Source organism: Phycodurus eques, chromosome 1 (assembly GCF_024500275.1).
Source record: "Phycodurus eques isolate BA_2022a chromosome 1, UOR_Pequ_1.1, whole genome shotgun sequence".
NCBI lineage: Eukaryota > Metazoa > Chordata > Actinopteri > Syngnathiformes > Syngnathidae > Phycodurus > Phycodurus eques.
This window is the reverse complement of record NC_084525.1, coordinates 47,350,413-47,421,592: the sequence shown is the minus strand read 5'-3', so window position 1 is coordinate 47,421,592 and position 71,180 is coordinate 47,350,413. Positions and strand designations below refer to the sequence as shown.

At 45.4% G+C, this 71,180-nt stretch overlaps 3 protein-coding genes across 4 annotated transcripts in view; 2 read left to right on the top strand and 1 right to left on the bottom strand.

Annotated features, from left to right (window-relative positions):
- LOC133412506 (neural cell adhesion molecule L1.1-like) overlaps window positions 1-19,109 on the bottom strand; it is a 42,023-nt gene extending 22,914 nt beyond the window's left edge. The window contains exons 1-13 of the mRNA XM_061695796.1: window positions 18,981-19,109; window positions 8,414-8,667; window positions 7,692-7,706; window positions 7,438-7,549; window positions 6,735-6,904; window positions 6,087-6,209; window positions 5,548-5,718; window positions 5,172-5,286; window positions 4,911-5,095; window positions 3,864-3,995; window positions 1,923-2,066; window positions 1,704-1,815; window positions 141-301 (exon numbers count right to left, since the gene is read on the bottom strand). Coding sequence (XP_061551780.1) covers window positions 141-301; window positions 1,704-1,815; window positions 1,923-2,066; window positions 3,864-3,995; window positions 4,911-5,095; window positions 5,172-5,286; window positions 5,548-5,718; window positions 6,087-6,209; window positions 6,735-6,904; window positions 7,438-7,549; window positions 7,692-7,706; window positions 8,414-8,540 — 1,567 coding nt within the window. The 5' untranslated portion in view covers window positions 8,541-8,667; window positions 18,981-19,109. The remainder of the gene's footprint in view (window positions 1-140; window positions 302-1,703; window positions 1,816-1,922; window positions 2,067-3,863; window positions 3,996-4,910; window positions 5,096-5,171; window positions 5,287-5,547; window positions 5,719-6,086; window positions 6,210-6,734; window positions 6,905-7,437; window positions 7,550-7,691; window positions 7,707-8,413; window positions 8,668-18,980) is intronic.
- Window positions 19,110-34,884: 15,775 nt separating this feature from the next.
- Window positions 34,885-36,376, top strand: LOC133412455 (lithostathine-1-alpha-like). 2 transcript variants are annotated; one of them, XM_061695679.1, is made up of 7 exons: window positions 34,885-34,951; window positions 35,095-35,157; window positions 35,269-35,296; window positions 35,403-35,491; window positions 35,663-35,794; window positions 35,925-36,033; window positions 36,105-36,376. In XM_061695679.1, the coding sequence occupies exons 2-7, from the start codon at window positions 35,095-35,097 to the stop codon at window positions 36,182-36,184; spliced, it is 501 nt and encodes a 166-aa protein (XP_061551663.1). In that variant the 5' UTR covers window positions 34,885-34,951; the 3' UTR covers window positions 36,185-36,376. The 2 variants fall into 2 exon arrangements, with proteins under 2 accessions (XP_061551663.1, XP_061551673.1); XM_061695689.1 differs by lacking the exon at window positions 34,885-34,951 and adding an exon at window positions 34,991-35,009.
- Window positions 36,377-45,353: 8,977 nt separating this feature from the next.
- LOC133412451 (uncharacterized) lies at window positions 45,354-61,259 on the top strand. The gene is made up of 3 exons (XM_061695665.1): window positions 45,354-46,040; window positions 56,720-56,917; window positions 60,755-61,259. The coding sequence occupies exons 1-3, from the start codon at window positions 45,412-45,414 to the stop codon at window positions 60,828-60,830; spliced, it is 903 nt and encodes a 300-aa protein (XP_061551649.1). The 5' UTR covers window positions 45,354-45,411; the 3' UTR covers window positions 60,831-61,259.
- Window positions 61,260-71,180: the final 9,921 nt, after the last annotated feature.

The following is a 71,180-nucleotide window of genomic DNA, read 5'->3' as shown; positions in this document are numbered from 1 at the left end:
TCCGATGTGAAAACATGCGCTCATTTGTGATTTCATTTCGTTTACATTTCTCTTTGCAAGATATCGTGAAAATACCAGTCGTCGTTGTTCTTATTCTGCTCGTGATATCTGTGTCGTCTCGAGGCGTGCGTGACACTCACTGAACACTTCCAAGTGAGCGTTGATGGAGATGTTGGTGTTTTGGATCAAGCAAGTGTACATGCCCCTGTCGCCGGGGCCCACGTCGGACAACTCCAGCGTCCCGTTGGTCAGCAGGAATACACGAGGGTCCGACAACAGGGGGGCCCAATCCTCCCACTCCCTAAAAAAAAAAAAAAAAAAAAAAGAACCATGTGTGTCAATTTGGGAATCCTAGATTGGAACGGTGGAGGTCCACAGCGTGGAAAAGTCCAGAAGCTTCAATCCACAGCATCAAGTGGTAATAATGATGAGACACAGCTGGTAGAACACAAGTCCAAGTAATACTACGTTTTCAACAATAATACATTTTATTCGTAAGCACCTTTGCAGGCCCCCAAGGTAAAGCGATAATTGCCTGTCACGTCGCGAGGAACCACAAAGCTGTATATTTTGAACCCCAAAAAAAATGGTATATACTGTCAACAGTAATTCCCCACACACTTGCAGTTTAGTGTTCGCTAATTTACAGAGTTGTGTTTTTTGCACGGAACATACCCTCTTTTATTTATCTGCTGCAATTTTTTTGGGTGTGCTTTTGTGTAACACGCTAAGAGGCCATTAGGAGGCGCCGCAGCCGTGACTCAATAGGAAGAGTCGGTCCGAGGTGGGAGACTGGTCTGCCTCACAGTTCTAAAGTTGTGGGTTCAAATCTGGCCTGGCCTGTGTGGAGTTTGCATGTTCTCCCCGCGCCTGCGTGACTTTTCTCCAGGCACTGCGGTTTCCTCCCACATCCCAAAAAACATGCAGGCTAGGTTAATTGAAGTCTCTAAATTGCCCGTAGGTGCGAATGGTTGTTTGTTTATGTGTGCCCTGCGATTGGCTGGCGACCAGTTCAGGGTGTGCACCGCCTGCTGCCCGAGGTTGGCTGGGATAGGCTCCAGCACTCCCGCGACCCGAGTGAGGAGAAGCGGCTCGGAAAATGGATGGATAGATGGAGTTAGAAAACGAGTTTCATGGTGGTTAGCACGTGTGCCTCACAATTCTGAGGTTGAGGGTTCCAATCTTGGCTCTGGCCCTTGTTGGCATGTTGCCCCCACGCTCGCATCTGGTTTCTGCGGGTTAGCCAGCTTCGAGCCACATTTCCAAAACACGTTAGCTATATTGTACATGTGAAAAATGTTCCTGGTTGATTGTTTATACGTCTCTATATGGACAAGCATTCCAGGGTGTGACCCCTGTGATGGGCTCCAGCTCACCTGAAACCCTCATAAAGGATAAGCGGTACAGAAAATGGACGGATGGGTCGTCCTTATCTGAGCTTGATAGACGGTATGTATTTTTTTTCGGCCATTCTCCGTCGTTGTGTCTTTTCCTTCAAATGCTTGGGCTGGCTTTAAGTGAGGAGGTGGTTTGGGTATGGCGTTTGAAAGCCTGCTAATGCCTTTCCATGTGGACATTTTGTACATGCATTTGGGTGTGGCCACCACCCGTCAGCTGCTGGGTGCTCTGCGGCTACTATTGACTTTTGCTCATTGTTGCTTTACCCCGACCTCCGGCTTTACGGGTAATGGGAAGGCACTCGCCATTTGACGTGAGGGAGCGGTGAGCCGAATGTCTCGCAGGACATCTTGACGGTCCCGCCCGCCGTGACCCGGTACACGACGCCGTCTGAGGACAGGATCTGAGGGGGGAGCTCTGAGAGGCACACGGAAGTCCACGTTCAGCTCAGCCATTCAACGAGACACCGGAAGGGTCATTTATTAAACGCGTCTGGTCAAATCCGATGTTCCTGAAGGACGTACTGACGACGTGGAGGTAGGCGTTGAGCAGGATGGAGCCGTGTTCGTTGGCGGCTTCGCACTGGTACACCGCCGTGTCGCTCAGCAGGACGTCCCTCAGCCTCAGCACGCTGCCCGACACGCTGCGGCGAGGGTCCTCGTCCACCGCTGAGGAAACAAAGCGAGATCACCGGCAGACGCTTTGACAACTGAATTCGTCCAACTTCGTGGGAATGACTTAGTCCGGTCCGCGGGCCGGTACCGGGCCGTGAGGCATTGTTACCTGGCCGCAGTGACCAATTTATATAATTTCTGTCGTATTGCAATTCGCGTGTCAATGTGTTTTATGTTGAAAATTGCCGCAGCAGCCGCGCGTCTCCATTGGCACGTCGAGACTCGAACGCTTCCGTTTCCGGTCCGAGCGGGCCGGCTAGCGGCGGGAGAGCTCAAAGAACGTAATCATTTGATAAACTAATTCAGTTCATTACGTTAACTGAAAAGATTCGCTCTTTTGGACGAAACGTTTGCGAACGAAACAACACTACGTCAGGAGCCCTACTTAAAATACGGGTTTATCGCAGTCAGTTAAAAGTCTACTCATTGAGGAGCTACGGAAGTGCAGTGTCGTCTGGCTGCCTACGATAACTCCGACCCCCACTCGTGCATGGCGCCCACATCTGTCTCTTTGCTAAATCGACAACCTGATAAATCACAAGGGCCCAGTTCAATTGTTTCATGGAGAGAGTTCATCACCCTCACCTAATCCATCCATCCGCCGTCCACCGTGCCGCCTCACCTCATCCAATATTATTATTTGTATTGGTTTTATGGTTTTACTGTTTTACTTGGTGCCTGTTCATATTCTCTTGGATGTATTTCTGGTCTCATTGTGCCACTGTCTTTTCAAGGACATTTGAACCTTATTCTCATTATTACACTATTATGTCTGCTAGTAGTGCCTGCGAATTATGTTTTCTGTTGCCTGAAGTGTTTTAATGCTGGATCAACTTGATGGTCTTCATGACCATCAAGTTGATCCAGCCGCTGATCCTAATATCAATATGTTATCCCACCCCGAACTATTGCTGTACGGAAATTAAACAATGATAACAATACCTTAGGTTAATGGAAGACTCTAAAATGTCCATATGTGTGAAGGTGCTTGTGAACGCTTGTTTTTCTACACAGTACGTGCCATGACATTGACTGGTCCCAGTCCATTGTTTATTTATAGGAGCCCTGCGATTGGCAGGTCTCCAGTCAGGTCTGCCCTGGAAAAATGACTATTTCTCTCAATTGGTCTGAAAATTCCTTATTTGCTACAAACGTATCTTAGTTCATCTCTGCCAGCGGCATGTTTGCGGAAGCTTTTCCACTGGATGACAGAAGGTACAATAAACGTGTTTCTCCGCCCGTTAGCATTCATACAGCGGACTGTCGATATCTCCGGCATCGGGACAAAACCTGTTTTGTCCAATTTGGGTCTATGTCAAATTTTGTCACAAATTGATACTAATGGTCTGTCCCCACGTGGGTCTGTCATTCTTTGAAATGACGGACCACTCTGAAGTGTTGAAAATGCCTTGCTCTCTTTGACGATAAAACGTTAACTTGTCAGCAAACGTCGGGTTTATTTTGTTTCCTGAAAAGTGCTGGTTTTGGCGATACATGGATTCCGCCCAATGCCAGCGATACTGTACGTACTTGTACAACAGAATATTACTGTTGTGTTCAACTAAAGAGGCTCAGCTTTCGCATGAGGTCAGTGCATTTGGGACGAGAAGGGGGTGAACTCGAAATCCATGAATAACTATAAATATAAATCAATATATGCACTTTGTGACACATTCGTTTGGTGGCGTACAGTGAGCTTTTTCTCACGCAATATACTGTATGTGCCTTGGCTTGCTAAATGTTGAAAGAGCAAGAAGAAGATTGGGACCAAACAGCGGTGAGGGAGGTTACCTGAGAGCGGCTGCCCGTTGATGCTCCAGGTCACGTTGGGCGTCGGGATGCCTTCCGCCAGACAGTCCAATCGCACGGTTTCGCCTGGAGCGTAACGCAGGTTCTGGGGTTCCTTCACCCAGTAGGGAGCAGCTTTATATGGCGAAAGGAACAAGGCATTGCAAAACTAAAGGGAAATACAGTCTAAAAATTAAGCACCGCCTATTTGCTTTTTGCTATTTTTGTCTTCTGGGATTCACTGAATTATTTCACGACTTGCGGAATATTTGTGAGTGTTCCGTGATGCCCTATGTGGAGGTGGGTGTGATTTATCATTGGCTTGGGGGTCTTTGGATCTACAGCAGATTCATCTGGTGACAGCTTTGACAAAAAGCTGTGTTGAGGGAGATATCTGTGATGCACCGGGAACAAACGACAGTCAAAACACCGCACTTGGAGTTGCTCCAGGCCCAGAGGGAGAGGCAGACCCGGCTGCCGGAGGGCCTGCTTTCCCGGTCGGGGTGGTAAATCACACCCACCTCCACACCCTAAAATGTCACAAGATGGCACAGGAGCCCAGCCTAATAGCAATAAATAATGTCTAGGTAATACAGTATGTTGAGGTCACTGATGGCGTAGTTGTACATTTGCCAGACTTCAGGTTCAGTTCCCACTCAGTGACGGTGTGAATGTGAGTGCGAACGGTTGTCCGCGTCTGTATGTGCCCCGCGACTGACTGGTGACCGGTTCGGGGTGTCGTCCGCCGTTTGCCCGAAGTCAGCTCCGATAGGCTCCGGACCGCGCGGCCCTGAACACGATAAGCTGGTATTGAAAATGGATGGTCGGCTGGTAATGCATTTTGACAAGTTAAGATCTTTGTATGTCAAAGAGAAGGTAAGTGTAGCCTGGGTTGTTAGCGGAAGTCACGGAGAGTCTTCGTGGCATTTCATTTTTAGGGTTATGTAAGATGCGTTTGAAACGATAGCAATGTGTTTTGGGATCATAATTGAAGGTATATTTGCGGTTTAGCAATTCAAACTTTTTTCTTTTGGGGGTGTGAGCACCGACCTTCAACAGTGACGGTGAAGGAGTGCGCGCTGGAGCCATGGGCATTGAACGCTCGACACTCGTACTCGCCGTCGTCGCTCTGACTGACGCTGTCGAAGTAGAGCAAGCGGTTGTAGTTTTGCGGGTGCCCGCCGGTTTCATCCAGGTTGCCGTCCTTCTTCTTCCACTCCACTTTTGGAGTCGGACTAAAAAAAAGGAAGAAAACGCTCAGGCGGGACGCGTGAGAGGAAAACAGGAAGCGGGTGGAAAACAGATCCTTACAGGCCTTTGGGAATACATTCCAAGGTAAGACTTTGGCCGCGGAGCGCTAGGACCGACGAGCGGGAGCCGCTCGGGTGGAAGATGTGAGGCGGCTTGCCGCGAACAACGTCGTTACCTGTACCGAAGATCAATGCGTCAATCAATCGCGTCACTGACAGCCAATCAATCGATTCATACATCCATCAACTGCCAGTCAGTTCGTCACAAGCACAACTGTGCCTTTGATCGTGCTATCCGTGCTTTTGTCCCACCAGCAACTAACCATGTATGGGACGAGATAATGATACGGTCCATAGCGGTATCGCTATTTTCTAACGCTGTATAGTAAAAGAGAATGATACTGTGTGTGCTGATATCAATATTTTGTCCCACTCACTGGGCAGCACAGTTAAGGCGATGGCGGTGTCGGGCAAGATGGTTCTGGCTGCCGTGTACTGGGCGTTGCAGATGTAATCCACTCGGCTGTCGCTCTTGAGCAGATTAGCGAAGTACAAGTTGCCGTTGAGGCCGACCGTCACTCTGTCACTCTGCCTTATGTGCACCATCTCTGCAAGTAAATACATACAGGACACTCACGTCGAGTCCACACAACTCATGGCCCTTCTTCCAGTCTTAGATTATTTTTTTTTTTTTGTCCACTCAGATTTCAGTTTCTGTGTGTTGCCATGTCAATGTAATCTGTCCCGGGCCTTCAGAATCCCCATCACTGGCTCAGGACAAATAGGCACTATGAAGAATGTTTTTTTTGTTTTTTTTGTTATACAACACAGAATAAGGTATATTGCTCTCTTATTAGGGGCAAAAAATATATAATAAATGTTTTTTTTTAAAGATGTAAAAAAAAAAAAAAAAGTTTTTTTTCCCAATTTTCTTCTTTTTATGATTTTGAAAAAATGATAACGATTTCAAACTCACTCTTGTCCATCCAGTGGATGAGCGGCGGCGTGGAGCTCGGCGGAGGCTTGCAGGACAGGACCATGCTCTCGCCCACGTACGCTTGCCGGCGGAACTTCTTCTGCTTCTGCAGGACTGGCTGGGCTACAACACACGCACACACGCGCACGCGCACACAACGGCCATATAATGAGAGCGACAAGTGGACAGTCACAGGACAAAAGAAAAACAACATGAAAGAACGAAAAAAACAGAATGAAAGCAGAAGTAGATGTGGCAACTGCGCAATAATAACGACGATATATGTACATATGAATGTATGTAAACAGACAGTAAGTAGATGCACACACACACACACACATGTACACACACACTGACATCACTGCTCTGGTTCCTGGAAATGGTTACCGCGGCAACAAGAGATGAGAGCGCAGAAAAGGCGGCCCCAGTCAACCTCACTGAGTCATTCAAATGTGTGTGCGTGTGTTTATTACTGTACAGGTGGGTGGTTTCATATTTAGCTGGCTAGGATGGTGGTTCGGATGGGAGGTCGTATAAGCGGGTAGGTGGGTAGGTAGCTAGCTATCCAGTTGGCTCGCTGGGTAGTTAGGTACTGGAGGTGGCTCGGCCAGGTAGGTAGGTTTGGTGCGAAGCTTGGTAGAATCTCACCCTCCACATTGATGCGCACCGTCTGCGTCATGGCGGTGCCTAGCATGTTGGAGGCGTAACATCGGAACATTCCCTGGTACAATTCCAATTCCTCGTCCTCGTCGAGCACCAGCGTTCCGCTTCCCGTCCGCTCCGACCCGAACGTCCGCCCGTCCTTCACCCAGCGGAACCTAGCGAGGGGGCAAACGGGCGAAATGAGCTCATCGTTCGGGGAACGTTTGTTGCCACGGTGACAGAAAGGCCTGCTGGGACAACGGATGCCACTGTCAACACATTCTATTCTGCGCTTTCTTCATGACGATAGGAATTATTGTTTGTCTATTGGGAGACATCAATTAAGGCAATAAATTGGTGGTGTGATGGCCCTCGTCATGATGTTTGATGGTACACTAAATTTGAAAAAAAAAAAAAAAACCCAAAAGAACCCAGACACCAATTTGACGAAGCAATGTGATATTGTGGAATGTCTAACATAACAGGACACATGGCACAAGTTAAATGAACACGGAAAATGCATTAATACGTGTAAAGTCATATCTGCATACGAGAAAAAATAAGGCAAATAAACCACGTGAACGTAGATTATTTCAGTACCTATTCAAACATCTGCGATCCTACTGATGCCAAACGGTACAGAAGAAAATGATAAATAGAGAGTCGGATGCACATTTCCTATGTAATATGCGGTCAACGAGAGACGTACGTGGGCGGCGGGTCGCCGGAGGCCTCGCACGGCAGATTGATGTCGTCACGGGAAAAAGCCGTGTACGACGTCTTCAGCTCTGAGGGCGCCGTGAGCACAGGCGGCTGTGAAACTGACAAAATACGACGCATGATTTCACACCTCGGCGTTTGCAAGCCTCGCCCCGAGTGTCGACTTGCTGAGGAAAATACACGGTAGAAAAGAAATACAAATCAAACGTCACACGTCACCACGGCAATGGCAGAGTCACTTACTGTTGGTCGCTTTGTCTGTTTGTCCGCACGGAAGCCAGAAGAGAAGGCAAGAGGGCAAACGTTTAGCCAAACCGTAAAAGAATAAAAGTGAATGATACGGTGCGCAACGATATCGATATTTTGCCCCACCTGTAATTAAGCGATAATACTACGCTGCACGCGTCGCGATAGCAACATTTGGTCGGACGCTGCACCGCCAGACATATTCGATACGACAATGTCTATATTTTCTCACACGCCCGATTGACGATTGCGTCATAATAGATACACCGGCATGCCGATGTTTTGTGGCGAGCTTAAGCGATGCTGAGACGATATGATACATTCGCTGGGAAAAAAATGATATTTCTCTCTTTGACTAATTGAAGCCATATGGTAAAGATAAATGCTGTACAGTACATTGCGAGAGCAATATTTTGTTCCGGCACTCATCGAGACCGCGACATAACAGGTAACGAACGATACGACACGTTCATTGCCATAACAATATTTTACCCCGCTCCTAATTGACAGTGTGTCACAGTAAACAATGATATCATACATTCAGTACATTCATTGAGATGATGATATTTTGGCCTACGCCTAATCGATACGGTCTCGTCATAGTATTTCTTTGCGGTGGCCTGAATTGACACATCGCATTCATGAGAGTTCCTTCGACGTTTCGTAACAGCTCGCCGTACGATATTGACGCGGCACGGACGCGACGGTACGATACTCACAGCCTTGCGGGATGACGAGGGCTCCCTGAGCCAGCCGAGGTGCGGGCGGCGAGAGGAAGGTCAAAGGGAGGAGGAGGATGGGGAGGAAGGGGAGGCCCATCGACACGCACATGTCTCGATGTCCCATTCGCACGCACGCATTCACGAAGGCGCACACGCACACGCGCGAGCACGTCGTCTCTGCCTGGGACCCTCCTGGCGATGTAACGACGTCACGGCGAGAGTCAAGGTGGCGCTTTGGCGGTCCACTGATACTGTGAGGAGGAGGGAAAGGAAGAAGAAGGGGCGGGGGCGGGGGCGGGGGGGGGGGCAAAGGGGGTTGACCCATAGAACAAAGGGAAGATGGTTGGGGGGGAGGCCATTAAAGTCAATCCAATGATCACACACACAGAGAATTTGGTTTCAAAACTGTAAATATAAAACCACCGAAACATTGTTAAATGGCAGCAATTTCATAAATTGCACCAATTTTACAGTCCGAATACGGGAAAATTCTTTTCCCGTATTTTTCACAGTTGCCTTTGCAGACAACTGTCAAACAAACAAGTATCAAATTGATCGAAATCCTGTGAAGCCACGCAGTTCCCACAATGCATTGCGCTATGCAACGCCGAATGATTGCTGTCATAAGGATGTTAATTATTGTCGTTCGTGTGTGTTCATATAACAATAGTTTGTTCAATTCGAGCTGAGTGTTATTCATCAGTAACATGGATGCTATTGTTGTTTCACTTCGAATTTCCTGCATTGCGGTGAGTTAGAATGCCGTCATCGTTGATGTGATGTTGTTTGCGTCATTAAAGAAGAGAAATTGGCCAAGTGCCCGGTAATTGCCAATTGGAAATAATTCGCTGAATCGGCAGGATGTTCTGCTTCCTTGCGCTTCACGACAAACGAGTGTTCCCCCTTGCGTGTTGGCGACGAAGTGACCTTTTCGGGGTCGTGCCGGGGACCCGTAAAAACGCAACAAACACCTTACGCAACTTTCTTGTCCCCCAATGAAGTTGGGATGTTGTGTTAAAAATATTCGTCTTCGTCCCCAGCTCTAAAACGCTTCATTTATGTGCACCTTTACTGGAGTGCACACGCACACACGCAAGCCTTATCGTCCTCCGCTCTGTGACATTTTCTTTCTAAACTGCGGGACAACATTTCCGTTCAAACGGTTTGCATAAATGCTGAGCTAAAATGCTGTGCGATCAACTTCATGGATTTTTGGGAGACTAAAAAAAAGCTTGTTTTAATTGATAGCGGTAGTCATCTGTCTTGTAAAGTAGATTTTTGATGCCAACGAGGTTATTTGGAAAAGGAATTGTTTTTAATTTCAATTGAAATGAGTGCGCTCTTTTTTTCCAAATGGAATTGAAAATTCGAAGGTTAGGGTGCTTTCGAAGCAATGAAAGAAAAACATTTGAAGCGTGAATCATGAATAAATCCAAGGAAAGAAAAGTTTCCCATGAAAACACAACATGTAATGCGACATGATGTATTCATTCAAAACAGGTGCCAGCTTCCAATCGGTGACCACCGCGACGTGCCGACGCTGAAGCCAAAAAGTCTCATTTTCATTTTCCCTTTTCATTCAAGTCGACAGCTGATTGGACACTGAAGCAGGTGCATGATCGCAGTTTGCCTTCAATTGGACTTGGACTATTCGATTTGAAAGTAAGCTTCGATCAAAAATTGTTACATGCAGAAATAACATTTTGCATTCCTGCAGCAGTTCGTTGATTTCCGAAAGGCAACACACTACGCTGTAGTTTGCCTTATACACACGGGTTGAAAAAAAAAATGCAGCGTTTTGTGGCTGCTATACAGGGCCTCGCCGTAAAAACATGCAGCCCTTTAGTTATTCATTTTATTTTTATGAGAAGTTCTTCGGTATGATCCATGGCTTTTTTTCTGCACAAAACAACAAAAGGAAGGCGCGGTCAGGCCCATTCGTTCGTACGTCTCTGCTTCTACTCAGGCCGACAAAGCGGAAGCTTTCTTGTCCAAATGCCGGACGCCCCCGAGGCGGCGGCCATCTCGGCTAATGTTAAATACACGCGGCCCCGCCCCCTCGATCCCCACCAGCGTCCTGGGACGTCCCGCGGAAGCGGAGGGGCGGTTTGCTGGGAGGCCTGAGGGGAGGAGGCAGGGCGGGTGCAGGTGGGGCAATCTAATCGGGGGCGGGCTGGGTTTGAGGTTGCGTGTGTGAAGTGGGGACAGGAGGGGCACATCGAGGAAAATGGGGGTGCAGGTGGACGAACAGTGCCCGGCGGAGCGAGAAATTAACTCATTGATAGATTCCGATCTGCAGGGAAGAATCCGGAAGTGCGGCGGGAGATACGGGGGGGATATGCGCTCGCGCGCACACAAAGGCAATCTAATGTCAGCGACAATTGGACAGTCGCAGTACAAAAGAATAATAACATGAAAGAATGAAAAAAGGAGAATGACAGCAGAGGCGGACGTGGCAACTGCGCATTAATAACGACTACATTTGTGTATATATGAATGGATATAAACAGACAGTCAGTAGTATGCAAAAGTCCACCATTGGATTTGCTCTTCTCGAAATGCCAGAATGACTTTAAATAAGGAGAAAGTCACATAGAGAACCTCCGCCGGGGCACAACGGTTAATAAAAGTGGGGGGGGGGATTTGAATTTTGGATTTTTGTTTGCTTGTCCAATTATTTATTCGTTGTGGAGCATTATGAGCAGACTGTAGATGCCGTTACGACTGCGAGGTGGACGGGTCGCATGAATGGCATCGTGACTCGAACGGTAGAAAATATACCAAATAAATATTCCTGTACGGTGGAACCTTGATTTAACGGACTAACGGGGGAGTCCGTTAAATCCGATTGTCCGTTAAATTGAAGCCCTTGTGGCCTAAAAACACCAGTCGAGTACAAAATTATCGGGTTTTTTATTTGTTTTTGTTTGCGGGGTAAAAAAAAACAAAACAGTGCAGTACAAAATGATTGAAATAAATACAAAAAGAAGTTTTAAAATGTTTGAAAACTTTTCAAGTTTAGCCAAATTGACCTCACTGGTGCGTGGCAGGTGTGATTTTGAGCTCCAGCCGAACACGATTCTCTGTCCGTTAAAGCCGCAGTCCGTTAAAAAACTATTTGTAACTCGACCCAGGCTGAGACTGTTTTTGCGCAATCATGCTAAACGCATTTGTCCTATTTGAGAAAAAGGCTAAAAACATGCACTGTATTAATATGTAAGCAGTTGAAAAGACCAACAATAGTAACATGATCATCTTGCCCGTGCGTGTGCACGTGTGTGTGTGGGGGTGTGTGTGTGTGTTTGTGTGGGTGTGTGATTGGTAAACTGCTGATGTCGCCCACATCAGACTTCATGAATATGAAACGCAAGTGTAATTTTAATAAAGTGCCTCTGAGATTAACATGTCTGTCCAAAGGCCCGTGTGTGTGTGTGTGTGTGTGAGGCTGTTCGCATGTGTATTATAATGCTAATTGGCAAAAGCAGACAGACTTCAAACAAATGCTTAGTGAAGAAATGTTTTTAATTTGAAAAATGCACGACAAAATGTGATGTGTTTTCTTTTAAAAAGACCTTTTTTCATATTTCTGATCAGTGTTAGCCACAGCAGGCGTTAATGTCAGTTTGAGTTGATTCCATGCTTCTCGCTCACGTTCGCTAACCTTAGCACAACACAAAACCAAGTGTTGAGGGGGCGCGCCTGGCTCCCCTGGGGGGTGGAGGGGGGGGGGGCATGTGGGACGTCGGAGGCGGTTGGCTCGGGGTCTGGCATTAGGTCCCTGCGGCCCCCACCGGGTGGCCAGTTGTCGGGGGCGCCTCGGCGTGGGACGTGTCCCTTCCGCCGGGCTGCTCTCGGGTGGACCTCGGGCCCGATCCCGCCCCTCGATTGATTGGGTGGGGTCCTCAGCCTCCGCGGTGCAGGCACAGCAATTCTTCTCTCAGTCTTTGCGCATGTAAAACGGCGTCAATTCACTTGCATGTGTCCGCAGGCAGGCACGCACCCCTGGGACTCTTTCACTGGGTGTGGGGTCACGCACTTACTGCGACAAATAACTCATGAATATGCGAATTGCTTGTGTTTCCCCTCACTCATACTCACGTCCTATAGATTCCGGCATAAACGGGACACAGCGCTTCCATTCTGCTTGACCTGACAGCCGAACAGGACAACAACAACAACAACAACAACAACAAAAAACAAGCAAGCCCACAACAGTAGCCAGTTATAATAAATGTTGTTTATTTAGGCCTAATGTGTTGCTGAAACGTTGAGTATTGCAGTGTCGTATCGAAACGAGTTTACTGAACAAACGTTCATGGACGAGTTCATATTTTGGGCAAACGTGAACTTAAACGAGTTGATTTCTGTCTGATGGACGTAATTGAGAACACGTCAAAGGGTTTCAGACAGTGATGAGCAGCATTAGCTTCTGCTAATAAGGTTGGGGGGGGTAGGTATTTCCCCCCCTAAATTTATTGATTACAAAAGAAAGAAAAAAACAACACACCTAAAAGGATCATCAGATTCCATAATCAATAAAAGAAAATTCCATATGAATCACGTTGAAAAGGGAATGGAAGAAGTCAATTAAAACACTGCAGCTCGGGTTCGGACCAGAACAAAGAGATCAAAACACATTACTCCAGTTCTGAAGTCTTTACATTGGCTCCCAGGCAGCAAAAGGGTTGTCTTTAAAGTTCTGCTCCTGGTCTAGAAACCGAGAAAGTGGTTTTGGTCCTGAATACATAAAAGACATGCTCATTGAATATCAACCCAGTCGCGTTCTGAGATCTGCAGATTTAGATCAGATAGTGGAAACGTGGTGAAGCAGCATGTGGTTGTTTGGCTGCTTCTATTTTCTCATGCTTACAATTGAGCTCTTTTAAAGCGCATAAAAATCATGTTTGAAATCTTTTACCTTCGTGTTCATTCCATAATTTTAGTCTGTACTTTGTTTTTGAATGTCTTTCCCTCTTTGTCGTTAAATGCTTTTAAATGTTATACTTTTAACCATGCAAAGCACATTGAGTTGCGTTGTGTATGAAATGTGCTACGTAAAAACTCTGACAGGAAACAAAATAAATAATCCACAGGTCAAACAAAGCAGGCGCGCTTGCGTTTCCTTGGGGTTTTTCGTCGATTGGTTCGAAGTATGACACGTTTTGAGTTTGCGCAGACTATGTAACACCTTCAGATGTAATGCAGTCATTATATTGAATACTAAGGTTCCTCTCATGGAACCATCGTTGTTCAGCATTCACACTCATTTTGGAGGCCGGTCAACGTGGAAACACCCCCCCCCCCCCCCCCCCCCCCCCCCCCCCCACCCAGCCGACCCCCACCGTGCACCTCAGGACGCCTCCCAGCACGACAATTGAAGCAGTGCAGAAGTCAGTCATTAGTGACACTAGGTGGTTGCATAAACAAGAGCAGAGCCGGCGAGGCTCTATTAGCCTCGGCCCCGGAGGGCCGGGTGGGCGGGGGCAGGCGGGCTGAGAGTGGGGGGGCATTAACAGCAGCTGGAGCCCCGTGGGCGGCCCGTGCGAGCCATCCGTCAACGTAGACGAGCCACACGGTGCACGCTGATGTTTTCATTTTGACAGCGCGCAAACGTGTCGTGAGGTGCCGTCGTCGTGGCAACCCGGCAAGGCGCACTTAAACAACAGCATGTCAGGGTTAGGGTTTCAACTCGGCCTGGGTTAGATTCTGAAATTAGGGTTTTAAGACAAAATCAGGGTTTCAAATTATCCGTTAGTGTTCCAAGTTTGAGTTTCTGGCGAGTTCAGGAGTTCGAGCTCGGGTTTGAAATTCGGGTTTGGTTTTTAAGTTAGGGTTTCAAGACAAAGTTAGCGTTTTAAATTAGGATCAGGGTTTCAAATTCGAGTTTGAAGCAAAGCTTAGGCTTTCAAATGTGGGGAGCAATGCAGTGTTAGGGTTTCAAGTGGAAGGAAGCGTTTCAAATTCGCATTTTGAGTAAGAGTTAAGGTTTCAGACAGGGAGTAGGGTTTCGAAATAAGGTTTCAGCCACGGTTAGGGTTTCAACTAGAGATAGACCAATTTGTGGTTTTTTTTGGTTTTTTTTTCAGATTTGATACCGATTAGTAGTCGTCAAGGAGGTCAATAACTGATATTTGATTGCAATTTTGGTGGAAAAAGTAGTTGTTTTTTTCCTATCACTTCCTCCTTCTAAAGCCGACGCTTGTGATTGGCTTTCTCTGGTCACGTGCCATTCTGCCGTAGTCTCAAACATGTCATCATTTTCCAAATATGACCCGGATGTGCCACTTTGTGCTTGCAATCTATTAGTTTGTTTTCATCCACTTCTTTCGAAGTTTGAGTCGAAATGTAATCCCAAACTCTTAGGCTTTTTATTCTCCCGCATCCTCTTGCATGCTGTTCAGCGGGATGATTATCTCATCGTATCGATGGAAAAAAACCTCAGTGAGCTGCCAGGAGCCGGGACGCCTTCCCGTCACTCCCAATGTCGCCATAGCAACCGCCGACTCCAGCAGCAGCGGAAGCGAGTGCTAGCCCATCCCCCACGCGGCCCCTCCTTCTTCACCTCCCTTCCCCCCACCCCCCCACCCCCCCGCTCTGTCCCGCCGCATGGCCACACCCTGTGTCTAACGCGCACACACACACACACACACACACACAGCCTCCTTTCGAATAGTTTGTAATTGCCGCAGGTCACAGTGATTGTAAAATATTTGAATGGTTGGGATTTCAAATGGCGGCACGGCGGGCGACGGGTTAGCACGTCCGCCTCACGACCCGCGAGGGGAGAAGTGGTCAGGGAAAATGGATGGATGGATTTCAATTGAGGCCAGTTTTTAGGATTTCAAATTAGGGTTTCGAGTTTAAAGTTAGACTCGGAATTTATGAACAGGGTTTCAAGCCAGGATTAGCGTTTCAAATAAGGTTTTGAAATAAAGGTTAGTGTTTCAAATAAAGATTAGGGTTTCAAGAGAAGGTTAGGGTTTCCAATTAGGGTCTCAAGTCACGGTGAGGGGTTTCATTTAGGATTTTAAGGTCAGAGTTAGGGTTTCAAACAAGAGTTAGGGTCTCAAGCTAAAGCAAGTGTTTCAAATTCTGGTGGCGGGCTGTTGTTAGGGTTTCAATTGAGGGTTTAAAGTTGATAAAAAAGTGTTACGGATTCACGTTAAAGTGACAGTTTCAAATTAAGGTTCCAAGCTAGGGTTTGAAGTTAGTGTCTTAAACCGGGTTTCGGGTTTTGAGTTAGGGTTTTAAGACAAGGTTATGGTATGTAGTTACAGTTGAATATTTAGGCTTTCAAACCAGAATTTGTTTTTAAGTTGGACTTTCAAATTAAGGTTTCAAGTAAGAGTCATGGTTTCAAACAAATGTTAAGATTGTTTCGGATTTCAAACTAGGATTAGGATTTCAAGTTCGGGTTCCAAGATAGAATCAAACAAGCGTTAGGGTTTGCCGTTTGAGGGTTTTTCGTCCGGGTGAGGGTTTTAATTCCCAAATTTCAAGGCACGCTTTCAAATTAGGGTTTCAAATGACCCCTGACCAATCTGACCGCTTTTCGGGAGCATCTCAGTTGAGAACAAGAAAGATCCGGTGGCCCAAATGCTTTGTCATGAAATGTAACAAACATTTCGGGAAACGTTTCGCAATCACCACCGAGACGGGAAAACATGTCGGAGCATAACGAGCTCCTGTTTCACCCAACCACGCGTTAGCGAAAGCGCGCTTGTCACAGTTCCGGCGCGCTCGTCACAAAAGCGCTCTTATTATTCCACTACGTGTGCGTTAAAAGCATTCTATTCGCCGCATCTGAGGGGAAGCGAGGCCGCGGGGAAGGACGACATTCCTCGCCGGCCCGCACAAAGACGCCTTTCTGCACAGCCAGAAACAAAAAAAAAAGAAGCAGATGATGAATCAGAGAGGAAGAGGGAGGGGCCCTGAGGAAGATTGACGTCCACGTCGTTTCATTTGCCCCGGCCAGGCCTCCATCCGACCAACACGCACACTCGCACACTCGCACTCCTTCACCACTGCAAACTCTTTAAGTGCATCCGGAGACTTTATCTGTCATCTTCAAAGTGTCTGTCAAGTCATTTTCGAGTTGAGCGGAGGACCCGTTGACGTCGAATGCGCAGAGGAGCTCGTGAGGCCGTTCAATCGGCAATTGGGCCGCTTCGTGCCTTTATTGCTGCCGCCGCCCAGCTCAGCTGCGCAACGACAGAAGGGAGGACAAGTCGGGCGACCGTCGCGGGCAAGGTTAACAATGTTCATCATTCAAAATGTTGAAAATGTACCAAAAATGACCTAGTTCATAGTTCTATTATTTAAACCACCAAAGAACATATTCACTCCCAGATACGCAGTGTCCCTGAACGCACCTCGCACAAGCTACTCACAAAACACTCTCGAGCAACTCGTCCCAAGCTCTTCTCTAGCTCTTCGCGAGCTCTTCCCAAAGCTCCAACGCAAAACCTTTCCCAACTGTCTTCCCGAACGACACAAGCACTTCACAAAGCATTTCCCAAAAGCTATCCAAGGCTCTTCGAAAGCTCTTCGCGAACATTTTTCCAAAGCCCTTCCCAAGGTCCTCCTGACAAGCTCTTCACAAAGCTCTGGCCAAGCTCTTCTCAGGGCTCTACCCAAAGCTCTTCCCAAAGCTCTTCCCGAGCGCTACACGAGCTCTTCACACTTTCTGACAAAACACTTTACGAGCTCTTCCCCAACTCTATACAAAGCTCTTGTCACAGCTCTCCACAAGCTCATCACAAGCTATTCTGAGAGAGCTTCCCAAATTCTCAGGAGCCAAATCTAGCCTGGGTTTGAAATGACATTACAGTGTGCTGGGATCGTAGTTAACGCGCCTTCACCAAGACTAAAGACCATTGCATCCTTATCTGATCGCATGGAGCGGTCTGCCGGCCTCACGCTGCCGCCAATCATTTGGCGGCCAAACGCATCAAGTAATCCACAGATTTCATCCACGGCGCCAACCGCTCAACCTCATCCCTCATCTGATCTGCTTCGAAGTCCTCCGACAAATCCTCGCAGAGTTCATCTTGGGCCTTCCTCAAAACGTGTTTGGGCCTCAAACAACGTTACCGGGGAGGCGTGGCAGGAATCCTGGAGTCAAGACGCCAGCGGACAAACACGGTCAGCTGGCCGCTCCGAAAGAGACAAGGGTGTTGACACTGTCAACAGAGCAAACACAAATGGAGGACATCGCGACCAATTCTCTGTCCGCCAATCAACAGCGTGCACTGTGCCGAACTCCGCCCCCGTCGTGCCACAACAGAAGGCTGCCGAGATGCAGGGGTGAAGCAAGCGGTGCAAAATGTTTATAAATGCATATGTCGGTGATTCTCAAAGGTTTTTACACCAAGTACCGCCTGAAAAATATACTCGGCACGCCAAGTGGCGCCATGACGAGCGACGTTAAAATATCGTCGCGGAGTGTGTTGAGCAAAAACCAAGCATTTGTTGTGAGCCGCTGTAATATGCGCCGTTGGAACACGAACGCGCTTGTTAAAGGTAGAAAGGAAATGCACTCCAATCATGATTCCATTAAAATATTCAAAGTATTGTCCATAAAATTGAAATTGAAATTGTGCGTTTGAAAACGAGTCGTTCTAAAAGATGGATTGAGTGGAATATTTTAATTTTTTAGAATTTGCTTTCCGTTGCAAATGAGAATCTCTTCTCAATTGCCTTGCCTGGATAAATAAAGGTCAAATAAAAGAAAGGTAATAATCATTACAACACGTATCAACAAATAAACTTGTACTCAATTTTGTGTTCATTTGTGCTCCTCTATTGTTTCCCCCAAATTTCTTGTACTCATGATAATCCCTCATGGAAAATTCAAGTTATATTTGGAGAAGCAGATGAAACCCGTCCAACAGGGCTGCGTTCTAGGCCCCAGGTTCTTTCCCCCCCCCCCCCCCCCCCCCCCAATACCACTCTTCTCCACAACAGTTTAACTTTCATCGAAACACGATAGCGCAAAGTTATGTTGAATGTTCTCCGTCGATCATCATCGTCAATCGCGACACAGCAGGCTTCGAGAGTGGCAGAAATGGCGAATTACTGCACTTTGTCGAGACGCACTACATTTCATGTCACTTGCATAAACTCTTTATTTCTCCTCAATTTAACGCTCAAGTATGACATGTTGACAGGTTATAAGCGTTTTATACCCGAGTAGGTAGCAGGAGAATTAATCATTCTCCCCCCCCCCCGCTTTCCCTTTTTCATCCCTTGTGTGAATACATTATTTTTCTTCAATTTAAACCCACGTTTTTTTTTAAAAACAATTTTTTGGAGCCGGGTCCGTTGAGCCTCCGTCTTAAAATGCGCTCCGGCGACTGCGCAAGATGAGAAGTGGAGCAGGAAAACGAGGGAGCGAGAGTGCGTCCCTCATGCTCCTACCTGCTGTTCTATCATTGATGGGAGTAGTCGTTGCAGCACGCACACACACACACACACGCACACGCACACAATGTATATATAGTCGCACGCACCCAATGCAAATGTATACTGTAGATACAGTATCCTATAAAGCGATGGCTCTCACCTTTGCAAGCCTTTTCTGTGGATCGTGTGGATTCTTCCTCTCGGCCCGCGTCATATGCCGCAGCAGCACATAAAACATAAAACATAAAACACGCCCGTCTGAGCGCTGCGTCTCCTCCTTCCTCCTCCCTCCTCCTCGCTCTCTCATTGGCTGCATCACCCAGATGACATCGGCCTCTCTCTCTCTCTCTCTCTCTCTCTCTCTCTTTCTCTATCTCAATCTCTCGCTGTATTCCCCGGGTACATCCCGCCGCTGCCCTCCTCCACTTTCATCTTCCTCCATCCCGTCTGCTCTCTCGCTCTCTTTTTCTTTTTTGTCTTTTTTTTACTGCCGAGTGGAGGTCATAGCAGTATCTTCTGATTTATGATGTCATTCTCCTGCCTATAAATTAACCGAATAGGTTGGAACCCTGGACAATGTGGTCAACATTTTTTTTTTCTTCGTAATAATACTTGAGACTAATCGGAAGAAAAACATTCATGAAAATAAAATAAAACCATCACACCAAAAGAAGAACAATCGCCCAACACCAGCCACATGGCAGAGACACTGATTTATAGTGACTTTTGACCTTTGACCAGTGACCCTTTCTACTTTTTTGATTTGTTACTTGTACTACTTTTATTTTACAGTTTTTATTTAGTTTATTATTTTTGTTTTGACTTATTACTGCTCGCCCGGCAAATGATTAACCCTTGCCATATCCGGGCGCTGTCGGGCAAAATGTCACCGTTCCCGGGACCGAGCATTTCATCTGGAGCAGTTTGGTCTGGATTGGATTACATTTCGAAATGGAGTTTTGATCCCGATCCGAGCAAAATCGGGATATGGATTTAATAATCCAATCTGACCCAGATTTCTGATCAAATGCTGGTTTTGGCTATTTCAACATTCCAAATAACAATTAAAATAAATAAATAAACGTGCAAGTGGGATTTATCCTGGCTGTCGGCCTGCTCAAAAACCTCGAATCTGGATTTTGTCATCCTGATCTTGTGGTATCTGGATCAGATTGAGCCTATTCGATTGTTCTTTGGAGTACCGGGACACAAACTACAAGATCAATTTGATCCGAGATTGGAAAAAAAGGAATCATTTATTGATTGATTGATTGATTGATTGATTTTTAATACCAGGCCCAGGAGATCATACATAAGAGACAGTGAGATTGGGTTTGGGTTAAGGTTTAGGCTAAGGTGATGCTTAGGGTTTATTTATGCAGGGTTAGGGTTTATGTGGGGGTTAGTGTTCATTTCAGGGTAGCCCGTCTTGTCTAAGCCCGCAGGGGTGCTGACCGCAACCCGAGGGACGGAAAACTGGCCCATGACGGGGAACCGCTCCACGCCGGTGCTCCCGTACCTGAAGAGATCCAACACAGTTTAAAGACTGGAAAAACAGGACATAGTTGAGGATGGTTCAAAAACAACACAAGATTAAAACAATGTTTTCAAAACTGTTTATGCAGGTATGGGATAGTTTTGGAAGTACAGAGTTGATAAGTTGATTGATAAGATAAGTTGTGGTTGAGGTTAAGGTGGGCTGAGGCTAGGGTTAGCAAAGGTAAGAATACCTTCAGGGCAAGCGGATCTTGATTGAGCATATAGCGGGAGAATTTAGCTTTACAGTCTCGGCGTAAGCTTGCGTTGTGTTTTTGTCTTTCTGACCGACGGTGAGATTTGTTCCCCCAGTCCTGGAACGTGAGACGGTAGAAGGTAAGGGTTATGAATTTGATTGTAGGAACGATAGTCCTTGTCTCGTCATGGAAAATGACTTGCTCATCCAAAAAAAAATCATTTCATCTTCCTCCTCCATGTTCCTGTGTCTTTGCCTTTTCCCTCTCTTCCCTGCCGTCCTTCCCTGAAATGGAAGTTCGCCTCCCCCACAACCCTCCACTGTTAACGGCCGCTGCGAGCCATGTGCTGCTTGGACGGCGTGTGCCAAGCGGAGCGCGCCAGCCAAAATACCGCAGCACTTCCTGTTTGTGAGTATTCCAGGAAGTCAAAGACAAAGGAGAAAGGGAAGCCTGTATTGATTACGCACTCTCACTCTTGCTCTCGCGCACACACACGCATGAGCCCACGCAGAGAGAGAGAGAGAGAGAGAGAGAGAGAAGGAGATTACCGTAAATGAGTAGTCTCTCTGACTGGAATACTCAATAGAGAGAAGCACAACGCAAGAACAACACGATGAAAATGGAAGAACACGGAAAGTACAAAAGGGATGCGACGCAATGAATCTTAATCGATACATCAATCGATCAAAGGTTGAAAGAAAGCTTTTGTCTCAATGGTTCACGTTGTCGAGACATTCTTGGAGAGCGGTATGCTTCGGACTTCGTGCGAACGCTTTCGAGAAGTCCGAATGCAGGAAGCGTGGCCAATAAAGGCATGCTCGGATGAGTTTGGCGTGGAAGAATACTTTTGGGATGGCAAAAAAACATCAGGGACTTATGTCCAGAATTAACAGGATAGCATGTACAAATGACAGTGGGAGAAAAAAAACCCTTTGGAATTTCTTCCATTTCTACATCAATTGGTCAAAAAGTAATCTGAAAGTTTTGCAGTTGAGCAAGATGCCTGGCATGTCCGCTGTGAATAGGTCACTTGAGGTCATGCCGGAGCATCTCGATCGGGTTGAGGTCAAGATTTTGACTGGGCCACTCCAGAACACATACAGGACCTTTCTTCTTCTGAAGACATCCTGTTCTTGATTTGCTTCTGTGTTTACTACCATTGTCCTGTTGCAACACTCATCTTTTTCAGTTTCTTCAACTTCTTCACCTTCAACTGTTGTACAGATGGCCTCCAGTTCTTCTGCAATGTATCTTGATGATGAAACTTGGGAATTCATTTTCCCATTGATGATAGCAAGCGGTCCAGGCCCTGATGTAACTAAGCACACCCATACCACAATGCTCACGCCACCATGCCTCACAGTTGGGATAAGGTTTTGATGTTGGTGTGCTGTGCCATTTTTGCAACACACATGGTGTGTGTGTTCCTCCCAAACAATTCAACTTTGGTTTCATCTGCCCACAAATGTCCTTTCAAAATGTTCTCCCGCGATTCCCATTTTTGCTTAATGTTTTCCATATGGTAGATTTGTCAACAGAGATGTTGGAATGTGCCAGAGATTTCTGTAGGTCTTCAGCTGAAACGCTAGTGTTCTTCTTCGTCTCATTGACCTCAATAAACATGTGATAGATGAATTCAGATGATCCCCACATTCCTGAGTCCTAGACGTTTTTCTGCCGAGAGGCCTGAAATCAGCTCATCGGAATTTCTCCAGCTTTTCGAGGTCACTAGCGAAGATCTCCATCTACCTGTCGAGCCAACGCTGTCGACATAACAAGCACGTGTGCTCTCACAAGAGGGACAACCAATCAGAGGAAAGGGGGCGGTCTTAGCTAAATATGCGCAGAGGAGATACAGAACTGGCTCAAACAGAAGTAGCTGTCGGAGGGGCCTTTTCTGGACACTCGGATGACAGAGCCAAGGTGTTCTTTTTAAATAAGGTGGACAATTTTCTACTAAGTCCATGTTAGAGAGTCACTCTATGGAGGTAGAAATCACCAAAATACAGGACCTTTAAATCCAGAGGTTCACTTACTTTTTCCCTCCTGTCCTGTGAAAGTTGATCTTCTTATTTTCAATGAAAATACGATTTGTGTGCGTGTGGTAAAAGCTAAACCAGACTGTTTGTTTATTCTTGTGATTTAGGTGAGGATCAGATGACATTTTATGACCAATTTATGCAGAAAACATACGTTTTCCTCCCATTCTGTGTATGAACATATGAGGAACTAAATATGAAAATGTGCTTGACGCGAGTGTTTGTTTGGAAACTGCAGGAATGGCTCGATAACGCCCTCTGGAGGGAGAGCGAGCTATTACCTGATTTCCCAGAAGCACATTTGGCCTGATATCATCCCATTTGGCCTCATCGTCACTGAGTAACTGTCACACTTCTTCTACATCAGTTGATAAATACAATTGGATTTGACTTCACAACCACTATTAACCCTATCAGACAAAAATAACTTTATCCCTAATATTACCGCATCCCCAACCCGAAGCTTCTGTTTTGACTTTGGGTGAGACCTCGACGAAGAGGAGTAAATTGTAACACGGCAGTCGCCATTAAAGGAGCAAAAGCAGTTCTGGCTCATCGGCACGGAGACGAAAAACAAAAACAGCTTGGACTCCTTAACATGCATGGTTGTTGTGTTCAGTGCTTTGCGTTGGGTTGAGTGTGCAGTAAGTGTGATCCAGAGCCATGTCTTTGCCGCCATCACGGATGCTCTGGTAGGTCCCTTCCTCCTGAATGTTCTCACGTGAGTCGAGCTGGAAATGAAGAGAAGAGTCCGTCTTCGTATATGAAATCAGAAAAGAATGATTGTCATTACAAGTTACCTCAAATCTCGGGCCGCCCGAGTTTGCTTTATTCCTCCATTTGTAGAGAAGCAGCAGAACAAGTGCAGCCAGCAGAAGAACCAAAACGCCGCAGAGAATCAGAGGCCAGACGAGCACTGAAGAGTGCAAAAGTGAGAAGCAAGAGCATGTGAGAAATATGCCAAGAACATGTGGGGAACATGGCGACAACGTGTGAGGAATGTTGCCAGCCAATCGCAGGGCACATAGAAACAAACAACCATTGGCACTCACATGGACACCTCCGGGCAATTTAGAGTCTGCAATGAATGCATGTTTTTGGGATGTGGGAGGAAAACCAGAGTGCCCGGAGAGAACATGCAAACTCCACACAGGCGGGGCTGGGCTTTGCACCCCGGTCCTCAAAACTAGGAGGCAGATGTGCTAACCAGTCGCTCACCGTGCCACGTATGAAAAGAGTATTGGTGGAAAATAAGAAGGAGAAGAAGTTGTTCTACCTGTTGGTGTCTTGTTCTGTGTTCTGACTCGGCGCTTGAATTGAGTGATGGACCTACGACGATCAAACAGTCACATGTCCTGATGGACCTCAAGAAACAAAGAGCAAGACTTTTGCGGGAATCTCACCATCAGTCACACTGACGTCGAACTCCTGAATGGAAGCCGAGCGCAGAGATTGACCCAAACCGCACGAGTACCTTCCCGAGTCCGACTCGTCCAACTGGGAGACGGTCACCACCAGAAGAAACACCTTCATCGAAGCCTCCTTTCTGAAGACCGCGCCGTACCTGCCCACGTGGGCGGCCTCTTCGGTGGTTCTGGTGAGGATGTGTCCGTCCAGACAGTTTGAACTTGACATTTCTGGAGACCAGAAAAGGACAGGTCACCTCCAGCGTCCCTCCAGAAGGTGCAGTGTGGAGGTGGACTCGGCGAACCGTCATCAGAACGTCCATCTTGCTGCGATGCTGAAACGAGTCGTCATGAGGACTTCCTTTACACTTACACTCTGTTTATGCCTACGCACAAATAATGATCAGCTTTAAAAAAAAAAAAAAAAACCTCAAACACCGATCTTTTAGCCTAAGGTATCGAAAGTACAGTCCCACATCACGCTGGCGTGGTTGCTTACGTCGCACGTTGATCTGCTTATGACTTATACTGGTAATTTTATCAGCTTCATCAACCACCTGTACAAATGCCTCCTTTGCTGTGTCATATTGATTCCTTAATACAGCACTATGTATTTGAACCTTTGAACAAAGCTCCACTCATCCTCTTCCGTACGGAGATGTCTCCATCGACTGTCATCAATTGCGCCACATTTAAAGGAAATGAGAGGAGCCGCTGTGATTGGCGGTGGATGAAGTAGCTGCAAACACACCCGCAGTGGCGCAGTCTACGAAATTAGCAAGACCAGTTTAACCCGCCACTGGTGCACAGTTACGCTGCCGGATTTACGCCGGTCACGAAAATAGGGCCCGTGGTCTCTAAGGGCCGTCTCAGAGCCAGTCACGAGAAGGTGTCATGCCGTATCACCCGTGACAAGGCTCCTTGCAACTCTGCATTTATGTCCATCTGCATTGGACATGTCAATAATAATAATAATAATAATAAGAAGAAGAAGAATAACTAGAGCTGCGAGGAGATATGAAGGGCCCTCGCAATACAAATGCACATCACACTTTTAAGATTTATATTCACGTAAAATGGTGAAGCAAAGATCTTTTTTCGTTCCACTTCACAAATATGTCGTACTTTGTGTTGGTATAGCATACAAAATGTCCACCAAATACATTTAAGTTTTCGATTATCAGGTCGCAAAATGTGAAGAGTTGAAGTTGTATGAATATTTTTCCAAGGCACAATAACAGCCAAGAACGTTTGCTATGTTTGACAAATGTGCCAGTAGGGGGTGCTATGACGATGATAAAATGTGACTGGAAATGTGACTCTAGAGAACGATGAAAGACCCAAAGAATTTGCTGAAATCAAATCTGTAGGAGGAGAACAATTACGACCTGGAGGAGTTAAATTATGACCCCGATAAAAGACAGAAAATGGGGCAAAATGTGAAAGTAAATTAAAAATGGCATTAATTCCTGGAGGGGTGAAGGTATGGCTCCAAGAGACGTTTGTTGTAGGTCTTTTGTAGACTAGCTAAAACGTACAGCTAATAATTCTTTTTTCATATTCGTGAGTCACCTTGAAGAACTGGAATCCGGGAAGTCCCTGTGGGAGTTTTCCAGTTGCGGCGAGCCCACGCCGATCCTGTGGCGCCCAATGTCGGCCGTGTTCAGATTGACAATAAAGGCATAGAGGTCGCCTTCTTCATACTTGATGCCGTGTCTGCCCCTCCGGGCGCCGACGTCATACGTTTCAACGAGGGCTTCGGTGCCCTTGGAGAAGTGCTTTTTGCCACCGGTGGAAAAGGGCCACATGAATGTGGCATTTCGTCCCCGCACGGTGTTGAAGATGACGAGGCCGACGCTTCCTGAGAAAGCAGCAGGAATGTGTTCATCAGCAACACAATCCATGCATCCGTTTATCCATTTTCTGTAGCGCTTTCTCCTCACGCGGGTCGCGGTCGCGCCGGAGCCTATCCCAGCTATCTTCGGGTGAGAGGCGGTGGACACCCTGAACTGGTCGCCAGCCCGTCGCAGGGCACAGAGAAACAAACAAACACCACAACCATTTGGACTCACATTCACACCGACGGGCAATTCAGAGTCTTTAATTGAGCCACCGCGCATGTTTTGGGGATGGTGGGAGGAAACCGGAGTGCCCGGAGAAAACCCACGCCGGCACGGGCAGACCATGCAAACTCCACACAGGCGAGGCCGGGATTTGAACCCCGGTTCTCAGAATTGTGAGGCAGATCTGCTAACCAGTAACTCACCGTTCCACCAGCAAAGCAATCATTCATTCAAAAACATAGTCTTACTGTTTGGATTATGTTCACTAGTGTTTATTAAATGCTTAAAACGAGCACTGCATTACATCAACATCAATGTACATTCTTCTGCAAACCAAATTTGTTCTTCATGATTGGAATGTGTATTTTTGAAAATATTTGGAAAAATAATGATTCAATGATTTGATTTCCTCGAAGTCATCTGGAAGTCTTTCTCCATGCGTGGCCGTTGAATTCCCATCGTATTATGCAAGCATCTGTTTGAAAAGCTCTGGATTTTTGGTTGTTGGTTTTGTGCTCCTCCATGTTTCTGATCCGTAGGACAAGACTGACTTAACTTTTTGAGTTAAAGTTTCAGAGTGTGTTCTTGGTGGATATGAGTTTTGAGTGTCGTATTTGTTTTATTTAAAACAAAACTGGTCTCTAGCCTCCCTTCATCCTTTCACATGATGCTTCGTAAGCAGCAGAATGAACAGAGGATCCCGTGGCACTTAAGGTAGGATGAGTCGGTGGCGAGGTAAACCAGATCAGATATAGAAAGACTCGCCACAGCCCCCCCACAGCTTGTTCTTACCCTCTCGTTTCCATGTGGCCCCATTGGCCGCGGGCAATTGTTGCATCCCTTTTGCTGATGAGGTCGGACGGACCAGAGACGAATGGATGGCGACAGCGGGGTTCATGGTCAGGAGGATATCAAAAAGGAAAAGAGAGCATGAAGAATAAATATACAGTGGGCCTCGAGAAAATCGGCAGATAATTGTACATTTTTTGTTTGTTTGTTTGTTTGTTTGTTTGTTTCAACCCAAAAAGGTCTTGAATAAGCAGGGAGGAATCGCCAATAATGCCCCTTTTCCGATGTATCTGTTCTACCCCCAACCAGCCCCGCGTGGTCGCTTCCCCGTGACACTTTTCCGAGGCCGAGCGGTGACAATGGCATCGCTTTTCAGAGCCTCCTCTGACCTGGTTCTAAAACGTATGCCGAGGAGTGCCGTGACGAAACTGTCATCTACAGATGCCGGCGTTTCTTTAAGCGCGGTGTCTTGTCACATTCACAATCATGGCGCCCGAAGGTTGCCCCACACCGAGTGACGCCGCCCAACCCGACGGGACCGTCGCGTAGTGTTGGGTACGTTCAAATGAATGGAGCCAGCGAGCCTCCTTTCAAATATCCACACTCTCGCTTTTATTCTCACCAACAGCCTCTCTCTTTAGCAACCCGCTTCTTCCTTAACTATTCATCTATCTTTTCACGGTTTAGGAAATGTGATAAAGTACAATATACTGAATCCACAGCTATACAGGCCCACCAGCCATCCACTTGTGAATCGCTCATGTGCCGGGGTGCGTCGGCAACTCTACACGATGGTCTGTTCCAATCGGGTTTGGCTGAAGCAGATTTTGTTCTGCGGTCAACTGCGGAGGTGCGGGCAAGTTTGTCCATATTGGCCGAAGCGGAAACACAGCGAGATGGGAGGCACGACAAGAAACGAGCGCATCGCATTCTTCTTCGTCCCGCTTTTGCTTGATACCTGTTGTCATGGAAAAGCAACAGGCTTTTCAGGCCAAGCGAGGATGGGGCAGAGCGGGCCCAGGCTGCTCTGGAACTTGTAGTGGAAAAGCAGCAACAATGTTTGCAGGGTTGGTTTCCCAAAAAACAAAAACAAAATGAAAAACAAGACAAAAACATCGAAAAAGAATTTGCCAAAAACCCGTGAATAGCCGAATCCGCGGGTGCCGAACTGCGAGTATGCGGCGTCCACGGTAATTTGGAGCGGCAAGCGGGTGCGCGCAATTGTCGAACCCACATTACACATCACTGGCTGTTTAGAGACATGTTTTGACAGAAAGGAAATCATTCTTTTCACGTGTTCCGGAAAGAAAACAAATCTTTTATTTCTGTGGAAGTATATGCAAGTGATGGGAATTTTTTTTTTTGTTATAGAAAATTTAGTATTAACAGGAGAAATAACAGAAATGGGACAAATTGACCTCCTTCTCCGTGAAATCGTTCAAAGTCATTTTTCGGGAATTACAGGTCAAATTAAACTCCGCTCCGATGTAAACCGCGTTGCACGCAACACACACACACACACACACGCAGGCATGCAAGCAGAGATTCGGCATGCAGCGCCACTCGAGCTGGGAATGTGGGGACCCTGCCTTGCTCAAGAGCACCTCGGCAGTAGCCAGCAAGCAGACTCCATGCAGACGGACGCCCCAGCGCTTCCTTTTAAATATTTGTACATAAACCCTTCTTTTATTTTCTGAGTCGACTCATTTCTCAGTTAAAGAGTTAAAAGTTGTTGTGGGGTTCCGAAATGTCTCCTACTTGGCTTAATCGGTGCAATCAATCAGTTCATTTCACATATTTGTACATGAACCCTTCCGTTATGTGACTGCGTTTTGTGAGAGGAAATGCACTAAATATTGATCGAAAGGCTTAGTGATGGAGTTACCGATGGGATGTAATCAATGGCTATTGTTTTGTTTTTCTTTTCTGACAGTTTTAGATCATGAAACAAGCCCTTGGTCAAATGGATCTGATGACAACTGTTACACCAAAGAAACAAACATTTTAACATGCATTTCTCCTAAAAATTAGTTGTGAATGAATTCTTTTCTTGAACCATGATTGATTAATTAGTCAATGGAGTTAATGGTGAGATGTTTTTCTTTTCATGTCACGGGTCAAAACGACCCAAGAACATTATTGCGTAACAGGAGGGTTACAAACACTCATACCAGCAGTCGTCTTTCAAGTCGTTGTGATGCATTTGGCCTCAAATTTTATTTGGATTGAATTGAAAATTATAATAATAATAATAATAATAACAATAATCAACTTGTATGAATCTTGTGCCTTCAAGGGACCCAATGTATGTTTAGGTGCTTGGAATTGTTATTAAAAGTGGGGGTACCCGGTACAGGACCTTGTAGCGCTCCTCAGGACGTCGGAGCACACATGTCGCGGCCCGTGTCACGCACGCCATCACGGGCCTTTCCACCTCTTCTTCTCCTCGGATGCTCTTTGTCCTCTGGTGTTACGATGGAGGTTGTTGTGAAAAGACCAGAACATTTGCAAATGTCCCTCCGATAAGAGTTTGTGATTGGAACCAAAAATATAGGTGTGAAAAGTCATTTTAGTTTTGAAGAAGTGGCATAAAAGTAGATGATTATTCAACTTTGTTCCAAATCCAGTGATGGATTTCAAATCAAGTGATGATGATGAGATTCAAGCAATAGACGGTGACGGTGATAGATGACGGTGCCACGAATGCGGTGATGGACCCACGTATGGCGATGAGATTATGATTCAAGCGACGGATCTAAACAAATTTGAAGAAAGAGAAAACGATAGCACGAGAAAAATTCATTCCACCCTAATAAATGTCAAAGGCACAATATTAAAACATTTATTTTCTTAAAAAGCATCGACAAGATGTCTGCAAATCATCTTCATGATGTGTCGTTTGATTTCATTTTGCGACAGTAAATGAACTGCTGTTTTCACCTTTACAACAAATACATCATTGTTTACATTATTGATCAAATAGATGAGCGAGACGTGCACCTTTCCAGATGTTTCCGAGCCTTCTGCAGACGAGAGCGATGTCATCCTCGCCTGGCTCGCTCCTCCCCCTCGCTCACTCCGGGAATAAATGTGCGGTTGGCGCGCGTGTCAGGATGTTGACTCTTCCCATCCAAATGTGTGCGCTGCTGATTCGGAACGCTTTGGGCAGACGACACAATCGTGAGGCGAGTTGTGCTTTTGACGATTATTGAACAACTACATCGCTCTGGCTCAATCCACAAATGTTTATAGTGCTCAAACCGGCATATTTCTGAAAGTAAAATTAAGGTTTTGGAAAATGTATGTTTTATTTTTATTTTTTACTGTTGAAATGAGAAATACTAAAAGTGACCTTGATCAAAAACTTCCATCAATGTGTCGCGTCCGCTGCGCCTCATTCGTGTGGCATTGCAGCTTTGGGCACAGGCACGCGCTCATACACGATATGCGAGTTTTTGTTACACTCACGTGCACGATTGAAATGCGCTCATACTAGTCAAATGCTGCCATATGCATTTTTGTTTCATTGAAACTTTCAGCAGTATGTATGAAAACGGTTTCGATTTGGAAACAGTATGAAGTCGTCGCCGATGGTCACTCGTGCAAACGAGTTGCAGAACACCGCACGCCGCGTGACAGCTGGGTCGGGTTCGGACGTGTGCCTCGCTCGGTGTGCGTCGGGCCTGACGAAACCTTTGAGACTTCTGTGATCGCGACCCGATAACAGTTTCAGCGATGCCGCAGTCGTTTTGTGTGTGTATGGGGCGGGGTGAGCTTAATTTTGAGTCAGTCAAATGTTGTTTGAAAGAATTATACTTAAAATGATTGCGATTAGTATTAAGCGCACCTTGAAATAGGGCCAGACTCCCCCTTGGAGCTTCGAGTTGGGAAATATGAAACACGGGGTCAAAATACTAACTTATCTAGCAATTGTGCCCGCACTTGAGTTATACTGACATGGCAGCACATGCCCTCTGAAATTTGATTGGAAAAATAAATCCAACGTAAACATAGCACACGTGTACCACAAGCTGTTGCAGACAAGTGAAATGCAAGGAAATTAAGAGAATAGATCGTTGGGAACAAAGTCGTACAATTCCACGGCACAAATGTTAGACCAAAGACCAAGTGGATTGATTGAATGTCAAGAATAAATGAATGAATCATATGAACACTAGTTTCTTGTTACTGTTTTTAACAATTGAATCAGTCCAAAAAATCAGCAGGCACACCTTTGACTATGCAGTTTTAGTTGCTGCTTTCATGACATGATTGTTCCTTTCTAGTTGTGTTATTTCTTCTTCCTCCACCGAAACCATAAAATTACCGCGTGCGTCATTAGCACACACATCAACATCAACATCAATTATGTTCTGGCTCAGGGAAAAGAATTGAAGAATGGACACTTGTTGTCTTTGTTTGGTCGGCGTCCAACTTTCTTCTCTTTTTTTCTCTGATCAAGTTGGATGGGTGCTGGACCCCGTCGCAGCTGACTCGGGTCCGAAGGCAGGCCCGCCCGGTCGCCACCGTCAATTGCGGAACAAATACAGACGACCTGCGACACTTTCTTCACAGTATTCTAATTTTTTTAATTCCGGATTTTGTGGGTTTTATGAGCTGGAAGCCCAAATTATGTAAAAATAAACAAATAAATACTTGAAATTGTTTAAATTGTGGGCCCTGACTCTATAATCTATGAAAGTTTAACCTTTTGAATGGAATTATGGAAATTAATCAACTTTTCCATGACATTCTAATTTTTTGGAAAGGGTCTGTAGAACGGCGAGGACGTGTTTACCTCTCCCACGCAAATGCCCAACTGATCCTCGTCATCTGTCATGTAGCAGACTGTCAGGCCCAGCTTCTCCTCCTGACAGGACTTGTAGAGTGCTCACTTCCCATAATAATAACTATACATCATCATCATAATGTGCCTCAATTGTAAAATCGAGTTAAAGAGATCATTTGAAACGCAAGAAACATCATTCTAAAACTCGAAAGGACAAATGCGAAAATCTGAATAGATAATAATGTTTTGAGCTAGGAAGAAACGATGAGGTGCGGTCAAGGTTGAAACTCATGGTGCTTTTCCATTACAAGTTCCAGAACGGTCTGGCCCTGCTCTGCCCCGGCCTCGCCTCCATTGCTTTTCCATTTTTTTATTCAGTGGACGAAAACCGCCCTAAGAAGCGCAAATATCCACTGGCCAATCAAATGGCAGTGTCGTGACAGCGCTGAAAGAAATGCCTACATCTGTCAGCCAATCAGATGGCAGTGACGTCACGGCCCTCTTCGGCCTGCATTGTAGGACCAGGTCGGAGGAGGTTCTGAGGAACGGTGCCATTGTCACCGCCGGGCCTCGAAAAAGTGTAATGGAAAGCAACCACGCGGTGCAGAAGCAGGCTGGTTGGGGGTAGAACTCATGCAACGGAAAAGAGGCTTAAGACTCTTAACCTAGGCAGAGAGGAAAATCATGGCATTTTCTTTGCCAGGATGGACCAGGATTGACGTTTAGTGACACAGTGTAGAATGTAGGCGTGTAGAGAAGACGTGGATTTGATGGATATCACAATATTGTCAATGGGAATGTGATGAAGAGGAGGAGCCCAAGTACACAGCCCTGGGCCACTCCTGTGGTGACCAGGGACGGCTGTGAGGTGAATAATTTAAGTTGAATGAACTGAATGCAGCCAGAAAGCTAGGATTACAACCATTTCGAGGAGATGTTGGAGATGCCCAAGGAGTGAAGGAGGATGTTTGGTGTGGAGTCTGCACCATCAGCTCAAGGTCCCTCACCTCGTATTCCAGCTCATCCAGCCGGTCCACGTTGTGGCGTGACACGTCCAGGTAGTTGTCACCATTGTCGAATAAGCATTTGCTGGGGGGGGTGGCATTAAATATCAAATGGTGGCACCTCAGCGTCATGTCATTGTCATCAAGATCGTCAAAGGAATAAAACGCACAAGTCGTCGACCTGGTATGCTCCCATCAGGCGGGGCAGGGGGGGATTGGGCGGAGTCCCTGGAAGCTGACGTCGGTCTGCGTGGCGTTGTCCACGTGTTCAGGAAGAAGGGCAACCATGGCGGAGGAGGAGACGGAGCGCTCTGTAGATGTACTTCCATATTATGTATTATGGGATATAAACTTTCTGTCTCGTCTGAAGCATATTCAAAAAACATTTTGTTCATTGTCAAGACATCATCTGAATTTTGTCTTCCATTTCAAGTGTATGAAAGCGCAATCGGAGTGTCGCGTCTCTATCTGGATTGTCCAAATTGACAAATAATGCTCATCATGATAAGAATGAAGAACGCTGTAAGTTTATGTTGAGAAGCATGTTACCTTTCCTTCTGTGTGTCTTGTTTTTAAAACCGGGTCGCTGCAAAGGCTCCTGGCACTTTAGCGGTCGGTCCAGCAGGAAGTGAGAGCGCCTCCCTCCTTTCACCTGACAGTGTGACACAAATTGTACAATGTTAAATCGAGCATGGATCCTTCATCATTCTTCTTGAAGGCACAGGGTAACCTCTAACCTCTTGCTTTTTGTCTGACTTTTTGTCTTTTTCTAATTATTGAAGAAAGAGGAAGGAAGAATGAAGGAGGCAAGAAATAAAAAGATGAAGTGAGGAACATAAAAAAAGAGAATGTCATCAAATGCCTGATGTGAGCAAAACAAACATTTGCTGTTTTGAGAGCATAGGTCTTTGTCAATCTTTCCCCCGACTGATTCAGTCCTGGCCAATCTTCTTGAGCTCGCCCTCGACAGACCTCCTCCGGGTGTTCTTTGGTCTTTCTGGTTCCCATTTACTCTGAAGCTTCTACGACAAGGTCTGCCTGGACGTGTTGGAAGGAACTTTGCTTTGTTCTAGGAACTCCAGTGAGAGTTGGAGATCACGGCTCGATGAAGCCAGCAGAACCACATCATCTGCGAAAAGCAGAGATGCAATACTGAGGCCACCAAACCGGAGCCCCTCCACGCCTCAGCTGCGCCGAGAAATTCTGTCCATAAAAGTTAGGAACAGAAGCGGCGACAAAGGGCAGTCTTGGCGGAGTCCAACCCTCAGCGGAAACGAGTCCGACTTACTGCCAGCAATGCAGCCCAAACTCTGACTCCGGTCGTACAGGGACCGAACAGCCTGTATCAGGGGGTTCGTACCCTATACTCCCGAAGCACACCCCACAGGAGCCCCCGAGGGAAACGGTCGATCGCCTTCTCCAAGTCCACAAAACGCATGCACCCTCGAGGACTCTGTATGTAAAGAATAAATGAATGAATTATATGAACACTAGTTTCTTGTTACTGTTTTTAACAATTGAATCAGTCCAAAAAATCAGCAGGCACACCTTTGACTATGCAGTTTTAGTTGCTGCTTTCATGACATGATTGTTCCTTTCTAGTTGTGTTATTTCCTCCTCTTCCTCCACCGAAACCATAAAATGACCCCGTGCGTCATTAGCACACACATCAACATCAACATCAATTATGTTCTGGCTCAGGGAAAAGAATTGAAGAATGGACACTTGTTGTCTTTGTTTGGTCGGCGTCCAGCTTTCTTCTCTTTTTTACTCTGATCAAGTTGGATGGGTGCTGGACCCCGTCGCAGCTGACTCGGGTCCGAAGGCAGGCCCGACCGGTCGCCACAGTCAATTGCAGAACAAATACAGACGACCTGCGACGCTCCAGTAACACCTCATGAACGGCGTCGCTGCGTGGAAACTGAAGCCACGCTGCACGGATAGCAAGCAATTATATTGTCACTGACTGGTATGCAACGAGACCAGTTTAATTACCCATTATTTGCATGCATCACTCATCAATCCTTTTCAGCTCTTCTCAGTTCCAACTAGCTTCCTTGATTGAACAGTGTACAATCATGCTAAGAGAATTCTGTCATTTTGTGAGCATCCTCACCAAACCAGTCCGATCTGTCCGCATTCTCACAGTTGATGTTACGGGAATAAAGGCCCACAACAATAAGGAACTAATTTTTAAAAAACCCGATCATTAACATGTCATAAAGAGCCAAACATTCCAAGACTGTCACTCAACCTATAAAAGGGTTACTCGTCGTTACCTTCAGCAGTCGACATCACGGCAACAAACGTAAGCGCACAATTTTATATCTTGCTTTTCAAACTACATTTGACGTGACTTTTTCGAGGTTTGCTGCTTTTCTGCTTCGTCTTAGCACAAAGTAACGCTGCTATTGATTGTTTAAAACCAAGTCGTTTTCTGTCATTCTTCAGATGGCTTTCGCTCTTCGCTCGTTGTTCCTCCTTTGCGGGATCAGTGGACTGCTGACTGGAGTCGTAAGTCAAACTCTTAAACCTATATTTACTTTTGTGTTTGACTTATTGCTGTCTTCGTTTGAGTCAGTGTTGTCCAGTCTGATTTCTAAAACATCGTTTTCTTCTTGACAGTGGTCTAAGCCTACCAATCTTGTGCAAGGTCTGTTGCTGTGTTTCAAACATACTTCTTCAAATCAACAATTTCTTCGCTTTGTTAGCGTTCAATGAACATTTCTTGTTTTCTCCCTGAATCAACAATTGTGTAGTACAAAACAGCTGTCCCAAAGGCTGGACTCGGTTGGACTGCCACTGTTACCAGTACCAAGATGAGGGAAGAACCTTTGCAGACGCAGAGGTACGGAAGACTTTTCCACAATAGCCGTGGTGTACTTCTAAACCAGTTGCTTGTTATTACAAGCAACGATCCATCTGTTTTCAGCTGACAACAATTGGTTCCAGAGTCCGAATAGCTTGTCTGATGGCTCAAGCGAGTGAAATCACCATTGTACTCTCTTTTCCCCATCAGAGCGTCTGCAACATTCTTGGTGGGAATCTGGTGTCCATCCACAGTGACCTGGAAAACGCATTCATTCTGGAAATCATTCGGCAGGGTGGGAATGATGACGAGGCCTGGATTGGATACCATGATGCAGTTCAGGTGAGACATTCAAAGTTCTGACTGAATCATGTCATCTGTGTTCTGTGGAAATATTTTGACCACATAGAAAGTGAATGTTTTCACCAGCTTCAAGGAAAGGGACTCACTGAAATGTGACTTTTTCTTCCAGGAAGATGACTTTCTCTGGACTGACGGCTCCGATCAGGATTACACCAACTTTGATGTATCTGGATCCGAGCCTGATGGCACTGGCGACTGTGTACACATGGATGAAAGTGGTAAGTCAAATCCGTGATGAAAGTTCGCCAAGAATATAATGCTGTCATACTTCAAGATTTCTTTCTTACAGCTGGCCTTTGGGAGGATAGCGTCTGCTCGGACGAGGTCGCATATGTTTGCATCCAAGATGTGATCAATGTCAAACACTAATTGTGTTTGTATGTGCTTCATCAGTCATGCTGACTCAATAAGGCAATATCAAAGTTTAGTGAGCTATTGATATTTCTGCCTTTGCACTCAACTCCTTTCATCTTTGACAATAATCATTAGCCACTGTAGAAACAGATTTGGACTTTCCTCAAGCATTCCTCTTGTAAATAAAGAAATCTACTTGCATACCAATATGTATCTGTGTCTTATTTTCTCAAACTTACCAACTGTATCGCTTGATTGCAGTATGCTCATATTGTCCGTGAAGAACAAAAGTCAAAGCTTTTTTTTTTTTTTTTTTTTTTTTTTCCCAAATGAAAAGACACAAAGTCTGACACCAGATAGGCATGACATTCTCTCAATGAATTTTTTCACTTTCTGTCCACGGCCCAACCAATTTTTGGTCCCGACCTACCAGCGCTCTAGATCACGGCCGAAATCTCCTGGCGTCATTTTGTTGTCCTTCGGGTCACTGCAGCAGCCGGCACCCTTTTCATTCTCATCCCTCGCACAAGATTCACAACTGAATGTGATCGAGCCTTGCAGTCCAGTTTTCCCAAATTGAAGAATTCGCTTTCAGTTGAGCTAAAGCTGCCTCTTCTGTTTACTTTAAAAAATAAAAATAAAAAAAAACATCAGTTTAGGCATACATTCCAGCAAGATGATTGTCTTAATTTGTATTGGGGTTTTTTTTGTGTGTTAATGCTTACTTGCGTAAACGGGCCTGTACACTAGAACATGCAGGCTTAGTTCTTCACCACTAGTGCTCCTCCCCTACCAGTAATCCTCCAGGAACCAGGACCATCAGACCAGTTGGACCAGTCACAACATGTTTCAGGTTCTCCCATCCAGGTTTTGAGGGTCACTGAACCCATGAAAAACTGCCTTCCCACTACATACAGCACAATTCATCTATTCATTCATCATCCATGCTTTTTCCCTACCGCTCATGAGGTATCGTGTTCAGGGTTGGAGGTGGCTGCAGCTTTCCCAGCTGACTTCGGATGAAAGGTGGACAAAACCCTGGACTGGCTGGCCACAGGCCACAAGTACAGCCAGACAACTCATATACTAGATGTACAATTATTTAAATTGGTCCACTGTTAAAGTTGAACTGATTCATTGTCGTGATTTTTTTCTGTCCATCCATCCATCCGTTTTCTGAACCGCTAATCCTCACTAGGGTCACGGGGATTTGTTACTAAATACATAAAATATTTAAGGTACTATAAAACTATGAAAAGGTACTATAATTTCTCGTGTATAATTCCCCCCCCCCCCTCCCCCCCCAAAAAAATAATCGTCAAAAGTGCGCATTATACATAGGTATCAGGACAAATGGAAAACAAAGTTCACATTTTAGAAATGTATGCCGCCATCTAGTGGTTATGAAAAAGCCATACACTTTCATTCTAAAATGCCACCGCCACCTAGAGGTTATGAGAAAGGTGAACACTTTCATTCCAATATGCCACCGCCACCTAGTGGTTATAAATAAGGTGTAGCCTACACGTTCATTCCAATATGACAGGGGTACGTACGACTGCATATATGTACTGTTAAGTTTACATACCCTGGCAGAAATATTGTTTTTTTTTTTTTAATATGACTGATGACTGAACAACAACCATCATTCATTTCTACATGGTCATGTTTTGTTTATTGATAATGCTTTTCTGAAATGCTTGACCGTTTAATTTGAATTCCATTAAAATAAATTAAATGTGTTTCGCCTGGTCCTTCATGTCTTCTTGAAAGAATTGTACCCACCTTACAAATCCTGCCTGGATAATCAAACATATGAGCACAAGTGTGTGTTTTCTCATTGACTAAATAAAAGTAGGGCTGTGAATTGCAAAATGAGTGCAAGTAAATTAAAAAAGTATTATGTTTTCAAATAAAGTGCGTAACTTCAGAATAAAAACTAACAAAATACAGATAATACTTCCTATTTTGATCATATGGGTAGGCACGGTGGCCGACTGGTTAGAGCGTCAGCCTCACGGTTCTGAGGACCCGGGTTCGATCCCCGGCCCCGCCTGTGTGGAGTTTGCATGTTCTCCCCGTGCCTGCGTGGGTTTTTCTCCGGGCACTCCGCTTTCCTCCCACATCCCAAAAACATGCGCGTTAATTGGAGACTCTAAATTGCCCGTAGGTGTGTGCATGTGAGTGCGCATGGTTGTCTGTTTGTATGTGCCCTGCGATTGGCTGGCAACCAGTTCAGGGTGTACCCCGCCTCCTGCTCGATGACACCTGGGATAGGCTCCAGCACGTCCGCGAGCCTAGTGAGGAGAAGTGGCTCAGAAAACGGATGGATGGATGGAAGTGTTTTCCAGAATTTTGAGGTCAACTTTGGGGGTGCGCATTATACATGACTGCGCATTATACACGAGAAATCTCTCGTGAATCTATGAGACAATTGCTTGCATCTATGAGACAATTTGAAAGATTGAAGTAAGAGTCTTGTGGCTGTGAGACCATTTTAAAGATCAAAGTAGATGTTATTTTGCAGGCTCAAAGTAAGAGTTCCACGGCCGTGAGACAATTTGAAGGCTGAAAAGGTTTTGTACTCAAGACAGCTCTCTTGATTTTTTGCTTTTTTTTCCCAGTTTTTGCTTCATTAAAGTTGACGTTTTGTTCCTTCTCTATGAATACATGTTGCAAAAAAAGAATCAAAAAGCCGAAGAAACAGCATCCTTCAGACGCAGACTGTTCAGTTGTTCTTTCCCCAACCCAGTTTTCCTGCCATCGTGTGGCTGAGTGTCGTGTACTCATCTTTTTTCTTTCTCCAGCACACAAACGGGGAATCTGATTGATTCCATAGACCTTCGGCACGCACGCGCACAATGTGATGCATGAATCACACACGCGCGTGCGCGGTATACACGGGTGGTTTCTGATTTGATTTAAGACTTTGCACAGTCATATTTTTTTTCATTCATTCATCTTCCATTCGGCTTCTCCTCACTAAGGGTCGCGGGCTGCTGGAGCCTATCCTAGCTATCTTCTGGGTGATAGGCGGGGTACACCCCGAAGCGGTCGCCAGCCAATCGCAGGGCACGTAGAAACAAACAACCATTCGCACTCACATCCACACCTGCGGGCAATTTAGAGTCGTCAATTGACCTAGCATGCATGTTTTTGATATGTGGGAGGAAACCGGAGTGCCCGGAGAAAAGTCATGCGTGCAGGCACGGGGAGAACGTGCAAACTCCACGCAGGCGAGGCCGGATTTGAACCTCCAACCTCACAACTGTTTTATAGATATATATGTATATATTCTATTGTCACTCCTGCTTCTGTAGTTGGGCCTTTTATAACTGCGCATCTGTACAGGTACAGTATATGTCCATATGTACTGTATGTACATGCACACGTCTGAATACAGAATGTGTGTGTGTGTGAGTGTGTGTGTGTGCGCGTAAGGAGGAAGAGGAGGCGTCAAGGAAATGAAGGCGACGCACGCAGCTCGAAGACAGAAGTCACAGAGAAGCTAAATGAGGTCAGCGCTCACTCCGATCACCCTTTCGGGCTCTTCGTTCCGCTAATATTTCCACTTGGAACTTCTTAACAATGATGATGATGATGAGAATGATGATTAAAAAATATCATATGAATTATTATTGTTATTACAGATAATACATATTTGCATTGTTACTACAATTGTTTATTGTAACTGTCGTCATGATTGATATTTTTATCAGCATCAGCATCTGTCCGCGGGCAGAGTGACGCCTCTTCCGTCGCGAGAGGATCTCGGGGGGGGGGCGCCCGCTGTGAGCTGACGAGCGTGACGATGGCGGGCATCTTCTTCCTCCTCGCCATCATGGAGGTGGGCACACCGCAGAGGAGCGCCGCCTGCTGAGATGAATCATCTTCATCATCATCACCAGTGAGTCTTTCTCCTCCACACACACACACACACACACACACACACACACACACGTATATCAATATAGAGACGTCTATCTCCATATCGGTTCCATTTGCATGCGCCCGCGCCAGAAACAGTAATGACATGCCGTTCCAATCTATCTGATGCTGTCAAGAATTATTTTGACCGGATCTGATTTTCAATTCAAGCAGCATTTATGCGTGTTTATGGCGTCGCACAGAGAACTGCAGTAAGCCGGGGTCAAAAGTATTGGGGCAGTCGCTTCGCCAACCAACCAGGCGCCGACAGGTGGCCATCTTGCGAATTTGTTAGCATCGTGACTGTTAAACTCGTCAGCAGCTTCGCTTCTCATTTTTGTACATTTCAACATTTCCACGAATTCGTCAGTATTTTAGCACAGCATCAACTGCTCAACATTCGCGCAATATCGACTGAAGTTTTATTCTCTATTTCAGGAGCCCTCTAACATTTTGAGTCCAGGGACCGGTTGGCGTTTCCAAGGACCCCCTCATAATCCGAACTACCACGTGTACCCCTAAATGTCAGTTTCACTGCTAAATTGCAGTTCATCATTTGCAGCCCCTCTATTACGCAGACTTTTAGGGGATCTTTTTTTTTTTTTGTATGTGGTTTGACAGTAGAATTCTTATTTTTAATGCCCTAGTACGTGGGAAAGGAGCGCCACCGTTGCCACTGCGCTTTTCAAATGTTTATTGAACACCGGAAGAAGCGTAAAACCCGTAAACACAATGAGCACGCTGCCGCCGGAGCTGCTGTAGGCCACAGCTCGCGCCCAGACACTCACACGCAGACTCGCCGCTGTCACACATCACCCCCGACAGGCCCCGCCTCTTCAAGAAGCATTTTAACAGATGTGCGCAGTAAAGGTGCAACAGGAAATATTCTCTCTTTTCTGTAAGTCCTCCATGAAAGCAGACTGATTATCTTTGTGTTTAGTCCGAATAAGAAATGTGTAAACATCTGCTTTTTCTTTGGAAAAACCAGAGATCGAGCATTTTTGCCCATTTTCTGACGGATGTTAAGGACCAAACCAGTAACTGAATCCTATTCCATTTCCCTTTGTGCATTTTCTGTACCGTCGGTATGAAAGAATGTCCCGCTTTTGAATCAAGGAATGGAAATTTTCAAGAAAGGTTTTTAATCCGATTCGTCAATTCCTCGGAAAAAGAAATGACTGATTCATAAACTAACCGTTAGTTGCAGCCCTGCAGTTTGTACGAGCCTTTTTGATGGCTGTTTTCAAAGACATCAAAAATGTGTTTAGAAGTGTGTTTTCATAAGTTTGAATGCGCCACTAAAGTCCTTTTCATCTTTTGTTTCAAACCCTTTTTCCCCATCTCAGCCAGCCAGATCTTTGAAACCTAGTCCGATGACGTATACGTCCACTTTGTGGCGTGAGTTGGCACTCTCCCGCGATACATTTTTTTGTATTCATTCAAATTTGACCGGCTTTTTGAAAACACTCTTCTCTGCGGTGTGTTAAATTTAGACATTTTGTGACAAAGAATGTGGGAAGAGGAAAACTATTTTAAAAATAAAGCTGGACTCTCTATATCAGTGATTGTCAAAGTGTGATACTTGAGTGGGATGTGAAAGAATCACTGCCTAAGTACAGTTCGGTTGTATTTAACGTTTTTTAGCTTTAACACATTTACGTTTGATTTTTTTAGAACATTTTTTTCAAAACATTTCTTTAGGTACAACTTTTATTCAACTCCAAAGTGCAACACATTTAAACGGAATCATTTCTAGCCAATTGATGTCATTGTTACGAACACGTAGGCCTACTATACGATTGCTCTAGCGTCGCTCACGGTGGAGGTATTTGCAGAGCGAAGCATTTATATTTTATTTTTTGGGTGACACGAGGGTGTGAAAGGTTTGAGGACCCGTGCTAAACCGCAAAGGCTTTGGATTGGCTACAATGCTAATTTTTGTTTCATGGTGCCAACTGTCAGTACAGTATAAAAGAAAATAATAATAATAAAATACAAAATAAAACGTTCCGGCCACGACAGCAACTTAATTGTGTGTTCCGATTTACATCATCGTCAATGGCACGTTCGCGCTCGTCCGCAATGCGCGTGCGCGACGCTCACTCCTTCGCCGAGCGCGATCGCGCGTCCTCGTGTGCTTCCCAGCTGGCATCCTGTCTGGAGTCAGCGCCTCCTCCTCCTCCTCGCACTCCTCTCCATCAGCGCGCTGGAGGAGGAGGAAGAGGAAAGCTTTTTCTTTTTTTTTTTTCCTTTTTTTTTGGCAGCACTGCAGCGGCGGCGCAGAGGAATGATGATGATGATGATGATGATGATGATGTGAGGAAGAGCAGCAGACTTGAAGACCATCGGCAAGGACGCAGCAGCACGTGAGCATCATCAATAATCTTCGTCGTCGCGTGTACTCGAGCATGCGACATTTTGCAGTTGCTGCACGACTGTGCGCGCGCCCTCGGCAACCACCTACGTGCGCGTGCACGCGGAGAAGAACACGGCGTGCGCTCGCCGGCAGAGAAAAGCCACAAAGGATCGCTCGCGAGCGTGTACACAGGAAGCGGTTTTGCCTGACTCGGTTTCCCGAAGTCCGGCTGAGGTTGAGGTCAGCAGGTGACAGCTTGTGCCTGGGAGGTCAGTCTCTTCACTGCACCGTCGGTTTGTTCTCGGCCCTCACGGACTCGGTACTTCCCACTACGGATGCTCGCTAGCACTTTTTCCCCCCCATAGCGATACCAATACAGTGGACCCCCGCATATTCACGGATATTTTTCAATTATTTTCTGTTTTTTTTTTTCCAATTTTCTTTTCTTTTTTGTCTTCTCTTTTCTTTGTGTTTTTTTTTTTTTTTTTTTTTTTCCTTCTTCAATCCAATCAATAGCCGTGGATTATCTGTGGATTTTAGCTATTCGCGGGGTCCGCCCCGGTCGCTATCCCTCGCAAATAGCGGGGCTCCGGTCTACGAGTATTCACCCTTGAGAACCGAGTACCGATACCACGAGTACTTTTTGTGAAGAAACGTTCTTTTCTTTGTGACACACGTGATGATTCGCCGATGTGTCAAACGACCGCAGTGTAGCGCCGACTGCTGGACGGCGGGACTTAGCGGTATCGGCAGCCTTCACGGGTACCCGATACCTTGAGATAAGGCCGGCGTCGGCCCGATGCGATACCCGGTATCGGTACTCGCCCGTCCCGACCTTCGACCGATGAATTTCATTTCAGGGGGACCTCAACATGCTCCCAAAAAATGGATGCATTTTAGAAGTTCCTAACACGGCCCACTGAGGAGCACCTCCTGGAAAGTCGAAAGAAATCAGCCCCCGACACCGGTGGGAAGTCAGCCATTTTTGTTCGAAGCAGCCATTTTGAGCAAATCCCTAGCCTCGTGTTGTGACGAACTCCTACTCGGGAATTCTCGCGTTCGGGAGCGGCTATCCTACACCGGGTTTACCTGCAGACTTGTTGTCATTCCGATTGAAGATCTCTGGTCAACTTTTTGCATGTGAGATGATCCATTTCAATCCGGTGTCTACATGTGACACATTTAATCGGAAGAGCCATTTTACAGGCGTGTCTTATGAAGATTGATGACTTATCAAGATGGAGGAGTCGGTCAACTGTTAATTAAGCCCAATAGATGCGATTGTTTTGACGCTTTTATTTAAGCAACAGCTGGAAAGTCGTGAAAAGCAAGATGTGATTCACGGACCGGCTCCGCTCGAAAGCCGCCATGTTGTCAAGTGCGTAAACGACGACATCACCGCGCATTCACGCCGAGACAGAGCACGCGCAGCCCGACACCGTTCCGATTCACGCTTTACCCAACCAAAAATGTACGTCTAATTCGGTAAAAGGAATATTCCATCCCTCTGCCTGTTTATTCCGATTGAAGTGTTTACATGGAGCGTTTTCATTCGAGGCTAGGGAGCCTGTGAACCGAGTCTCTTCACATAAACTAACATTTTGCCCGTTTTTTTTTTGTTTTTCGATTCTTTGCAATCTTGGAGTTGGTTTGTTCGTTTCGTATGTCGGCAGAGCACCCCATGAAGGTTTGATCGTCGTTTCGAGGATTCAGCAGAAAGTAGCGCCATCGGGAAAGTTGAAAAAAATCCGCCCCTGACGCCAGTTTCACCGATTGACGTGAATTGAGACAAACACGTCTATCATAACAGTACGCACGAAAAAGTCTCGAGCCCTGAATTGCAAAGGAAGTCCGCTAGTTTGGGCACGTTCCAGTTGCGCTTTGGCAAAATCCTGCTCGGGAATTCGCCCGATATGAATGAGCCCCAATCGGAAGCAGTGACTGTTTTTGCCTACACCATGTCATATGGCACGTGGGCGGAGATTGGCGTCCAAGTTGGCCGATCGTTTGGAGAAGAACGTTCAGCGTTAAGCATGCGGCTTTAATTGTTACAATTGTGATTGTCGCCTTAGCCATATGGTACTGAAACAGTTTCTGCCTCGACATGTTTTGAGAGTGACGGATTGGACAAGAAAAAGGATGAAGGGTGTGATGTTTGTGATGATTCCCGCGGTCCTCATCTCTTTTACGTTCTTCACTTGTCTTTCATGGAACGGGTGCACGCCGCCAAGAAGGATCCGCAGTGAGAAACCCGGACACGACACCGGACGACCATCCACCTGCGGCAATTGTGGGATGAGGCGCGGTGCTGGTGAACTTTGTGCTTGCCAAAGAGCACGCTGAGCATTTCTCCTTGTGAGAAGATAAAGGATTGAAAAGACTCCCTCTCCAATTGTTTTGCAGAATCTCCCCATGTGGGAAGTGGCTGCGTAGTCGTCTTGTTTTTTGTTTTGGTGGGGGGAAGTTGTCTTTGAACAGGACACTGACGGGAAAATGACATCGGATTTTGATGACGTGTCGAAAGATGGCCACTCTGAAGCGTTGACAAAGCGAATACAAGTGACTGATTGATCGAACCTCGACTTGGAGTAAACTCCTTCACTGCTTGATTCTGTCCTGTCTTTCCTCCATTATGGCTCTCGAGTATCCCTTCATCGCAGATGTGAAGGCCACCGGGGAGTCCTGACTGAAGTGGGAATGCTCCACAAGTCCGCCAAGCCTTCCGATCAGCGGCAGAAAGTCCCAGATCCATCTTGATCTTCACATCCGACCTTGAAGAACAACCGGTCCTCTCCCCCCCACTTTTTTGAGTGGGGGGGAGGGCGGGGCTTAGTTAGCTGGTAGTCTGGTAGTTGTTTTCTTTTTTTTTTAGATGTTTTGAGCACTTCAAGTAGGAAGTCACTTTTTTTTTAGCTTCTCTTGCTGGTGGCCTCACATAGGTCTAATCTAGTTGTTAGCCATGGATGCTAATCAAGGCCCAGGCCAGGGCAGCCCGGAAAGTCCGAATCGTGCGGTGGAGTACCTCCTTGAACTCAACAACATCATCGAAAGCCAGCAGAAGCTTCTGGAAACGCAAAGGCGGCGCATTGATGAGCTGGAGGTCCAGCTAGACCGCCTCAGCCAGGAGAACAAGGACCTGCGCTTGGTCCGTGAGCCCGCCGCACCGCCTCCGCCCGCACCTCCCGCGGAGCCTCGTCTTCCTCCTCCTCCTCCCCCGCCGCCGCCTCCCACTCACTTCTCCTCCGTTCCCGGCAAGAACCACCACCTCCACCGCAACAAGCCTCCCGCCTCCATCCCGCTCAACGTCAGCCACAACCACCAGCACCATCACTACAATAGCAACTCCACGGTCCACCTTCCCTCCGCGGCCCCCGCCTCGCAGGTCCCCGCGCCGGCCCCTCCGCCGCCTCCGCCTCCCATTCCCCCCCGGGAGCAGCCGCGGGGGCACAGCCGTCTGAGCCGAACGGCGTCCACCGGCACCGGAACCAACACCAACTTTGTGGAGAAGGAGAAGGAGCGCCTGGAGCGCCTGCACAGGAGTAACGCCGCCAACAACCACCACGCCCACACGCTGCACCACCACAAAGCGTAAGTTACCGCTTCACTTTTTCAGAGACACACACGCCAAAGTCGCAAGAAAACACACACAAATATTTTCTTTTTGGGTTAAGAGAATGTTAAAGGAGACATATTTTGTGTGTGTGTGTGTGGGGGGGGGGGGTTGTCCCGGACCCTAAAAAACAGGTTCAGGTGCCTTAATTACATGACTTTGACATGCTGTCCTCAAAATACAAGGGATCAAGAATTATCATCCGTCCATTCAATTTCAAAAGCGCTTATCCTCTTTGGGGTCAGAGGTGAGCTGGAACCTTTCCCGGCTGAATTTGGGGAAGAGGCGGGGTCACCCTAGACTGTTTGTCAGCCAATTACAGAGCACATACGGTATAGACAAACAGGCATTTACACTCACATTAGCACCGACGGACAATTTACCGTCTTCATTAACTTTTTATATTTGGGAGCGAGCCGTGCTACCTGGAGCCAGGATTCGAACCAACAACCCCAGAATTGTGAGGCAGACGTGCTAACCACTGGTCCATTGTCCCGTTTTAATGGGCGGGGCGGCGGTCCCGTCATGCAAATGAGGCATCGCTCACCCCACCTCCCTCTACTGCGGGCCCAACGCAGGCCACGACTTTTCTTACGAGGGTCGGAGCAATTTGCTGAGCCCCGAGCTTAAAAGAAAGTGCAAACTGTGAAGCGGATGTGAGCCCCCATATAGACAGTAAAAAAGCATAGATTGCATTTTCACTGGCGGGGGCAGCACTTCATCACCACATTGCCCAATTACACTTGTCCATTGGTGTAGTAGATCTGTGCAAGTGCCGCATGCAGACATGTCGGCAAACAAATATCCCCTTGTCAGAAGCTAACGGTGCCGTTAGCTGATGCTAATCTATGCTAAGACTGCAACTCGACTTAGATCGTGGCTTAGACGTGATCGTGCTTCCCTGCTCTGAATGGCGGATCTTGGACCAGCATAGCTGCTAAATCAGCGGTGAAACACGGTGTGTGGGCGGATTATGTAAATGATTCCCACAGACACATTTTGGGATCTCATCAGCCAACAAAAGATCGACTTGGTTGCCACACTCGACGGCTGAGCAGGCACTCGGGAGACCCGATGGTTCGTCTACAAAAAGTCACTTTACTTATTATTTGTACGACTGTACAATTTGTATTTCTTGCTCAAACATTTGTCCAAACGTGAGTTTAATGAAATCTCAAATTCTTACAACATTATGCTCAAAAATGAATGTGCTACACATGATCTGATTTCCCAGAAATGCACTGTACGTGCATGTGATCATGCACATGCGGCAAACACTGTGTGTACTTTTCACGAACAACCCAGGCTAAATTAAGATCCTCCCAAACACACAAAGCTTGTCTCAGTCCAGATGTACATGACTGCACTCCTTTCCTATTTAAACAGATCTTTGGCGGACTCTTGTCGCATCTTCACGAACGGGAATTCCTGTGAATATGCGGAGGATTAGTGTAATCATTTTCCAACCAATTAAGTGAAATTAGATCATTTCCCACAGTTCATCTGTTAACCCCTCACGGCGCACTAATGTGCTGAGACAGGGCGGTTGGGAATCGACGATAATCGTCGCGCCAAACTCGGACACGATGCCGCAAGTCGTCGCGCCGTTGCTCGGCAACGCAATCTTTCGGCGCGCCCCATCAGGAAGTGAACGTTGTCCCGTGCGAATCGCCGGCACCTCCTTTCTCGTACAATCTGACACCGAGCACTGGTCACGGCGCCTGATGTTGCTAGGCAACTGCGGACAGCCCGCTTGGAAGGAGCGCGCTCGTGCACGTGCGCTGAGCGTGTGCGACACTCGCTAATGCTGACAAGCGTGGCTGCCTTCTCCCAGGCGGCTGAAATGCGGCCGTGACTCATTCAGATGTCTTCTTTGTCGTCGTCCTCTGCAGCTCCCACAGTGAAAGCTTAAGATTTTCCCATAATTTTTGAGGTCGATTTTTGGATCGTTTGCCGTCACGTTTCGTGCGTCTGTTTCACATATCCCAATTCCATATGAAGTCGGGAGGTTGCGTAAAACGTAAATAAATACAGAATACCATGATTTGGAAATCCTTTTCAACCTGTATTCAATTGAAGACACGAAAAAGACAAGCTATTTCATGTTGAAAGTGATCAACTTGATTATTTTTGGGTAAATATTGCCTCATTCTGAATTTGATGTCTGCGACGTGTTCCCAAAAGTCCGAGACAGGGCCATGTTTACCACTGTTTTATAAAACTTTTCCTTTTAGCAACACTCAACAAGCGTTTGGGAAGTGAGGACACTAATTGTTGAAGCTCTGTAGGTGGAATACTTTGCCATTCTTGCTTGGTGTACAAATTGAGTTGCTTAACTGTCCGGAGTCTCCGTTGTGGTATTTTGTAGACATTTTCAATGTGAGACAGGTCTGAACTGCTGGCAGGCCAGTCTAGTACTCGCACTCTTTTACTAGGAATTAAGCCACGCTGTTGTAACACGTGCAGAATGTGGCTTGGCATTGTCCCCGAAAAAGAACTTGCTTGGATGGCAGCGTGTGTTGCTCCAAAACCTAAAATGTACCTTTCAGCACTAAGGGTGCCTTCACACATGTGCTAATTACCCATGCCATGAGCACTAACACACCCCCATACCATCACAGATGCTGGCTTCTCTTCAACTTTGCGCTGATAGAAATCCGGATGGTCCTTTTCTTCTATGGCCCGGAGGACACCATGTCGATGATGTGCAAAAGCCATTTGAAATGTGCACTCGTCAGATCACAGCACACTTTTCCAGATGAGCTCAGGCCCAGAGAAGCTGGCCGGCGACGTTTGTGGCTGTTGTTGAGTTATGGCTTTCGCTTTGCATGGTAGAGTTTAAAAAAAAAAAAAAACAAAAAAAAAACAATAACATTCAGCAGTTTGAACAGGAAATAGCTTGTCTTTGTAGTGTATTCGAATGAATCCTGGTTGAAACAAATTTGCAAATCCTTGTATTCAGTTTTTATGTTTTGACACATCATCCCAACTTGGTTGGAATTGGGGTTTGTATTTGTTATTTTGCACATGTATCTCTAATTTCCTATGCTCACTGATTGGTGATAATGTTGTCGATGTTGTTTTTTTTTGCTCAACCAGACTTTTCAAACGGACACTGAAAGCTAACACACGTGCTACTAGGTTAAGCTCCGAAAATGTTGGGGATGGCGCTCACATCAGCGTCAGCCAGCCTCATCATCATGTGAAGGTCGTACACCCATCCGTTGGTGAATTGCACACGAGAGGCCAATGACTCGAAATATTCAAACTAATCCAAAGTGTAGGCGCTCACACGACACACAAGGTAGACAAAGATGGCCGTCGTACACGACGGAGGCAGTCAGGATTACTGTTCCACTCAACATTTGACAATCTGTTCATTTTTCACGAGCTCCTAACGTGGCAGACGCGTCCACGATGCAAGTCAGTGTGACGACGCGATCACAAGTCCTGTTCTAAGGTTAGCCGTTTGGACCGAGTGGCGAACTTCTCCAGCGGACTTTGAGTCAGACTTGTGAGGGTTATTCCGCTTGGGACGTATTCCACCATATTACCCCCTCCAACCGCCGGGCAACTGTTTTATCTGTAGCGGAGTCATCGTCAAAGAAATGTCTGTACCGCTTTCTCACAACCTTTTCGGATTGATGACATGATAGCGTCAAGCCAAATTGCTAAAAAAAATAAATAATAATTTATGGCGGCTGTCATTGGGCAAAAAGTTAAATACATGCATGTATTTACATAAATATGATATAGACATGAACAAAGCCTAAACATCGACTATTGTCGGCTTTGGTGGCTCTGTGGTGACATCTTGTGTCTAAAAAAGACATGGCTCGCCGCTTGCGTCTACGTGCGCTCGAGCCCAGAGTGTGGAACACATGGCAAAAGTCCAATTTCCATGCCAAGTCCTCTTTAAGGCCACAATGTCACCATTTTTAAGCCTCGGCGGAGGTCTGGTCGTTTGTTGCCTCTGTGCTCTTGTTTGCAGCTTCATTCTAAGTCCAATGCAAGTGCACATCTTTCTGTTGTCCACCTCCACATCCACGCACACAGTGTGTCTTCTATTAGGCCACATTCAAATGAGACACAAAGGCGGCTGGTGCTGATGGGAGGGGGTTGTCATGGAAACAGTTCAGGAGGCTCATGCAGATCCGCGTGAGCGTGAACACGGCTGCCAGTTCGCCGGCCGTTTTTTGTCGAGTTTGCTGGCGCCGTCTAGCGCGAGCCGTCTGAAGCGCACTCGTGGCTCAAGTTTTTGCTCGTGTCCCAAAACAAAAACAATTGCCGAGCGCTAACTCGCATCTGGGAAAACTTGTAAGTCGAGGCACTCTTATCTCGAGTTTTTCAGTGAATAGCTTGGGATGGGCTCCGAAGAAAAAACATGAACGGGTAAATGTGTCAATACAGCGGACCCCGTCGGCCTCACAGTACTGAGGACCCGGGTTTAATCCCCGGCCCCGCCTGTGTGGAGTTTGCATGTTCTCCCCGTGCCTGCGTGGGTTTTTTTTCAGTGTAAGCAGATTAGTTTTGAGACTTCTGAGGAGAAATAAGACAAATATTCTTGGTAAGAGATTGAGTTTTTGCAGGATTCTGCTTGATTAAGCAAGGTCCCAACTTCATTGGAATTTGGGTTTGTATTCGTCGCAAATATCATGCAGTGAAAGTGTGTCATTAGTCAATGAATGCTACGATGAGAGATCGTGTGTTAAACGGAATTCATTTCATAAAGTGCAGTCCATGACTTTGTATGACTTGCCTTGTGTTGCAAATCATCAAACGTTGTTGCTACTGTATGCAAAAGCGTGTATGCAAAGTGTGTCAGACAAGTTCCAGGACTGGTGTCACAAAAGATATTTCCCAGCGAAACTAAAGTGGGCCAGACGATCGACCTTCACGTCGGCAAAAACACCCTGCGGCTTCCTTCCTTTGCTTCGTTCAGTGCACGAGAAGAAAACTCATGGCTGCTTCGCCATGAAGACACGCCTACTTACAACACCCTGAGCATCCGACTGTTCCTGGCAGAGAAGAACATCGGCGTGCTGGAGCCATCCCCCTTGTCGCCTGACTTGTTTCCGTGTGATTTTCTTTTTCTTTGCAAAACTCAAGGGGTCATCCCATTTTGAAGACGAAGATGACAAGATGGCCGTGACGACGGAGCTGTGGATGACCCTGAATCAATGCAAAGATATAAATATAAAATAATACACGTCCGCACAGGGCGCCGCGTCTGAACCGGAAATCAATTGGTACGTCACTGCATCACTTCAGAACGCGAGCAGGTTAAAAGTTCATTGTTGATATTTCAAAATAAATATTTGTTTGTAAGATAAGATAACATTTATTGGTCCCACAATGGGGAAATGTGCATCCTCTCGTGTATCGGAAATACAATACGCAATACAAATAGCGTGTAAGAGAAGACGTAATTGCATTTCTTCTTCTCCCATGTGCTACTTGTATGCGTTCAAGAAGTACATTGCACAAAATAGAAACCAAAACTATTGTTCATATCATATTTGTTTGTTTGCAAAATAGAGTGCTGCGTTTTAATTTGGATGTTTGAGATCTGATTAAGCTGATTTAACGGACGTACATTTAAAAAAAACACCTTGAGGGGGAAAAAGTTGGAGTTTGGAGTTTGGATGTGAAATGACACCAGTCCTGGGACTTGTCTGACACACCGACTCGTATTTTGGAACGAGAGCGTTGTGAAGTTTAGCGACAACAAGGCGCGTACGCCTCGAGTTGGCCCTTGCTGCAAAGTGTGCGTGTGCGTGCCATCGTAAATAATCATTCAGCATTCGCTGCCACGTGCAGAGTGAAATTACTGCTTGAGTTTGGGAGGCCAAGTCTCTTCACGGGTTTCACGCGTTGTCGTTTGAAGGCTTTTTTTGCATCGTTGTCGTTTGCGTTTGTGCGACTCGTGTTTATGCGCGAGTGTGCGTTTGCGCGCACACCGCCGTGGAAACGAGGCCGGCCGATATGAATAGCGATGTGATGAATTACCTCACCCGAGGCGGGCCGCAAGACGGCTGCCAGTGTATGCGTGTAGCGCTTGCTTGCGTGCGTGCGTGTGCACATACTGCATGTGCGTACGCATCTACAGTGCTGGGAAAAAGAGTTTGGCCCCTCCTCAAGTTCTTCTTTTTGTTGCATAGTTTCCGCACTTTATTGTTTAAGCTCATCAAACAAATGTAAATATTAAAAGTAAAGGGAAGCCCGTTGGTCCGTCGGCGATATGCGTCCCCGCCAACCCGGATGAATTACACAGTCGGCGGAAGCGAGAGCTTACTTAACGGTGTGCGTTAATGTCGTCCTGTTGTGACGTTTGCATTTCCATTGTGTCTTAATGTCGTTGTATAGTGCTTTGAATGTGTTGTGTTGCGCCTTTGTGTTGTGTTGTAGATTTAATGTGTTGTGTTGTGCTTTGAATGGGTTGTGTTGCGCTTTCAATGTTGTTGCTGTGCTTTGAATGTGTCGCGTTACGGCATTTGCGTTTGTTGTGGCCTGTGTCGGCCAGCGTAGTCCATGCTTGACAGCGCTCTATTTTTGCTGAATTGCAACAATTGTGCAAGGAAGAGCGGGCTAAAATATCTCCACGGAGTTTTGAAATAGTCATTGGCAGTTGTAGAAAATGTTTGATTTGACTTGTTGTTGCTGCTGCTGCTGAGGTTGGGTCAACCACTTCCTCAGTTTCCGGGGGCATTATTTTCCCCCACAGGGCCGTGTAGCTTTGAGTAGTTTTTTCGCTTAATAAATAAAATCACCATTTAAAAAGTGCATTTGCGGCACGGTGGACGACTGGTTCGCACATCTGCCTCACAGTTCTGGGGACTGGAAAAACCCGCCCCCGCCTGTGTGGAGTTTACGTGTTCTCCCCGAGCCTGCGTGGGTCTTCTCCGGGCACTCCGGTTTCCTCCCACATCCCAAAAACATGCCTAGTGGGTTAATTGACGACTCTAAAGTGCCCGTAGGTGTGAATGTGAGTGCGGATGGTTGTTTGTTTCTACGTGCCCTGCGATTGGCTGGCGACCGGTTCGGGGTGTACCCCGCCTCCCGGCCGAAGGTAGCTGGGATTGGCTCCAGCAGGCCGCGACCCGCGTGAGGAGTAAAGAGCGGTAAAGAAAACGGATGGATGGAAAAAGTGCCTTTCATGTTTATTTGGGTTATTTTTGCCTGATCCTTACATTTGTGTGATGATCTTAAACATTCAAGTGGGGAAACTACGCCCAAAAATGAGAATTTGAGGAGGGAGCAAATACTTTTTTCACAGCCATGTATGCGGATGCGTGTGTGCGCATGCACGTGTGTCAGTGCGTGCGTGCGTATCATTGCCCTTGAGCCGTTGCGTGTGGCGCAAGATGGCCGCCGGGGTTTGGGAGGCGAGCGTCTCCCCGATGTTGTTTGAAAGCGTTTTTGTCTTGTTGTTTGGTTTTTTGTGCGACTTTAGCAGCGAGCGTAGATTACACGCAGGCCGCGTTACCGTGACAACATGTTTCTGGATTTTCAGCGGTTGCCCGTGACAACACGACTGGCCTCCTTTCTGGAGCTGTAGCTCTCCTTCTGACTCTTTGTGTCGTCAATCGATCTGTCTTCGTCAGCTAATTCACATACATGTCCTGTGGTGTTATTCTGATGATGATTATTATTATGAATCATATCAAATGTCTGCCTTTGTGGCCAACTTTCATTCTGACAAATCTTAAATGTAAATGCACTAAATTCCTGTTGACAAGATGGCACTGTGATTGATAACTATTACAACCCCAATTCCAACGAAGTTGGGACGCTGTGTTAAATATAAATAAAAAGAGAAAACAATAATTTGCAAATCATGTTCGACCTATAGTTCATTGAATGCACTACGGAGACAAGATATTTCATGTTCAAACTGATACATTTTGTTGTTTTTGTTTGTGGAAATTGTGGACATCGTGTCCTCCGGGCCAAAGAGGAAAAGAACCAGCCGGACCGTTATGGACGCAAAGTTCAAAAGCCGGCATCTGTGACGGTATGGGGCTGTGTTAGTGCCAATGGCATGGGGAACTTACACATCTGTGAAGGCCCCATTCATGCTGAAAAGTAAATACAGGTTTTGGAGAAACATGTGCTGCCATCCAAGCAACGTCTTTTTCACGGACGCCCCTGCTTATTTCAGCAAGACAACGCCAAACCACATTCTGCACGTGTTACCACACAGCGTGGCTTCGTAGTAGAAGAGTGCGGGTACTAGACTGGCCTGCCTGCAGTCCAGACCCGTCTCCCATTGAAAACGCGTGGCGCATCGTGAAGCGTAAAATGCGTCAACGGAGACCCCGGACTGTTGAACGGCTGAAGCTCTACATCGAGCGAGAATGGGAAAGAATTCCACACACAAAGCTTCAACAATGAGTGTCCTCAGTTCCCGAACGTTTGTTGAATGTTCTTCAAAGAAATGGTGATGTAACACGGTGGTGAACATGAACCTGTCCCAGTTTTTTTTGGAACATGTTGCAGTCATAAAATTCATGAAATAAATAAAAATAAATAAAGTTCATGATTATTTGCTCAAAACAATCGCGTTGATAAGTTTGAACATTAAATATCTTGTCTTTGTCATGTATTCAATGAAATATAGGTCGAAGGTGATTTGCAAATCATTGTATTCTGTTTTTATTTATGTTTAACACAACGACACAACTTCATTGAAATCGGGGTTGGCTTATGTATGCCAACTAAGTGTTTAAAAATGTGATCTACTTGAAGAAGATGAAGAAATACTATAAGTTCAAAAGAAAATGTGAATGACAGTGGAGCGCAGACCTCCGCCAAGGCAAGCGATTGAAGACATTTTACACTAATGTCACTAGTGTATACAGGTATAAACAATCAAGTACGACGAGGTGAAAATTCAAAAATGTATTCCAAAATGCATTTGTACTCCCTTAGGTTACAAGACAGTTGGTTGTTTCATTTCACACTTGACGGCACTGCAGGCACGTCGTCCGGGCACACGACTACAGCGCTGCCTTGAAATATGAGTTGAATTCCTTGCTTGACCACACTTGGACCTCAAATCAATTTTCCCAAATGAGATGAGCCGAAATGCCGTCGTTCTGCTCCGGTCGCCCAAAAACAAAACCAATTCGTTTTTTTTTGTTTTTTTTATGTGATTTCTTTATTTTTAAGAAAAAATTTACTCAACAGTATTGTGCAGTATCAAAACAAACAGTAATCAACATTTACTTTCCACATAACCTGCAAACAAGGTACTGTACAAAACATGACTGTACCCAATATTTTGTACGACCTCGTTCTTCATTTTCTGTGGTGTTTTTAGCGTTTGGCGAATCAGCTTCACGGCACAATAGCGCCACCGTCTGAAAATGTCCCTCCACTGCAAGGAAACCAATGTGAATTGACGGTGACTGGAGTTTGTGAAGTTATTAATATTTATCAAGTATAGGTTAACTGAACATTGTTAACATAGCCTAGCTGTCTCTGCGGCTTTGAGAGTGACAGATGACGACGTTGTGGCGGTTGCCTTTTATCTTTCAGTCGCAAACCTTGCATGTTGCTATTCTCTTTTGATCGAAACATCATCCTTGAATCCAAAACGTGCTCGTTTTCAGGTTCACGCGGCGGCCCCGTCGTTCGGCATCAGACGGTTGCCGGGTTCGCGTGCGACACACACACACACACACAAAACCTTCTCTGTTAAACAACAACAACAACAACAACAAACGGCACAGTGTGTCGAAAATGGCGATTTTCAAATGTAAACAGGTAAGACTTGTCAAGTCGCGGCCTTTCTAGCTGAAGCACCCCTAAAATGAATCCCGACACCCCCCACACCCTTTTTTTTAAAATTATTTTTAAACTGTATGTTGTGCGTCAACAACCTAGCGAATTTGTAACCTCAGTACTCAAATCAATCGTAGCTCACTGTTGTTAGGCGGGACTCAGCTGAGCTAGCGATAGCAAACGACTCCCACCGTCCTCTGTTCGAACTGGAACGAGAGACGTAAGTTGCTGCGTCACGTACCTGGAATCACATTCACGTGCGACTTAATAGCTCGCTGACCGGCACGGCTCATTTTTACGATGAATCTCAATTCTCCTCCACCTCCGAACCTGGCTACAAATCAAGCGGCGTCTTCCAGTAAAGGTGTGTGCTCAGTTTGAGCCAAGCAAGTCCCAAGTCCCAAAATTGTCAAGTTCGGTTTCCTAACAATCTCAAGTGTGTGCATCATCCTCCCTCTCGCTGTACACTGTACATGTGTAGCATCTGTGATGCTAATGGCTAACTGGTACTAACAGACTGACTGTGTGCTAACCACGAGCTGTCTCTCTTCTCTCGTTCTGGCCACGTTGCGCTACTAATTTGTGTGTAATGCTAACCTAGCCGCACACAGCTAACGGCGGGGACGGTGCGCCGCCGGCTACGCTTCTGCTCTTGATTGTGTGGCTAAGCTGATGTTGACGTAGTGTAGGTGTGCTTTGACTACTGATCGCAATGTAGCTGCGCTAAGCTCTGACCGTGCTAATGGTGTTTGTTTGTGTGCCTGTGTGTCGTCGTCGTCGTCGTCTACCTTTCTGTGTTCCTCTCTTGACTTTATTTTTCTCTCTCGTTCTCTCTCTCCCGCTGGCTCTCTCTCACTTCCTGTCTCTCTAGCAACCCCGCCTCCTCTTGTCGTCCGTCCAGCATCACCACTCCTTCCTCCTCCGCCTCCTCCTCCTCCTCTCTCTACACGTCCAGCCTCCCTCCTAACAGCCACGCCTCGTACCATCAGTACTGCTGCCCCGCGCGCCTCCGCCTGCCCAAGCCTCCCTGCGCCTTGCCCCCCGCCAACAAGCACCACGAGCAGGCAAGGTAAGGGCCGCAGGCACCCCGACCCCCACACCACCCCACCCTTTCTCCCCACCGACTCGCTCGCCCCCGCCCCCTCCCGGCAACGGCCGACCACCGACGCGCCGTAAGAGCTCATCTGAAACCCGCAACAATATGGCTCGCTTCGTTCTCGAACGAGGCCCACCGAACGTTCAAACGCATTCGAAGGACTCCATCTAAACAGGATTTGTGAGATTAAATATTGATTTACCCCATTCAATAACTTTGCTGATTTGCTGGCAATAAGTCATGTAAACAACTGTAATTGTATGCAATCATTGAATTACAGAATAGATAAAGCCACGTCATTGCTCCGATAAATTTGGATTTACTTTATGATGAAACCGTTTGCATCATTTCGAAATCATTCGAAATGATGCAAATATTAGTCGAACAAATAGGAGTGATTGGTTGAATTCATTTCAATTGCAGATGAATTGAAACCGTGTTGTCGCTCGATTAAAATGTACGCATTCGTGTTGAGTTATTGGACGATTAAATCATTTGCTAAATGGTTTATTCTAAATGATAAAAATATTAGTCAAAGAAACATTTGTAATTGTACTAAGTCATTCACTTACAGAATAATGAAAGCCACGCCTTTGCTCAATTCAAATGTACATATTTTGATTTACTTTATGATTAAATCATTGAGGAATTGGTTTCTTCTAAATTCTAAAAATATGAGTCAAACAAACATTTGTAAATGTGTTAAATCTTTGAATTGGAGTGTCGTGTGCAGTGCAATTATACATACTGGAGGTGCAACAATGAATTCATTCATAATTCATCAAAAGCTATTTTGATAATCAATTGTTTCGAGGCCCCGTTGAACTTAAAATTGTCCAAATCCTCGACATTTTAGCCTCTCAAGAGTAAACGTTCTTTGATCTGATTATCTTTGTGGTTTCTTTCTTTCTTTCTTTGTTTATTTATTTTGGGGGGTTTGTTTGTTTGTTTTTTGTTTTGTTTTTCAAAATAAGACTTTCGCAAGCATCTGCTTTTACATTGGAAAACAACGATCGACATTTTTTTTTGCCAGATTCGTGACGGATGTTACGGAACAAACCAGTAACCTCAATTTATGTTTGCGCATTTTCTGCACTGTCAGTTTGAAATAATGTCCTCTTATGGAAATTGAAAAAAAAAAAAAACATCTTTTTTTTTTAATCCAATTCATCAATTAATCGGAAAAATATCACCACGTTGATCGATTGTTAAACTAATCATTAGTTGCGGCCGGACATATTAATTATGAATGAATTGTACAGAATGTGTCAGTTAATTGTAATTCCATTAAATATTAATAATATAAATAAAAATTATTTTTCTACACAAAATATTTAATATCAGTAAAATGGACTAGATGAGACCTTTAAGTGATAACTAATGCAATTTAAAAACTAACATTATCCATGTTATCAATAAAGTTCATGTTAAATGTTCTTTTTATGACATCATGTCACTTTTATTAGATTATTAATAATAAGTATGAATATTTATTCTCCGCGGCTGCATTCATTACGGACATGATCACAAAACATAACCAAATGAACACATTCAACCTTAGTTTGAAAAAAATTAACCAATATTTTTAAGAAGAAACAAGAAAAGGAAAAAAGAAGGCGAGAACAATTTGAATCGAGACTTCATTTTTTTTTCTCCAGTTTGTTTTAATAGTGTAAGGTCATGTGTACTGTAACAAATTTTAAATGTTTTAATGTTTTTTATACGGAAAACAACAAAAGTTGTGACAGTAGAAGATGTTATTCTATTTTGATATGATAGATCCAAAATAATTCAAAAGAAAAATAATTTTCAAAAGGCCAGCAGAAGAGGTTTAATCTACATTTATTGATATTTATTTTTCATTTCATAAAGGAGGGTTAATAAATGAGGTTGAACGCAATTCACAAAATAGTTTCAACAATAAATATTGAAATATTTTAGGATTATTAATCATTAGAAAACACAAATATGCTTTTATTTTGTTTAAATAATATTGATAATAAGAATAAAGTTACTAATGTAATGTATTATAGCAATGACATCAATTTAAAACATACATTTAATAAATGTTTTTTTTGTATTTCAGCTTAAAAAGCAACAAAAAATGTTTGTCATAATTCTATAAAATGTTACTACATTTAAAGACTTTAAAATCCATTTTCCTCACGCGGGTGGCGGGCTGCTGGAGGCGGGGTACACGCTGAACCGGTCTTTAAAATCATATCTTATTATGAAAATTAAAAGAGAAAAGGAAGCAAATAAGGCCATCAGGAGACTTTTCATTTTAAAAAATGAATTATTTTGTCCCTCTTGATTTTTACGAACATAACATAACAGTTACCTCAATGTCAAATAATACAAAAAACTACATTATAATACTTTTTTTTTGGATTTCAAACGAAACATTTTCATCATAATTAGATGAAATAAATGTTCATACATTTATTTAAATTCAAACAGGTTTTTGAAAATTAAAAGACAAAATGTAAAATCAAATAATGCCAGTTCAAGTGGTTTAAACCTTTAAATTTTTGAACACTGAATTCAACTACAAATACATTGTAATGTTTGAAAAAAAAATACAAATATGACAAATATTTTTAATAATTTAAATCATCACTAATAATTTAAATCATCATTATTTCCTCACGCCGATTTTTTTGTCGCCTACCACAGTAAATGCTAAATGATAATGCTACTAAAAAAGCAAAAGTGGCATATCGGCACTTTGTCAGCTGACGACCCAATTAGACGCACCCAGTTTAGCGTTAGCATTTAGCATCCCGTTGGCCGCTGATTATGACCCCCCCCAAAATGGAAGCGTGTCGTCATCCCCAAAATGTCCCATTCTTCTCATCGCATTGCGACTTGCGACTTTTTTTTCAATGCGATTCGGACTTTTTTTTTCTGCCTACGAAGCCTCGCGGCCCATGACCCCCAATGACCCCCCCTGAACCTCCATGACCCCCCCCCCCCCCCCCCGCGACCCGCACTTGACATCCTCGTCTTCATGTCCTCACTGACATTTCCTTTCCCTCTTTCACTTTTCCATTTCTGTCCCTTTTTCGTTCTTTCTCTCTTTGATTTGTCTTTCTTTCGACTTCCTTTCCCCCCACTTGTATTACTTTGCCTTTTCTTTTTGTCTTTCCTTTCTTTGCCTCTTTCTTCATTTCTCTTTTTCATTTTCCCTTTCTTTGTGTTCTTTGGTTTGCTTTCTCTCTATATTTGGATTGTTCTTTTTTCTCTCCATGCCTTGTCTTTTCTCATTTCCTTGTTGCCGTCCCTTCTTTTCCCCTCTTTTTTTACATTTCTCTTTCCTTCGTGTGCTTTCTTTCTTTCTTTCTTTCGATTCTGTCTTTCATTTTGTTTTCTTTTTACTTTTGTCTCCTTTTTTCTGATTTCCTCTTTTTCTTTCCTTTTCTCCCTCCTTTCTTTCACCTTTTCTTTCTTTCCTTGTCATCGTTTCCTCCGTCTCTCGCTTGTACTTCTTTTTCTCTTTCCCTCTTTCTCGTGTTCTTTTTTTCTTTCTTTCCTTCCTTCCTTTCGTTCTGACTTTTCCTTTGTCCCCTCTTGACTTTTCTCCTTCCTCAACTTTCTCTCTTTTTTGATTATTTTCCTTCTCTCTCTCGTTGGTTCATCTTTTTGTTTTTTTCTCTCTTTCTTCGATGGTTTCCTTATTTTTCTTTTTTGTTCTGAATTTTTTCTGTTTCTCATGTCCTCTTTTGTCTTTGATGTTTCCATTTCTCTCTCTTCCTCTCCTTCCCCGTCTGTCTTTCCGCCCGTCCGTCCGTCTGTCTGTTTGTCTCTCAGAGAGGAGGAAGATGATGACATCGCCCATCAGTTCTGTTGCCCCGCCTCCGAGTGCAGTAGCCCCTCCTCTAGGTAACCAGGGGCGACCAGCGGCCCCCGGCGCCGATCCGTGTACGACCCCCAAACGGCGCCGCCCGCCGCTGCGCAACCGAACAGCCGACGGAGGCCGGCGTTCGACGGATCCTAAATCTCGACGTGACCAAAGCGGCAAAGTGCAGCTTCCCTGGCGGAGAAGACAACGAGTCGGCCGCTCGGCTTCTTCTTTTCGCGTCAAAGCCGGGAACGTTTTTCCCGTCGGAGGACGACATATTTTGGGCGCGACGCTTTCTGAGTCCCGTTCACATGCCGCGGATGACCCGCAGTGACTCCGCTCCGAGCTAGCGGCTGTCTCGCGGACGGAATGTCGCTCACGAAAGCTCGCCGCTCCAAACTGGGGAGGACGGAGGACACGGGACCGCCATTGCGCGAGCCATCCGGCTCGCGCAATTGCGAGCCGGATGGAAACAAACCAGCTCGAATGTTCTCCTTACAGCTGCTTCCTTAGCCGACAGCGGCGACGACGACTTCTTCTTCTTCTTCTTCTTGTTTGGAGCCAAACGTGTGTACGTGACTTTTGATTTGACCATTAATACGTTGTCTTGTGATTCCCGAGCAGAATCCAGAAGAAAACATTTCGTTGGTCCAAACAATCACTTAAGAGCCTGTCTCGTTGCCCTGGAGACAACGTTGGCGACCCGAGGGCAACTGGAGTCTCCGTCTCCGTGACGTCTCCTGGAGACGAGCTGCGTCGCCAAGGAGTTGCGGTGAAATCGAACAATTGATTTCATTGGAGACCTTTTGGCGACCCCTCTGTATGCTCACTATGGAGAAAAAGCTACTTCAATTGACAAAACTTTCACCAATCGTCACCCGAATCGATGTGCCCACGTCAACCATCAGCACGATCGGCCCAATTTTTGTGATTTGGTAAACGTTAAAGCGTTTTCTTCCGGATTGTCCGCGTGGCCGTGCGTGGAACAGGCACACCGCCCACACACACATACATAATAATATTGATTTCAAGAATATATATATATATATATATATATATATATATATATAGATATACACACTCAACAAAAATATAAACTCAACACTTTTGTTTTGGCTCCCATTTTTTGTGAGCTGGAGTCCAAGGTCCAAAACTTTTTCTACATCCACAAAAGGCCATTTCCCACAAATATTGTTCACCAATCTGTCTAAATCTGTGTTAGTGAGCATTTCTCCTTTGTCGAGATAATCCATCCCACCTGACAGGTGCTTACTAGACAGCATGATTATCGCACAGGTGTGCCTTAGGCCGGCCACAATGAAATGCGCAGTTTTATCCCACGGCACAATGTTCTGAGGGAGCGTGCAATTGGCATGCTGAGTGCAGGAATGTCCGCCATGTTCATTTCTCTACCCTAAGCCGTCTCAAAGGCGTTTCAGACGATCTGGCAGTACATCCGAGCGGCCTCACAACCGCAGACCGCGTGCAACCGCATCCAGCGCGTTCACCGCCAACATCGTGCGAGACCGGCCGCCCGGACGGCTGCCGCAACAAGCGGTCTGCATAACCAAAGAATTCCTGCAAAAAAACTGTCAGAAACCGTCTCAGGGAAGCTCATCGGCACGCTCGTCGTCCTCATCGGGGTCTCGACCTGACTGCAGTTCGTCGTCGTAACCGACTTGAGTTCCTGTCACAACTTCGCACAGCCATTGAAGAGGAGTGGACGAGCATTCCACAGGCCACCGTCAACAACCCGATCAACTCCACGCGAAGGAGATGTGATTTGCGCTGCGTGAGGCAAACGGCGGTCGCACCACGTACCGACTGGCCTTTTATTGTGGCCGGCCCAAGGCCCACCTGTGCAATAATCATGCTGTCGAATCAGCATCTTGATATGCCACACCTGTGCGCTGGGATGGATTTTCTCGACAAAGGAGAAATGCTCACCAACACAGATTTAGACAGATTGGTGAACAATATTTGCGGGAAATGGCCTTTTTGTGTGTGTCGAAAAAGTTTGAGATCTTTGAGTCCAGCTCCCAAAAAATGGGAGCCCAAACAAAAGTGTTGCGTTTATATTTTTGTTCAGTGTGTACACACGCACACATACATACCCGTATGTGTGTGCGTGTACTGTATATAGGCTTTCCAGGCGAACCGGTGGTCAGCTCGACGTCTCCGAGGCGTTTTGGCCCCGACCGATCAGTCTCGGCGGTCTCCGCGGCGTCTCCGCCGGCGAGATGGGCCCTTAAGCGACACGCTTCCTCCACACTCATCCTCACCTCACGCGAGGTGGTTTGATGTTGATAAAACACTCCAACTCTCGTTCATTTGGTGTCAGCATGGGCGTTCCATTAAATGTCCTTGCTCGATGAATGAATGCATTTTTGCTATTGTTTTATATAATTTACGTACATTGTTGAGCAAAATAACGCCGCTCGGATGAGTTAGCGGAAGGGGGGTTTGCACGGATGTAGCTTAGCTCAGCTTAGCTTAGCCTAGCATCGTTGAAAGTGGGGTGAAAGTGAACCAACAGCGCAACGAGTGCTGAGTCGCGTCTTGTTTGGACCACTGAAATGTATCGCGTGTAGTTCTATCAAAAGAAGCCTCACTACGAGTTTCAGAAGGGAACAAAGTGAATTTCCTCAAATAGTGGCCCTCCCTCAAAAAGACCGGGCCCAAATTCTTGGGCCCTTCAAAACAAAATCTCAAAAAGATACCTCTTGCCCCCATGTGGGAAAAAAAAAAAAAAAAAAACTGCTGACCCCATTTCAACTCCATTGCTAACCAAAACGGCAGCACCTAGCGAGGCCTGTAAACGCTCCTGTCAATGAATGAAAGTGTACAGTGTACGCCAGTTCAAAGGAGCCATATTGAGCATTGTTTTTCACAATTTAAAACAAAAACACTTTTCACCGCACCCATGTTGATAACTTAGCGAACACTATTAAAACATTATTATCAGAAGCTATTGCTGCGGGGGGAAGAGTTAACGAATTCAAACCTGTGATAACACTGCAGCTCTGCTTACCTTTTGGCTTTGATATGAATTTGGAACTTGGGCCAGCCTAGCTTCCCTGTCATCGGGTTCGGAAACTTGGCGCGGGGTCGGTCACGGTGTTAATTAGCCCCGCTGTTTGCTAACAGTCCACACACGCAATTTGCATACAACAGGGGTCGAAGGACTTCAGATTTTTTGTAGTCGACGCGAAGGTGATGATAATCGAGTGGACTTCGATGAATCGATGACGTCATTGATATTTGTTGTTGTTGTCGACTGGCTGCGCGTGCCGACAAACAGGGGAAAGTTCATCCGATCGCATTCAGACAGTCACTCGTCCGCTTGCCTTCCGGCGCATTCAACGCCTCGCAGACAGTCGGAAAGTGGAAAGCCAATCTGCAGCTGCGTTACGTGAATTGTTTTATTGAGATCTGACTGTCTGTGAGACCGTGAAGGCATCTGTGGTTTGTGATTGGATGAGTGAGTCAGGGGGCGGGGCCAGCGGAAGCGGGACGAGGATTGCGAGCGTTTGTCTGCAGGACGAAGGATGTCGACCGAGAGCTTTTTCTGGCAAGATTAAAGGTAGATTTTCACAATAAAGAGGTTATTGATGGACCAGCGCTCGTCTCGGTTTCATCTTCCAGGCAGACGCGTGAGATTGTCTTTCTTTTCACCGATACAGGAGGCATTTGGTGAATTCGCCGACGGCTGACGTGAGGATTTAAGGCTGTTCTGCAGCTGGCGTTAGCGGACGCCTTTTCAGAGGGCCCTGCATTTGTTTTATTCGACGATAGACTTGCACATTTTCCACGTGAACGTGTTGCTACCGATCTCATTTTTACTCCAATATTTCCACCGGCGGCGGCACGGCGGACGGCTGGTCAGAGGGTCTGCCTCACAGTTCCGAGGACCTGGGTTCGATCCCCGGTCCTCGGAACCCCTGTGTGGCGTTTGCATGCTCTCCCCTTTGCCCGCGTGGGTTTTCTCCGGGCACATCCCAAAAACATTCTTGCGAGGTTCATTGAAGACTCCAAATGGCCCGTAGGTGTGAATGTGGTTTGTATAATTTGAATACTATCTACAGCCCCCAGATACATCCTGCACACAGTTTTTAGGAGGCTCACAGATTTTGTGAAAATGGCTTCCTTTAACCAAGATCCCACGCTGCATTGTGGCCACGGTGTGTTTTGCGCCGGTCTCGCTGACATAAAAGGCGTAAATCTGCGCTGTTCGGCTCGCCGGCCGGCCGGGAACATCTGTTTCTTCGAGCAGCTGGCGAGCTGGCGGCCGCCGTAAATAACGTACTGTAAGTCAACGCGGCCTGGCAGCATCGCAGCTCTTTTCAGAATAAGTAAGTAAGTTATTTGTTTTTATTTGTTTTGATTTAAATGCGAAAAGTAGGATTCAGGATTCGTTTTTTTTTCCAAGTGGACTTACGAGTCAATTCCAAGCACCACTGATTTGTTGGTAGCTCTCCTGTCCGCCGATCGACATGCCGCGCTGTGTCTAGCTCCGCCCTTTTTGGTACCGTACCACTGCGCTGGGTATCCCAACAGAATGGTTTCAAAAAGTTACGTGGATCAATTGTCCGCAACTTTTTCAATGAAAACACAAAACTCAAAATAGACACATACACACACATACAAACATGGGTAGTGTGGGTACTGGGATCAGGCAATATTTTCATGGTATCATGCCGCTAGCTTCTTGGACAAACCTTTCCAGAAACCGTATATGATTTATGCATTCATCAGTACAACAATAATACGTGAACTGATTTAAAGGTGCCATATTTTGCCAAACCAACTTGTTCTCGTGTTTGGATGAAATATTGTCTCCATGGTGCCTCAGTCCACACGTGAAATCTGAATTCAAACGGTCCACGCATTCCTGAGATCCGGGTGTTTTTCTGCCGACAGGCCTGAAATCAGGTCTTTGGAATTCCTCGAGCTTTATCTATGTCACTAGCGAAGCTCTCCGCCTACCTCTCCGCTGCCGAGCCAGCGCTGTCGACATAACAAACGCGTGTGGGTCTTCTACGCGGAGGCGACGAATCAGAGGAAAGGTGGCGGTCCAAATATGGACAAAGCGGATACGAAACTGGGTCAAACAGAAGTAGCTGTCAGAGGGGCCTTTTCTCGACACTCGTATGACAAAACCAAGGTGGTTTTTAAATGAAATTGACACTTTTATACTAAGTCCATGTTAGAGGAGGACCTCTATGGAGGTCAAAATAGCCAAAATACTATGATACACAATTACAACCATGTCATAGCTATGACATAAATAGCTTTGGTGGCGTGTTAATATAATGAAGCAAAGGAACAAAGGCCTTAAAAGACCACATTTAACGCGGTGCTAATTGCATGTACTGGTCAATCACCGTTGGCGTTATTATGACAAACCAACGCATCATATCACGTTTAGTACAATTGAAGAAATGATGATCAGTCGGCGTAGCAATCGATGTGGTGTTATGAATGTTAAGTCACCAAGGGAAAACCTGAGAGGAGATGGACGTGCGTAGAATTGAAGTGAGCTGCTTGAGCTTTTTCTCCATTTAAAGCGGAGGTGGGAAATGTATGGCCCGCGGGCCACCTACATTGCCGTGAAAAAGTATTGGCCCACTTCTCAAATTCTGATGTTTTTACATCGTCAGCCGTTCAGCACTTGACTTGCTGGTGTGTTTTGGATCGTGATCCTGCTGCAGAACCCAAGTGCGCTGCAGCTTGAGATCACAAACTGATGGCTGAACATTCTCCTTCAGGATTTTTTGTTAAAGAGGAGAATGCATGGTTGCATCAATCACAGCAAGTTGTCCAGGTCCTGAAAGAGATAAGCAGCCCAAGACCATCACACGACCACCACCATGTTTGACTGTTGGTATGATGTTCTTTTTCTGAAATGCTGTGCTACATTTACACACATACCTTCCAAAAAGCTTTTTTTTTTAGATCTTCTGTCCGACTTGATTTTGTCGGAACGGAGTCTGTTTAAGAGATTTCTTGATTGAACAGGCCTGGAGGTACTTGGACTTGGATACGATGAGTGAAAATTGTGTTTAGCCACAATGAATTCCTGATTTAACAAGGGGGGTAATTACTTGTTCACACAGGGCCTTGATTTCCTTAATAAATGTCATCATTTGAATGCATCATTTTAAGTTCACTTGGTTCATATTTGTCTGATATTTACATGTATTTGATGATTAAGATCATGAAAGTTGGGAAACAAAAAAAAATATATATATAAGAATTTGAGAAGGGGCCCAATTCTTTTCCACGGCACTGTACGGCCCACTGAGCATTTATCAAAAGCCCTGTAATATTTGTGGCAGTCAGTCCTATTTTCCTCCAAATATTGGTTTCATAAAATGTATTCATTAAATTATTTCTTTAAAGAATGACAACAACCCCAATTCCAATGAAGTTGGGACGTTGTATTAAACAGAAATAAAAACAGAATACAATGATTTGCAAATCACGTTCAACCCACATTTAATTGAATACACTACAAAGACAAGATAGTTCATGTTCAAACTGAAAAACTTGATTGTTTTTAGCAAATAATCATGAACTTAGAATTTTATGGCTGCACCACGTTCCAAAAAAGCTGGGACAGGCTCATGTTTAGCACTGTGTTAAATCACCTTTTCTTTGAACCACATTCAATAAACGTTTGGGAACTGAGGACACTCATTGTTGAAGCTTTGTGGGTGCAATTCTTTCCCAGTCTTGCTCGATGTACAGCTTCAGCCGTTCAACAGTCCGGGGTCTCCGTTGTCGTATTTCACATTTGATAATGCGCCAGACATTTTCAATGGGAGACGGGTCTGGACTGCAGGCAGGCCAGTCGAGTACCCGCACTCTTTTACTCTGAAGCCACGCTGTTGTAACACGTGCAGAATGTGGTTTGGCAATGTCTTGCTGAAATAAGCAGGGGTGTCCGTGAAAAAGACGTTGCTTGGATGGCAGCGTATGTTTCTCCAAAAGCTGTATGTACCTTTCAGCCAGAATGGTGTCGTCACAGATGTGTAAGTTCCCCATGCCAGTGGCACTAACACAGCCCCATACCATCACAGATGCTAGCTTTTGAACTTTGCGTCCATAACAGTCCGGATGGTTCTTTTCCTCTTTGGCCCGGAGGACACGACGTCCACAATTTCCAAAAACAAGAAGATGAGCTCGGGCCCAGAGAAGCCGGCGGCGTTTCTGGGTGTTGTTGATAAATGGCTTTTGCTTTACATAGTTGACTTTCAAGTTGTACTTACGGATGTAGCGCCAAACCGTATTTACTGACATTGGTTTTCTGAGGCGGCACGGTGGACGACTGGTTAGAGCATCTGCCTCACAGTTCTGAGGACCGGGGTTCAATCCCCGGCCCCGCCTGTGTGGAGTTTGCATGTTCTCCCCATGCCTGCGTGGGTTTTCTCCGGGCACTCCGGTTTCCTCCCACATCCCAAAAACATGCATGTAGGTTAATTGACAACTCTAAATTGCCCGTAGGTGTGAATGTGAGTGCGAATGGTTGTTTGTTCCTATGTGCCCTGCGATTGGCTGGCAACCAGTGCAGGGTGTACCCCGCCTCCTGCCCGATGATAGCTGGGATAGGCTCCGGCACCCCCGCGACCCTAGTGAGGAGAATGGATGGATGGATGATTGGTTTTCTGAAGTGTTCCTGAGCCCGTGCGGCGATATCCTTTACGCGTTGATGTCGGTTTTTGATGCAGTGCTGCCTGAGGGCTCGAAGGTCACGGGCATTCAATGTTGGTTTTCGGCCTTGCCGCTTCCATGCGGTGATTTCTCCGGATTCTCTGAACCTTTGGCTGATATTATGGACCGTAGATGATGAAATCCTTAAATTCCTTGCAATTGTACGTTGAGGAACATTGTCCTTAAACTGTTTGACTATTTTCTCACGCCCTTGTTCACAAAGAGGTCAACCTCGCCCCATCTTCGCTTGTGAATGACTGAGCAATTGAGGGAAGCTCCTTTTCTAGCCAATCATGGCGCCCACCCGTTCCCAATGAGCCTGTTCACCTGTGGGATGTTCCAAACACGTGTTGGATGAGCATTCCTCAACTTTTTTTGTCACCTTGCAGGCATAAAATTCGAAGTTTGTGATTATTTGCGAAAAGCAATCAAGTTTGAACATTAAATATCTTGTGTTTGTAGTGTATTCAATTAAATATAGGTTGTACGTGATTTGCAATCATTGTATTCTGTTTTGATTTATGTTTAACACAACATCCCAACTTCATTGGAATTGGGGTTGTAGACTGATTTATTTTAATTAATAACCAAATATATACAACTTCAGCAATTGTACATCAACCCTGAACACACACACACACACACATACAGTATGTATTGTATAAATCTCTTCTACGAATGACCTGGTCCATCTGTTCATTTTAAAAAAGCAATGTTGCACTTTTCCCACTTCTGGTTTGAAAGTAACGTGTCGGAGTGTGTGCATGTGCGTGTTAATCCGCGTCCATCAGGCTGCCATCCAAAGCGTAAACGCGAACATGCTGACACAACATCTCAAAAACAACAAATACTCTATTGTCAATATACTGTAAAGTGTGCTTTTCATTCAATATGCTGAAGCTGAATCAATAATAATATGTGGTATGATTGTTTACGAATGATTTAACACATGCTCTTGTGTTCTCAATATGTTCTCATAAGTTTGAAACGTGCGTGAGCGCCATCTACAGCGCCAGAGTGGTGACGACTCCCAAAGTACAGAGTGTGCAGTCGAGTCACTTGTCAATTGTTAGCTTTGACGTTCCGTTATAGTCATGATAGTGATACCAACCAACCGACGAAGTAAAGGTATCATTTGTATTTTCCCTAGTAGAGGCAGCACTTCATCACCGAGTCGCCCAATTGCACTTGTCAATTAGTGTAGCGGATGAGTTATTTTTTGGAACAATGCTTCTTTCGTCACGTTTGTCTCGATTGAAAAATGTTGAAAACCACGATCATTTTCTGGAATGTTGACCCCTAGTTGTCGAAACACAAAAATAACAGTCTCGTTCCGAGTTTGCTTGTGCTTCTTTTACCGAATTCTACGGTAACGCACAAGTCGCTCGTTTCACATTGTGACAAATTGTAAATAGAGATTTTTTATTTTATTTTTTTTTAATTATTATTATTTGTTTTTTCCATACATACACGAGTTCAGTTTTGTGGCAAAAAAAAAAATACATCTGTTCATTCTATACTTCCGGAATATGTTGTTAAGGCCTCTTCCCTGTCTTGTTGCTAATATTCCGTCCCAAACAAATTATAACAAGAATATGATGACATGATATTCGAACAATGTTGCCTTAAATGACAAGATGCTCCAACTGTCGTGCTAATTTTAGTGTTGATTTCCTCTTAGCGGGAAAAATATGGTAATATTAGACATTTTAAATCAAATGATGTCGCATTCATGTTGCTCTGAAAATTGGATTGTGACAATCAGTGTAGTCACAGAATAAATTGAAATAATTGTTGCATTGTTATTATTATTATTATTATTATTAGACTAGTAAGTAAAATGGTATAGTATAATATTCCAACAAGGAACCTTTTTTTTTTATCATTACTTGGCTAGTAGTTAGCATGCCCATGAATTAGCATCCTATTAGTCCCCACGACATATTTTCATTTTAAATCTAAGGACGATTTGCACTTCCCGCTATTATTGCCAGGTATTTATGGCGGTGGTTTCCTTCCGGACACACGTTGCTGACAAGACAACAACAATTTCAGCAAGCTAATGCGTGTTAGCAACGGAGCTAACGCCAAATGCAACAAACGTGCACCGACGTCGACCGCAATAATGACTTTTAGCAAGTTGCCATGCTAACGTTGTTGCCGGCTCACCAAAACAGTTGTTTGTACGCGGCACAAGATTAACAGGTGCCGACACACGCTAGCTATAACATTGACAGTGATAGTAAAAAAAAAAATATATATATATATTAAAAAAAAAAAAAAAACACTCAAGGATCGTCTTTATTGATCAATGATTGATTGTGATATCCAATGTTGGGGAGTAACTAATTACATGTAAAAAGATGACGTCATTTAATTCCAAAATGAATGTAACTACCCATTATATTCCTGGGAGAATATGTGTAATTTTTACAATTTTAATTACATTTGAAAAATCGCCGCAAAAGCTCAGATTTTCTTTTTATGTCACTTCCTCCTTCTCCAGCCAAAACTTGCGATTGGCTCTCTTTGGCCATGTGTCATTCAAACATGACATATTTTTTCCAAATATGACCTCCAATTCGTTCGTCTGATATTTTGAAAAGGTTAGACTCATAGTTACATTTACATTTCATCACGTTTTGTTATGAGTTTATTATTTGTGTAGAGAACAATTCATTC

Coding starts and splice junctions, on each gene's coding strand:
- LOC133412455 (XM_061695679.1), top strand. CDS start 35,095: ATGGCTTTCGCTCTTCGCTCGTTGTTCCTCCTTTGCGGGATCAGTGGA. Junction 35,492..35,662: donor GAACCTTTGCAGACGCAGAG/GTACGGAAGACT, acceptor TTTCCCCATCAG/AGCGTCTGCAACATTCTTGG. Junction 36,034..36,104: donor TGTACACATGGATGAAAGTG/GTAAGTCAAATC, acceptor TCTTTCTTACAG/CTGGCCTTTGGGAGGATAGC.
- LOC133412451 (XM_061695665.1), top strand. CDS start 45,412: ATGGATGCTAATCAAGGCCCAGGCCAGGGCAGCCCGGAAAGTCCGAAT. Junction 46,041..56,719: donor ACGCTGCACCACCACAAAGC/GTAAGTTACCGC, acceptor CTGTCTCTCTAG/CAACCCCGCCTCCTCTTGTC. Junction 56,918..60,754: donor AAGCACCACGAGCAGGCAAG/GTAAGGGCCGCA, acceptor TTTGTCTCTCAG/AGAGGAGGAAGATGATGACA.